This window comes from Helianthus annuus, chromosome 17 (assembly GCF_002127325.2).
Source record: "Helianthus annuus cultivar XRQ/B chromosome 17, HanXRQr2.0-SUNRISE, whole genome shotgun sequence".
Classification (NCBI taxonomy): Eukaryota; Viridiplantae; Streptophyta; class Magnoliopsida; order Asterales; family Asteraceae; genus Helianthus; species Helianthus annuus.
The window spans coordinates 176154892-176226980 of NC_035449.2; positions in this window are offsets into that span (position 1 = coordinate 176154892).

The following is a 72089-nucleotide window of genomic DNA, read 5'->3' on the forward strand; positions in this document are numbered from 1 at the left end:
CCAGTTATCCTTTGGGCTTGTCCCCAGTGATCCTCCGGGATCATCCTCAGTTATCTTTTGGGCATGTCCCCAGTTACTAATTTATCTTTTACACTGGCTTAGTCCCAAGTTATATTTCACTTTTCAGGTCTTGGAAGTCTAAACATATAAGGATCCTTAATCCTTATTAACTATCAAAATCTTATTTATGATTGTCTTGATTGAAGGTTAGGATCCTAACTTGGATCCTCAGGTATGATCCTTGACTATATTGATTATACTAACCGACCCTTATACTTTGATAACCAAACCTATGATCCTTGAATTAAAATACTTTGAGAATTTTCAATATGAGGATATTTGATCTAGGATCATATCCTAAGTTTATTAAACACATTTTTATTACTTTAACAAATATAGCAAATGAGGAATAAGAGGATAGTTAAAGGATAACAACACAAGATAAGCCAGAAAGATTAAAGTTATATTATTAACAAAAAGGATCTTTAACCCTTTCAAAAAGTTGTCAAAATTACCAACCCACATTTCTACCAGCAAAACGTGGCCCGTCCACATGGGTTGGCAAAGGGTGTCCATTGTCTATGCGGTCTTAGCATTTTGCAGGAAATGAAAAGCGGCAGGATCACAAAGGCTTCATCCCCCAAACAGAGGATCCCTCCACCTTTTGTAATCCTACCTATTGTTCAAAGGATCCAGGATCCTTAACCCTAAGAAACTATTGATTACAGACCATAATTGTTTCAAACATCAACAACCACAAAAAACCACTACCAAACCTAAAAAAATTGGGCTCCGGCCTAGTCAACGATATCCATCATCGCCCAATCATGCAGCCTACTCCTTCGCTGCTCCATCTCCACCAGCATCTCCACCTTGATCCTTGTCAGCATCACCTCCCTCCAGCATTGGGATATCCTCAGCATCATCGTCATCTTCCAACTCTGCTAGCCTTGCCTTCCAGCCTTCAACATCCCATGTGCTCTTGTCAAAGGAAGGATCCTGAGCCTCCGTAGCCATCTGCAGTTGTATCTTGTACATAGCTATCGCGGCAGAGACTTTAGCGTCCTGGGTAATGTCATGCTTCTCATAATCAAACTTGATCAACGCTTTAACAGCCTCATCCTTAACTGCCCGGATCTCCTTCTCAAGATCGGCAATCTTGAGATCCTTCAGCACACCCATCTGTTGAAGGTCAGCAATTTGACGATCTTGATCCTCAACCTGATTGACGTAAGTCTCCATTTCGGAGAATTTCTACAAGGAAAACAGGAAAGCAACATCAGACACATATGATCCTTAGACTTGTCGAAGACAATCAACAGGGGCAGTGATCCTAACCTCATCAAAATAGTCAAGGAATTGCTGACGGAGGAGGGGAAATCCCTGGAGGTCATCTGAAGCCTTCCTCTTCTTCCCTTTGCCTCGGATAGGTGCTTTAGGAGCTGATACTGAAGGACTGGCAGCAGGAGCCTTCTTCTTTGAAGACGTGACATTGGCAAGATCACTTATCCCAAATTTGGAAGCTGATTTAACAGACCTGGCAGACTTTCCAGCACCTACATAATCAAAAAAACAAGATAAGTTCCTTTAATAATTGAACAATTTTACATATAACTCATTTCCTATAAGGATACTTACTTGACATTGTGGCAGATGCAGAGGATATCTCTTGAGAATCTTGGATAGTGATTTGGAAGCTTCTAACTTCAGGATCAAGCTTTTTAAAAGCTAACACTCTCTCTTTTGCAGCGGGGGTTAATTTCAGATGAGCAATGGAAATAGCTGCATAAAAGACAAAGGAAAAAAGACATCAGTGATCCTCATCATATGAGACAGGACTGATAGTGATCCTTCGAGGATCCTCTACCCTACCATGAGTGGCCCATTCCTTGGGCAGATCCTTCCCATCCGGGATGGAATCCCTCTTAACAAAGAAAAACCGACGTTTCCAGTTTGCATCATTCTTGGTAACTTTGAAGATTGGGTGATCCTCCCCAGCTTTCCGTTTCAACAAATACCGGTGAGAACCGAAGGTGGTGAGATCGTAAAGCTCAGCTAACTCTGCCATCCCCAAATCAATCCCTTCTTGCTCGATGATCCTCTCGAAGGTATACAGAACCCTCCAGATCATCGGCATAGCTTGGATATATGAGATGCCGGTCAAAGAAAAGAAAGATTGGGTGAACGACGGAAAAGGATATGAATACCCAATGATGAAGGGAGTAGCAGGAAAAGCCACCCAGGTATTCGAAACAGAGTCACTCAGAGCAGTAGGCGTGAAGGACTTGAAAACAACATTCGCCGGAAAGCAATGGCGAATTTTGTCTATGTGGACATCAGTAAAGCAGCACCTCTCCGTAGGAGAATCCTTGACAATCCCCTGGCTTTTTAAGGGACTATCCTTCTTGGAATCCTTGTGCGGAGAATTCCGGAGCAGCATGTTTGGAACAGAAAACAGAGCAAAGAAAAATAGAGAAGAAGAAAGAGAAGAGGAGAATACCTGATCAATCTTCGGTGCAGAATATAAAGGGAGTGTATCTCGAATTTAAATACAAACTGATCCTTACCCTATCTCCTATTTATAATCATGATCTGCAGGGATTGTCACATCTCTGACGTAATAATCACAACGGCTAGTCCGAGCATAACGGCTAGTTTCTTGGAGTCGCCCGTTAGAGATAAGATCGAAACAAAATATAACTCGTCTATTTACAATTAACTCCTTATATTTTGGGGGCAATTGTTAGGGCTGGATTTTTGTTATACGTGATCCTTATAAGTGATCCTAACCAGTGATCCTTGTTCCTTTGGCAGACAGTGATCCTCAGGAGGACTTCAGGATCAGGATCATGGGATATTATAGTGATCCTTATACTAACGGCTACTTCTGCTCAATACAATATTGTTTTGTAGGAACATCTAGCAGGATATGCTCTAGACATCATGATCCAGGGACGCGTCTTCACAAATATGGCAAGAGCCTAATCGAAGAAAGACGTTGCACAGGATATGGAAACTAGGCTTGATTTATGGGCGGCTATTTAGGCTAGATTGTATCTCATTTCTAAAGGGGTAATGAGCTGAATAATAGTTTAGCTACCTAAAATAGGTCACCTACACATGTATAAATACCACTCTTCCTCATTCGGAAGAACACACACGACATACGACACAACTCTCAACACTTAGACACTCAGTGATCCTTGTACTCAGCTCATTACTATCCGAAGTTGTAACTACATTTTTATTATATTGAAGTTGGTGATCGGTAGTTGCCATCACCCGAGGTTTTTTATGCCGGAGATCATACATTGATCAAGGGCTTTTTCCTCGTATAAATCATTGTGTCTTTGCATATTCATTACAGAAGTGATCCATTACTTTCACAATTAACAAAGCATCATACCCCGTTTACATAAAGTTTGGTTATATTATCCTTGTGTAATTTTTTACCAAAACAGTAGTGATATTCAAAATGAAGTAGACCTAGAAGTACAACAACTAGGTGAAAGTTCAGAATTTTGGATATTACATACTGATGGTGCATCCAACATAAAAGGTGTAGGATTAGGAATACTACTAAAATCGCCACAGTGGACATATTATCCCAGGCTATTAAATGTGAATTTTCTGCTACCAATAATGAAGCTGGGTATGAAGCTCTGATAGCAGGATTAGAATTGGCTAAAAATATGAATATTAGATGTTTACAAGTATATGTTGATTCCCTGTTGATTACTAACCATTTCAATGGATCTTATGCAGTAAAAGGTAGAAAGTTAACTGAATATCTTGAAATTGTTAAAATGATTAGCAAGATATTCAAAAATTTTTACACTTGAACAGGTACCAAGAGAAAAGAATGCTGAAGCTGACGCTCTAGCAAACTTAGGATCTACTGTCAGGATACCAGAAGAAACTTAAATACCAATAGTGCACATATTGTATCTTGCAATGGAACATTTCAAATCTCAGGATAAAGAAGTAGCATGTATCCAGGATCCTGGTGATGGATATCCTGAGAAGGATCCTGAATCCTGGATGACTCCAATTGTGAAGTATCTTCAAGAAGGAGATATCCCAAAGAATGCAAATCCTAAGGATTTTAGGATGAAGGTATCTCGTTTTACTATTATAAATAATGTTTGGTATAAGAAATCCCTTGCAGGTCGGTAGGTCTGTACCTAAGGTGCTTGGAAGATCCTGAAACCAAGGAGGTACTTCAGGATATATAAGAAGGAGACTGTGGCAACCATAGTGGGGGCAGATCTCTGTTCTCGAAGGTGTTGAGAACAGGATATTACTAGCCGACCATGAGAAAGGATACCGCGGAGTATGCTCGGAAATGCGATGCATGTCATAGACATGGCAACATCCTACATCAGCCTGCAGGACCATTATATCCTATCGTATCCCCTTGGCCATTTATGAAATGGGGTATGGATATAGTGGGAAATCTTCCAAAGGCTCCAGGAGGAAAGGTTTTCATGTTGGCAATGATGGATTATTTCTCCAAGTGGATTGAAGCAGAAGCCTTTATTCAAGTCAGGGATCAAGAAGTGGTATCCTTCATAAAGAGGAATATCCTGACCAGATTTGGGGTACCAGCTGAGATAGTTTGCGATAATGGCTCTCAATTCATCAGCAAAAGAACTACTGATTTTTGCAAAAGTTGGGGAATTAAGATGATCACGTCAACTCCAGTACATCCTCAAGCAAATGGACAGGCAGAATCCTCAAACAACATAATTGTCAAAATTTTGAAGAAAAGATTAGGTGCTAAAAAAGGAAGCTGGGTAGAAGAACTACCGTTTGTACTATGGGCTGATAGGACAACTGTGAAGATTGCTACTGGGCAAACCTCATTTTCTTTGGTATTTGGGGCAGAAGCAGTGATCCCGATAGAATAGGTGATACCTGTTTTGGTCAAAAATCTGATGAGGATAATGCAACCAAACTATTTGTCACATGGTATGATGCTTGAAATGAGGAACAACGATAAGGATCACTTAAATGTAAATTGCACAAATGACACAAGGATTTATACGAGGAAAAAGCCCTTGATCAATGAATGATCTCCGACAAAAAAAACCTCGGGTGATGGAAACTACCGATCACCAAGCTCAAATTAACCAACAAACGTTTACAACTTCGGATAGTAACGAGCTAGGTACAAGGATCACTATGGTGTAATGTGCAAAAATGTGTGAAAACTGTTAAGTGTTTTGCTGAATACTCAAGAGTGCAGTTGTACGAGAGTGTATAGCTGAAATTGGCTAAGTCTTCAAATTACTAGCTCGTTACCCCTTTAAAAATAGAAGTTAACTACGCTACCAAACTATCCGAAATTTGTGCCATGCTCCCACGTTCTCCACAACGTCCATTTCCGGTCAAATACGTGCGAAATACCCGTGGAATAGTCCATAGTAACGTTGCCAAGACCAGGTCAAACCTGTTACTCCTGCAGAACAATACGAAATATAAACAAACAATCGTTAGTATGAGGATCCTTAAGGTGATCCATGATCCTGATCGTGAAGCACTTCTAAGGATCACTATCTGTCACAGAAGTAAGGATCATTAATAGGATAACAAGTAAGGATCACGGGCTATTAGAAAATCCTCCCCTAACAATTGCCCCCAATATATAAGGAGTAATTTGTAAAATGAACGAGTTATATTTTACTTATCTTATCCACAACTAACTAACGGATATATAGCCGTTGCAATCTAACTATCCGTTGCAATTCTGACGTCACAGAAGTGACAACCCTGCACGATCATGATTATAAATAGGAGATAGAGATAGGATCAATTAGCATTTATTTTCAGAGACACTCCCTTTATAATCTCATCTGAAGATCAAACAGGTATTCTCCCTTCATCTTCTTCCTTATCTTACTCTGTTTTCTTTCTTTTTCCATCCTCTTGTTGGCAATGATGCTCCGGAGCTCCCCCGCTAAGGATCACCAGAAGAACAGCCCACTGAAGAGCCAGGGGATCATCGAAGATTCCATAAAAGAACGCTGTTGTTTCACCGATCCGAAGATTGATAGTATCCGCTATTGCTTCCCGGCGAATGCCGTATTTAAATCCTTCGATCCCAATGCCCTGAGTGATCATATTTCCGAAAACTGGGTTGCTTTTCCTGTTACTCCGTTCACCATAGGCTATACATATCCTTTTTCCAGCCTTTACCCAATCTTTCTTCTCCCTAACCGGCATCTCTTATATCCAAGCAATGCCGATGATCTGGAGGGTTTTGTATACCCTTGAAAGGATCATTGAGCAGGAGGGGATAGACCTAGGAATGTCAGAGCTGGGCGAGATGTATGATCTCACTACCTTCGGATCTCATCGATATTTGTTCAAACGTAGACCTGGTGAGGAACACCCGGTCTTCAAAGCCACCAAGAACGACACTAATTGGAAACGGCGTTTCTTTTTCGTCAAAAGAGATTCCATCCCTGACGGGAAGGATCTACCCAGGAAATGGGCTACCCATGGTAGGATGAAGGATCCTGAGAAGGACCACCAGACAAGTTTCTTTTCATATAAGGATTACTGACACTCTTTTGCTTTCTTGTTATGCAGCTATCACCGTCTCACACCTCACACTCTCTCCTGCTGCCAAAGAGAGGCTCGCCGCCTTCAAGAGACTCGATCCTGAAATAAGATCATTCAAGACAACCACCCAGGATTCACAGGAGGTATCCTCAGGCTCTGTCACGATGTCAAGTAAGTATCTTTGTTTAAAAATTCAAATAAACAGTGAAATATAAGTAGGGTAAAGATACTTATCTTGTTTTGGTTGTGCAGTTGCTGGAAAATCCACAAAGTCTGCCTCAAAGTTCAGTGTCACTGATCTCACCACTATCAGATCCTCCAAGAGAAAGACTCCTGCCAGCCTGACTGCTTCAATCCCCAAGGCACCCCTCAAAGGAAAGGGAGGCAAGAAGAGAAAAGCCTCCGAAGCTGAGGATCTGCAAGGTCTGCCCTTGATCCGCCAACAATTCCTTGACTACTTTAGTGAGGTAAGGATCACTGTCCCTGCTTGTATATCTTGCTTGTTTGAGGATCACCTGGTCCTGAACTTATCCTTTATTCTCTTTGCAGAAATTCACTGAGATTGAGGACTACGTTGGCCACGTTGAGGATCAGGATAGGAAGATTGTTGATCTCCAACAGGTTGTACTGCTAAATGATCTCAAGATTGCCGATCTTCAGAAGGATCTCCAGAATGCCAAAAGCAAGACGGCTAAGGTGTTGATCAATGCTGACTACAAGAAGCACAAGATCACCGAGGATGCCAAAGTCTCTGCCGCCATAGCAATGTATAAGACCAAGCTGCAAATGGCCTTGGAAGCTTAGCATCCTGACTTTGACAGGAGCAACTGGGATGTTGAAGCACGAGATCACCGAGGATGCCAAAACCTTAGCTAACGTGAAAACGTTAGAAACCTTAGGAACGGATGTATGGTACGTCTACCATTATACGTAGGATCCTAGGTATAGCCAGTACAATGGAATTATCAGCCCCTAAAGCGAGTACTGGTCCCACTGCCATGAACTATACCAGGATCATCATGCGCTACAGGCGGAACTGTGGTCAAGCCCGAGTAACTGGGGTTAAACCCATGGAACGGATTGCTTCTGTAGATAACCAATATTTTGCTAACGATACCTGAACTTTCAAAACTCAGAATCACGTGAGAGGTGGATAAAGGACACATGATCCTTATCCTTACATGAGAAAATAAGGAAATGAAATAGTTAGAGATTAGAATATTACCAAAGTAAGGATCATCGATGCTTTAAGGATCCTTCAAGGATACTTATGAGGTAAGGATCATCTGTTCTATGAGGATCCTGCTCACATGAAATATTTCTTCAAGTGGACAGCATTCCAAGCTCTTGGTAGCAAGTCACCTTCCATGGTCAGCAATCGATATGCCCCCTTTCTTGCCTCAGCTTCAATCAAATAAGGGCCTTCCCATTTTGGTGCCAACTTTCCATCAGCAGGATTGGTGGTATTCTGAAATGCTTTCCTTAATACCATATCGCCAACTTGAAACTTCCTGATCCTGACATTTTTGTTGTAAGCACCAGCCATCCTTTGTTGATAACTGGCCATCCTTATCCTAGCCAGATCCCTGATTTCTTAAATAGTATCCGGGTCTTGAACCAAGTTCTCATCATTTTCCTCAGGATCATGGATACTTGTTCTAGCAGTTGGAACCACCATTTCTGTTGGGATCACTGATTCTGCCCCAAATAACAAAGAGAATGGAGTCTGGCCTGTAGTATTCTTGGGGGTTGTCCTATCAGCCCAAAGCACATAAGGTAGTTCTTCTGCCCATTTCCCTTTTTTGGATCCAAGCTTCTTCTTCAAATTGTTGATGATGATTTTGTTGGATGATTCTGCCTGACCATTAGCTTGTGGGTGGACTGGTGTTGATGTTATCATCTTAATCCCCTAGCTGTCACAAAAGTTAGTAGTTCTGCCCCCAATAAATTGGGAACCATTATCACATATAATTTAAGAAGGAATACCAAATCTAGTTATAATATTTCTTTTAATGAAGGATATGACTTCTTTTTCTCTGACTTGGGCAAAGGCTTCAGCCTCTATCCACTTGGAGAAGTAATCAGTCATAGCTAGCATGAACACTTTTCCACCAGGTGCCTTAGGGAGCTTACCAACTATATCCATCCCCCATCTCATAAATGGCCAAGAGGAGGATATAGGATGTAAAAATTCAGCCGGCTGATGAAGGATATTGCTGTGTCTCTGACAAGGATCACACTTCTTAGCATATTCCACAGCATCTCTTTTCATAGTTGGCCAGTAGTATCCTGTCCTCAGGATCCTTGAGAACAATGCCCTGCCCCCAGTGTGGTTTCCACAATCTCCTTCATGGAAGTCTTTTAAAACTTCTTGGATTTCAGGATCCTCAATGCATCTTAAATATGGTCCTGCAAGAGATCACTTATACAACATATTATTTAAGATTGTGAATTGAGATACCTTAGTTTTGAAAGCCCTAGGGTTTTCTCCTGTAGGAATCTCTCCATGTTGTAAGTATCTCATAATTGGCAAGATCCATGATCCTGATCCTGAATGAGATCGAGTACCCTCACTAGGGATAATTGCAGAATCCTCCCCTATTTCCATGGCCACATGATCCTCGATGGCAGGAGCCAGGACATGGATAATGGGGATACCTATTGTTTTGGTTAAAAATCACATAAGGATAATGCAACCAAACTCAAAGTAAACGGGGTATGATGCTTGGTTAGTTGGAAAAGTAAAGGATCACTTTAGTATGAAATATGCAAAGACACAATGATTTATACGAGGAAAAAGCCCTTGATCAATGTATGATCTCCGGCATAAAAAACCTCGGGTGATGGCAACTACCGATCACCAACTTCAATATATAAAAAAGTATGGTTACAACTTCGGATGATAATGAGCTGAGTACAAGGATCACTATTGTTTCGAGTGTCTAAGCGTGTGAGAATTGTGTTGTGTGTTCTTCCGAATGGGGAAGAGTGTTATATATACAAGTGTAGGTGACCTATTTTAGGTAAAAGACTAATAATCAGCTCATTACCCCTTTAGAAATAAAAGCAAATCTAGCCTAAATTGTCGCCCTTAAATCATGCCATGTTTCCATATCCTTTGCAACGTCCATCTCCGATTAAGCACATGTTATAATTGTAAAGACGCGTCCTTTGATTGTGATGCTAAGAGCGGATCCTGCTAGATGTTCCTGCAAAATAACATTTAATTCAATGAAGGTAACTGTTAGCATGAGGATCCTGGGATAGTCCATGATCCTGATCCTGAAGTCCCGCTGAGGATCACTATCTGCCAAAGAAACAAGGATCACTGGTTAGGATCACGTATGAGGATCATGTATCATTGAAATCCAGCCCTAACAATTGCCCCCAAAATATAAGGAGTTTATTGTAAATAAACAAGTTATATTTTGCTCTGATCTTATCTGCAACGGGCAACTCGGATAACTAGCCGTTATAATCGGACTAGTCGTTGCAACCTTTACATCACTGAAGTGACATCCCTGCAATATCATGATTATAAATAGGAGATAGGGTTGGGATCAATCTGCATTTAAATTCAAGATATCTTCCCTTTATAATCTCTACCGAAGATCGATCAGGTATTCTCTTCTCTTCTCTTTTCTTTCTTCCTTCTCTTGCTCTGTTTTTCTGCTCCCCTGTTTTTATTCTGCTGTGAGGATGTTGCTCCGAAATTCTCCTCATAAGGATCACAAGAAGAGCAGTCCCCTGAAAAGCCAAGGGATCATTAAAGACTCTCCTACGGAGAGATGCTGTTTCACTGATGCTCATGTTGATAGGATCCGTCATTGTTTTCCGGCGGATGCTATTTTCAAGTCATTCACGTCCACCGCTTTGAGCGACTTTGTTTCCGACACCTGGGTTGTCACACCCCGACCACGTAGGACAACAAACCGTGGCGGAAACATCGGGGAGTGTTGTAACAGAAGCAATCGTTTCACAACCATGGATTCAAAAATAGTTTCGTTTTATTGATAATATCAAACATTACATTGTCTTAACATTAAACAAACAAGTTTCTTATCAACTATCATAATTTTAAAGTCACTAAGGCCTCGTCCAGGTCCTACGTGACACATGCATCCTAGAAAATCTCGTCATTCAACCACACCTGAAACATATGTAAAAACAAAGTCAGCAAAGAAATTGCTGGCGAGTACATAGGTTTTATAAGGGTATTGGAATCATGGCTCGTTTATATGGTGCAATACTTTATTAGACTACAAGAGTCGAAATACAAACCTCGTTTTGAATAGTGTATTGCAACATAGCTAACCAACTCAAATCAAGTTGATTATGTTTATAAAATCTCGTAGCCATAATTCTTAACCCCAAAACATTTTGTTTTTAGAAAAACATCTTGCAAAACATCATTGTGTGACATCGTTTTAAATATCGTTTACCCAAGTGAACTAAATAACGCCACGATATGTAATATGATGAAAACACTTATATATAAGAAGTACCAGCGGCGTATCTACCATGTTTTCACCACATTACCCCCGTCTCGTTATCTAAACACTTAACCAAAAACCAGTCGTTTATCGAAATCGTTTAACATCGTTTCCAAATCGTTTACTCGTTTCCAAATCGTTTACTCGGCTCCAAATCGTTTACTCGTTTCCAAATCGTTTACTCGTTTCCAAATCGTTTACTCGTTTCCAAATCGTATTCGTTTTTAATAGTGAAACTACTTTTGGTCGTCTCGTTAACAACATTCAAACCTTCGTGACTCGTCTAACTCGTTTCTCGTTTCGTATTAACAAACCACCAAAGGGTAAGTTAACAATCATCAGATTCAGTCGTTACCCACAACCCCCACACATAACTATGGGTGCAGTGCAATAACGGGATTTGTCAGATCCTATGGTACCATAACCTAATACTGGTCGGCTTGATCAATGCTAATGAATGTCATTCGTTATGTAATTACAACCAACAAGTCGTGTACACCTTATCGAAATCGTTATTAGTTTAGTAAAATCGTTATAATCGTTTTTGAAACCATCGTTTAAACTTTGAAAACATTTGATACATATGGATCACCCCAAAACGTTTAAAAACAGTAAAATAGGGAAACTATGTACTCACATGTAGTGCAAAGTATCCTTGATCAAAATAGAACTTCAACAAACTCGAGCAAACCAGAGAAATCAAGTAGTTCCTAATAATCGAACCACTAGTCAAACAATAGACGCCTAAATCGGAAGATCGGATAGAATGAGGTCTTGTAAACCAAATGAGTATTGAAACTCATGTGATATGGTTTAACAAAGCCTACATCCTAAATCGGAACCTAACCTAAGTGCTTTCGACCCATCGCGACCCATTAACGTAGCTTTCGCTACTTTAACGCGTCGTGCGCGCAAAAGCGCGTTCGAGACGTCTAACTAGTCCTATGACAAGTATTATATGCCCATACATGTTTAATTATGTTACATAATCAGTTACGTGTCAAAAATTTAAGTTACATATGCTTAATTACCAATTATGTATAAAAAAGGTATTTTGGTAATTTACCAAGGCACATAAACTACTTATCATGCGACTAATCAAACCTAAGTGACCATAAGGTATAACCCCGGAAGGTTATTCCCTACGCTACTATGGTCACAACACATGTTTGGTCGAATCCTAATGATCGACCAAACGGGTCGTGTTCGAAAGTCTAAGCGGGTTTTTAGTCCGCTTGACTTACGACTCTACATAAGCACAAAACTAACAAGTGACGAGCTAAACATGTCGAAACATGTTTAGTTAAGTTAGAAAACAGGTTTGGTATCAAAACAAACGGTTTTGATACCTACAAGTAGCTTGGTTACAAAATACGCGAGAAACCGCATTCTGGCCGAAGCTACGACTCGTCACTGAGCCTAGATAACGTGGTAATCAGTAGGTATAGTCACTAGGGACTATAACCATCGTGATTACGCTCACGTTATGAAGTTCAAACGAACTTCGCGTTGACCATAAACTGGTCAAAGCAGAAAGTCAAACGCAGTTTGACTTTAACGATAAAAACGAATGAAAAGAACGAAAGAATACTTACAAAAGGTCCCCGCAAGCTTTGATTTCTCAAGTATTCTCAGGTATGAAGTGGTTTAGTACTCCAACTTAGAGAAATCTCAAGAAATCAAGTGGGTTTTGCAAGTGAAAGGTGGGGGATATTTATAGTTTTTGCACAACCGTTAGGATCGTTCCTCGATAATTGAGCTTCGATCTGGATCGTACACATAGGGCACATGGTTTTGGGATACTAGGGGTGCCCCAAAACCAGCAAATGGTATTGAAAATCTTACAAAATAACCCCTAAACTTCAAGAGAAGTGCTGAAAATGGACCTTGGGTTGCAAAAATGAAGTTTCTGCCCATATGAGGCCTAGGTGGCACGCGTAGGGTTTCTTAAGGGGGTCTACGCGCTACACCTAGCCCCTGTGCGACCGGAAAACAACTTTCAGCATTTGCAGTTTCAGTCCCTGGTCCATATTATGTTTATTTTAGCACACCAAACCCCTCAAAGCCTATTTCTAAGCTATGTAAAGGATATTTAGGGTGTGTTTAACTTATGATCATGTTCCGGAATGTTCGTTACAGTTCGGATTGGCATAGTTTCGCAGTTTGACACAAATAGTCCCTGCGATCGAACAAGGTTGATTTTAACACACCGAACCATCCAAAACTTATTTCTAAGTTATGTGGAGGTTATTTAAGGTATGTTAAGCCTATTTCACTATTCCGGAGTGTTTGTTGCATTAAACTGGTTATATTTACGCATTAGAGCGCGTATAACCTTCCAGAAAGCGATTTAGAGCTTGAAATTGGAATCGAGTCGAATTGCAAAAATTACCAAACACAAATACACACATAACACATATAATAACACCAAAGCACATTGTTTTATTAATAATCAACATTGTTTTTTTTTCATTGACCAGAGGTTACAGAGCACAGTTGTCACAGTCTCCCCTACTTCAGGAAATTTCGTCCCGAAATTTTAACTAGAGGAAGCTTGTGGAAACAAATGTGGATATTTGGTCATCATTTGATCCTTACGTTCCCAAGTAAATTCTGGGCCACGTTTGGACTCCCAACGAACTTTAACCAAATGAATCCGTTTGTTCTTCAACTGCTTGAATGTGCGGTCCACTATCTCCACGGGTTTCTCGACAAAGTGCATCGTTTCATCGATTTGAATCTCGTCGAGAGGTATGTGAAGATCAGCGTCAGCTAAACACTTTCGCAGATTGGACACGTGAAAAGTCGGATGAATATTTCCAAGCTCTGGAGGTAGCTCTAGTCGATAGGCAACTTTCCCAACTCTTTCAACAATCTTAAATGGTCCTACATATCGAGGTGCAAGTTTTCCTTTCTTTCCAAATCTCACGACTCCCTTCCAAGGTGAAACCTTGAGTAGGACACGGTCTCCGACTTGAAATTCCATGGGCTTGCGTCCTAAATCCGCATAACTCTTTTGACGGCTTCTAGCTGTCACAAGATTATCGCGAATTTTCCTAATTTTGTCTGTTGTTTCTAGAACGAGCTCAGGTCCAGTAAGCTGAGCTTCACCGGTCTCGTTCCAACAGACAGGCGAACGACATTTTCGACCGTAGAGAGCTTCGAATGGTGCCATTTTAATGCTAGCATGATAACTATTGTTGTAAGAGAACTCGATCATTGGCAGATGAGAATCCCAATTACCACCAAAGTCTATCACGCATGCTCTAAGCATATCCTCCAAAGTTTGAATCGTCCTTTCTGATTGACCATCTGTCTGAGGATGATAAGCAGTGCTTAGATTTAGTTGGGTTCCCATAGCAGTTTGCATGGTTTTCCAGAAATGAGATGAAAATCGAGCATCACGATCGGAAATGATATCCAAAGGAACACCATGTCGTGAAATAATCTCATCAACATAAATCTTTGCAAGTTTATCAGCAGATAGGTCCTCGCGAATCAGGAGAAAATGAGCTGACTTCGTTAATCGATCGATAACAACCCAAATAGCATCATGACCTTTAGACGTACGTGGTAACTTAGTGATGAGATCCATCGCAATGCTCTCCCACTTCCAAACCGGTATCTCTGGTTGTACAAGCAAACCAGAAGGTCGTTGATGTTCAGCCTTGACTTTGAGACAAGTTAGGCATTTTGAGACATACAAGGCGACATCTTTCTTCATACCAGGCCACCAGAATTTAGTACGAAGATCCTTGTACATTTTATCGGCACCAGGATGGATAGAATATCGAGACTTGTGAGATTCGTCCATCACTAGGGTGCGGAGATCGTCTTGTTTCGGGATCCACAAACGATCCTTGAAATAGAGCAAACCATCGCCTTTTGCTTCGAGTTTGAGCTCAAGCTGATGTGGTAATTCCATACCTATCAAATTTTGTGAAACACAAAATTGCTGAGCTTGAAGAATACGAGATTGAAGATCAGATAACGTTTGAACGGAATGAAGTTTGACTCGCTCTTTTCGACTAAGCGCATCGGCCACGACATTCGCCTTACCAGGATGGTAGCGAATTTCGCAATCGTAGTCGTTCAAGAGTTCCACCCAACGTCGTTGCCTCATGTTCAGCTCTTTCTGATTAAGAATATACTGGAGACTTTTGTGGTCTGTGAAAACCACACACTTCGTGCCATAAAGATAATGTCTCCAGATTTTAAGCGCGAAAACCACAGCTCCCAACTCGAGATCATGAGTTGTATAGTTCTTCTCGTGGATTTTCAATTGTCTAGATGCATAAGCAATAACTTTACCTCGTTGCATGAGGACGCAACCAAGGCCTAAGTTAGATGCATCGCAGTAGACAACGAAATCATCGTTTCCCTCAGGCAGAGATAGAACAGGAGCATTACACAACTTCTGCTTCAGCGTTTGAAACGCTTCTTCTTGCTTGGGTCCCCACTCAAAAGGCTTATTCTTCTGAGTCAAAGCAGTGAGTGGAACCGCAATCTTCGAGAAATTGGAAATGAATCGACGATAATATCCAGCAAGACCAAGAAAAGATCGAATCTCTGTAGGTGTCGTTGGCGTACTCCAATCCTTAATAGCAACAATCTTGGATGGATCCACGTGAATACCTCGCTCATTGACTATATGACCCAGAAATTGAACTTCTTTAAGCCAAAATTCACACTTGGAGAATTTAGCGAAAAGTTGTTCCTTCTTAAGGAGTTCCAACGTTAAGCGAAGGTGTTGCTCGTGATCGGCTCGAGTCTTCGAATAAATGAGAATATCGTCGATGAACACAATAATGAACTTGTCTAAATAAGGTTTACAAACCCTATTCATTAAGTCCATAAAGATAGCTGGAGCATTCGTCAAGCCAAAAGGCATGACTGTGAACTCGAAATGCCCATATCTTGTGCGGAAAGCAGTTTTGGGAATATCTTCTTCGAGAACACGAAGTTGATGATACCCAGAACGCAGATCGATCTTAGAAAAACATGAAGCACCTTGCAGCTGATCGAAGAGATCATCAATTCGAGGTAGGGGATATCGATTCTTGATGGTAAGCTTGTTAAGCTCACGATAATCGATACACATTCGAAAAGACCCATCTTTCTTTTTCACGAAGAGGACAGGAGCTCCCCAAGGTGAATAACTCGGACGGATGAATCCTTTATCAGATAACTCTTGAAGCTGTTTCGATAACTCTTGCATCTCTGATGGTGCAAGACGATAAGGCGCTTTCGCAATCGGGTTGGCATTAGGTACAAGGTCGATATGGAATTCAACTTGACGAACTGGAGGCAAACCAGGCAGTTCATCAGGGAACACCTCTGGATAGTCTCGAACAATCGGAATATCCTGAATACTCTTGCGCTTGACTTTCTCCTCGGTGACATGTGCTAGAAAAGCAACATATCCTTTTCTCAAATATCTCTGGGCCTTTGTACATGACATAAGCTTCAATCCCCCTGAAGGTTTCTCACCACGAACCTCCAAAACATCGCCAGACGGAAGAGGAATACGAACAATCTTATCAAAACAAACCACCTCCGCGTGGTGTTTGGTTAACCAATCCATTCCAACGATAATGTCGAAGCTTCCAAGTTGCATTGGCGTGAGGTCGATAGGGAAGAGGTGGTTATCAAGGTTCAACTGACAATCACGAATAACAGAATCGAGAACAAGAGGTTTACCAGAAGCAACTTCGACAGACAAGGGTTTCCTCAATTTAGTTCTAGGTATCGCAAGCAAAGGCTCAAAAGATAATGAAACAAAACTTCGATCGGCACCAGAATCAAAAAGAATAGATACAGGTTGGTTGTTAACAAGAAACGTACCATTGACAACCTCGTTGTCAGCCCTCGCTTCGTTTGCATTCAAGTTGTAAGCTCGCCCTTGAGCAGGATTCACATTGGCGTTGACGTTCGGGTTTGCATTAGCATTTGCCAGCCTCGGACAGTTGTGGCGGAAGTGGCCAAACTCTCCGCAATTAAAACATGAACCTGGTGGGAATCTAGCAGCATTCCCTTGTGCCGGAGCTTGAACCTGGGTGACCTGATTTTGTCCTGAACGACAAACATTGGCTAAATGCCCAAGTCTACCACACGTAGCACACTGTTTACAGGCCTGTTGGGCAACATGGTGACCATTACATCGAGTGCAGTGAGGTGCGGTACCAGCATATGCTTTCTTCGCAGGAGGTTGAGTCGGTGGGTTCTGATCAGTTTGATTAGTGACAGCAAAGTTTTGGGCACCCTTTCGCTTCCTTGATTTCTTCGACGACTCACCTTCTTTACCCTTACCCTTCTTCTTGTCTTTCGCAGAATCAGACGATTTCTTCTTGTCACCCTTGCGAGTGAGTTTACCCTTTCTGACTTGGGATTCAGTTAGGGTAGCAGACAATTCGATTGCTTGGCGAAGGGTAGTAGGATTAACAGCAGTCACCATATCCATCATAGAATCGGGTAGACCATCGATGTATCTTTCGATTGCTTTCTCTGGTGGGGTAACCATGGTGGGACACAATAGACTGAGTTCCTCAAAGCGATCCGTGTACGCACGGTGCTCAGCCCCATCTTGTTTTAAATCGTCGAACTCTCGCTCCAAAGCTCGAATCTCGTGACGGGGACAGAACTCTCTCATCATGAGAGCCCGAAGCTCATCCCATGTTTGTGCTAACGCCACTTCGGCACCCCTATCACGCATAATACCATTCCACCAGGTAAGCGCTCGCTTCTCAAACACGCTGGTAGCAAATTCAACCTTACGTGCATTCGGACACTGCACATGCCTGAATGTGTTCTCAATACTCTCGAACCACTGTAGGAGCGCAGTTGCTCCTTGCGACCCAGAAAACTTAAGAGGCTTAGCAGAATTGAAGTTCTTGAAATTACACTGCGCATTGTTGTGGTTATTATTGTTATTGTTGTATATCTCATGAACTTGAGTTACAACACCGGGAAGCACAGCAGCCACTTGCTGAGAGACTAGGGCTGCGATTTCTTCGATGGTGAAGGATTGTGCTTCACGTCGTGGAGGCATTGTCTAACAAGGAAATATGAGAAACGAGTAAGGTTGATAATTTAGGAAGAGCAAAAGATGAATTGACAAAACACAAGGAAGGCGATCATTTGTTCGTTACCTCGAACAAACAAACGACACACAATGACTAATCAAAGTAAATGAATCGAAATAATGCATCGCGAAGACATGCTCGCCTATAAGTGAACACTCACCCCAAGAGTTCCCAGGTAAGAGTGACTGGTCCGATTTTGTGGATTTGTACGAACACTCTAGCCTTAGACAGAAAACTCGGGGTACAGGCATTCACTCTTCCAGTTTGCACGTGTTCACATTATTTCAACCCAAACTTTGAAGAGATTTTGAAAATTCAAAAGGCACTAAGCCAAATATGAATCAAACTGGAAGGGTTCAAAACCTAGTAATCAATCATCCTAGAATGGATGATTAATTTTCGAAGCAGATTCGGATTTGTGTTCTCGTTGTGGTTATCACCTAAGGATAGGTGACGGTATTGTTTTAAAATCTAAACACAAGTAAACTTGTGTTAGGGTCCTAAAGTTATAGTCTAGGTCAAAGCATTACTAATAACCTAATTCCCTATAACCATTGGCTCTGATACCAACTTTCTTCTGTCACACCCCGACCACGTAGGACAACAAACCGTGCCGGAAACATCGGGGAGTGTTGTAACAGAAGCAATCGTTTCACAACCATGGATTCAAAAATAGTTTCGTTTTATTGATAATATCAAACATTACATTGTCTTAACATTAAACAAACAAGTTTCTTATCAACTATCATAATTTTAAAGTCACTAAGGCCTCGTCCAGGTCCTACGTGACACATGCATCCTAGAAAATCTCGTCATTCAACCACACCTGAAACATATGTAAAAACAAAGTCAGCAAAGAAATTGCTGGCGAGTACATAGGTTTTATAAGGGTATTGGAATCATGGCTCGTTTATATGGTGCAATACTTTATTAGACTACAAGAGTCGAAATACAAACCTCGTTTTGAAAAGTGTATTGCAACATAGCTAACCAACTCAAATCAAGTTGATTATGTTTATAAAATCTCGTAGCCATAATTCTTAACCCCAAAACATTTTGTTTTTAGAAAAACATCTTGCAAAACATCATTGTGTGACATCGTTTTAAATATCGTTTACCCAAGTGAACTAAATAACGCCACGATATGTAATATGATGAAAACACTTATATATAAGAAGTACCAGCGGCGTATCTACCATGTTTTCACCACATTACCCCCGTCTCGTTATCTAAACACTTAACCAAAAACCAGTCGTTTATCGAAATCGTTTAACATCGTTTCCAAATCGTTTACTCGTTTCCAAATCGTTTACTCGGCTCCAAATCGTTTACTCGGCTCCAAATCGTTTACTCGTTTCCAAATCGTTTACTCGTTTCCAAATCGTATTCGTTTTTAATAGTGAAACTACTTTTGGTCGTCTCGTTAACAACATTCAAACCTTCGTGACTCGTCAAACTCGTTTCTCGTTTCGTATTAACAAACCACCAAAGGGTAAGTTAACAATCATCAGATTCAGTCGTTACCCACAACCCCCACACATAACTATGGGTGCAGTGCAATAACGGGATTTGTCAGATCCTATGGTACCATAACCTAATACTGGTCGGCTTGATCAATGCTAATGAATGTCATTCGTTATGTAATTACAACCAACAAGTCGTGTACACCTTATCGAAATCGTTATTAGTTTAGTAAAATCGTTATAATCGTTTTTGAAACCATCGTTTAAACTTTGAAAACATTTGATACATATGGATCACCCCAAAACGTTTAAAAACAGTAAAATAGGGGAACTATGTACTCACATGTAGTGCAAAGTATCCTTGATCAAAATAGAACTTCAACAAACTCGAGCAAACCAGAGAAATCAAGTAGTTCCTAATAATCGAACCACTAGTCAAACAATAGACGCCTAAATCGGAAGATCGGATAGAATGAGGTCTTGTAAACCAAATGAGTATTGAAACTCATGTGATATGGTTTAACAAAGCCTACATCCTAAATCGGAACCTAACCTAAGTGCTTTCGACCCATCGCGACCCATTAACGTAGCTTTCGCTACTTTAACGCGTCGTGCGCGCAAAAGCGCGTTCGAGACGTCTAACTAGTCCTATGACAAGTATTATATGCCCATACATGTTTAATTATGTTACATAATCAGTTACGTGTCAAAAATTTAAGTTACATATGCTTAATTACCAATTATGTATAAAAAAGGTATTTTGGTAATTTACCAAGGCACATAAACTACTTATCATGCGACTAATCAAACCTAAGTGACCATAAGGTATAACCCCGGAAGGTTATTCCCTACGCTACTATGGTCACAACACATGTTTGGTCGAATCCTAATGATCGACCAAACGGGTCGTGTTCGAAAGTCTAAGCGGGTTTTTAGTCCGCTTGACTTACGACTCTACATAAGCACAAAACTAACAAGTGACGAGCTAAACATGTCGAAACATGTTTAGTTAAGTTAGAAAACAGGTTTGGTATCAAAACAAACGGTTTTGATACCTACAAGTAGTTTGGTTACAAAATACGCGAGAAAACGCATTCTGGCCGAAGCTACGACTCGTCACTGAGCCTAGATAACGTGGTAATCAGTAGGTATAGTCACTAGGGACTATAACCATCGTGATTACGCTCACGTTATGAAGTTCAAACGAACTTCGCGTTGACCATAAACTGGTCAAAGCAGAAAGTCAAACGCAGTTTGACTTTAACGATAAAAACGAATGAAAAGAACGAAAGAATACTTACAAAAGGTCCCCGCAAGCTTTGATTTCTCAAGTATTCTCAGGTATGAAGTGGTTTAGTACTCCAACTTAGAGAAATCTCAAGAAATCAAGTGGGTTTTGCAAGTGAAAGGTGGGGGGTATTTATAGTTTTTGCACAACCGTTAGGATCGTTCCTCGATAATTGAGCTTCGATCTGGATCGTACACATAGGGCACATGGTTTTGGGATACTAGGGGTGCCCCAAAACCAGCAAATGGTATTGAAAATGTTACAAAATAACCCCTAAACTTCAAGAGAAGTGCTGAAAATGGACCTTGGGTTGCAAAAATGAAGTTTCTGCCCAGATGAGGCCTAGGTGGCACGCGTAGAGTTTCTTAAGGGGGTCTACGCGCTACACCTAGCCCCTGTGCGACCGGAAAACAACTTTCAGCATTTGCAGTTTCAGTCCCTGGTCCATATTATGTTTATTTTAGCACACCAAACCCCTCAAAGCCTATTTCTAAGCTATATAAAGGATATTTAGGGTGTGTTTAACTTATGATCATGTTCCGGAATGTTCGTTACAGTTCGGATTGGCATAGTTTCGCAGTTTGACACAAATAGTCCCTGCGATCGAACAAGGTTGATTTTAACACACCGAACCATCCAAAACTTATTTCTAAGTTATGTGGAGGTTATTTAAGGTATGTTAAGCCTATTTCACTATTCCGGAGTGTTTGTTGCATTAAACTGGTTATATTTACGCATTAGAGCGCGTATAACCTTCCAGAAAGCGATTTAGAGCTTGAAATTGGAATCGAGTCGAATTGCAAAAATTACCAAACACAAATACACACATAACACATATAATAACACCAAAGCACATTGTTTTATTAATAATCAACATTTTTTTTTTCATTGACCAGAGGTTACAGAGCACAGTTGTCACATGGGTGGCCTTTCCCGCAACTCCGTTTACCATTGGATATTCGTATCCTTTTCCAGCTTTCACCCAATCCTTCTTCTCTTTAACCGGCATATCTTATATCCAAGCTATGCCGATGATCTGGGGGGTCTTGTATACCTTCGAGAGGATCATCGAGCAGGAGGGAATTGATTTGGGGATGGCAGAGCTGGCCGAGCTTTATGATCTTACCACATTTGGTTCTTACCGATATCTGCTGAAACGGAAAGCTGGGGAGGATCACCCGGTTTTTAAGGTTACCAAAAATGACACAAACTGGAAGCGTCGTTTCTTCTTTGTTAGGAGGGATACCATCCCTGACGGGAAGGATCTGCCCAAGGAGTGGGCTACTCATGGTAGGATAGAGGATCCTGGAAGGATCACCATCAGACTTGACTCTTATGATGAGGATCACTAATGTTTTCTTTGTCTTTTGTGCAGCTATTTCCGTTGCTCATCTTAAATTAACCCCTGCTGCAAGAGAAAGAGTTTTAGCTTTCAAAAAGCTTGATCCTGAGACCAGAAGTTTCCAAGTCACCATCCAAGATTCACAAGAAGTATCCTCCGCATCTGCCACTATGTCAAGTAATTATCCTTATAAAAAAGTAAATTATATGTAAGATTCTTTAATTAGTAAGGGAACTTATCTTGTTTTGATTGTGTAGGCGCTGGGAAATCTTCTAAGTCTGCCAAGTCTGCCTCCAAGTTCGGGATCGATGATCTTGCCAACGTCAGGTCTTCCAGAAAGAAGACTTCTGTGCCAGTCCTTCATCTTCAGCCCCTAAAGCTCCTATTCGGGGTAAGGGAAAGAAGAGGAAGGCCTCGGAGGATCTTCAAGGATTTCCTTTGCTCCGCCAACAGTTTCTTGACTATGTCAACGAGGTAAGGATCATTGTCCCTGTTGGTTATCCTTCTTGAATATCCTGCTTGTGTATTCTGCCTGTATATCCTGCCTCTTTGAGGATCACCTGATCCTGAACTTACCTTTTTTCTCCTTTGCAGAAACTTGCTGAGATTGAGACCTACCTTGGCCATGTCGAGGATCAGGAAAGCCAAATCGCCGACCTCCAACAAATGGGCGTGTTGAAGGATCTCAAGATAGCCGATCTTGAGAAGGAACTCCAGGCTACAAAGGATGAGGCTGCTCAAAGGCTGATCGATATGGATGGCGAGAAGCAGGAGATCACCCAGGACGCCAAGGTCTCTGCCGCAATTGCTATGTACAAGATACAATTACAGATGGCTGCGGAGGCTCAGGATCCTGCCTTTGACAAAAGCTCATGGGACGTGGAGGGTTGGAAGGCAAGATTGGCAGAGCTGGAGGATGAGGAGGAAGCTGAGGAGATCCCAATGCTGGAGGGCGGTGATGCTGACAAGGATCAAGGTGGAGAAGCCGGTGGTGATGGAGCAGCAAAGGTGTGAGCTGCAGGATTGGGCGATGATGGATATTCGTGACTAGGCCGGAGCCCAATTTTTTAAGATTGGTAGTGGTTTTTTGTGGTTGTTGATGTTTGAAACAATTACGGTCTGTAATCTTTGAACAATAGTTTTTAGGGTTAAGGATCCTGGATCTTTTGAACAATAGGTAGGATCGCAAATGGTGGAGGGATCCTCTGTTTGGGGGATGAAGCCTTTGTGATCCTGCCGCCTTTAATTTCCTGCACCTGCTAAGACCGCATAGACAATGGACACCCTTTGCCAACCCATGTGGACGGGCCACGTTTTGCTGGTAGAAATGTGGGTTGGCAATTTTGACAACTTTTTTGAAAGGGTTTAAAATCCTTTTGTTAATAATATAACTTTAATCTTTCTGGCTTATCTCGTGTTGTTATCCTTTATTCATCCTCTTGTTTTCCAATTGTTTTAGAGATATATTTGTTAGAATAATGGAAGTTGGGCAAATCATGTTCGATAAATTTAGGATATGATCCTAGATCAAATATCCTAATTCTGAAAATTTTCAAAGTAGTTTAGTTCAAGGATCATAGGTTTAGTTGTAAAAGTGTAAGGGTTGTTCAGCATAATGAGTATAATCAAAATAGTCAAGGATCATACCTGAGGATCCAAGTTAGGATCCTAACCTTTAATCAAGATAACCGTAGATTTTAATGGATAATAAGGATTAAGGATCCTTATGTGTTTAACTTTGAAAACCTGAAAAATGAAACATAACTTGGGACTAAGCCAATGTAAAAGATAAGTTAGTAGCTGGGGACATGCCCAAAGGATAACTGAGGATGATTCCAAAGGATCACTGGGGACAAGCCCAAAGGATAACTGGGGACAAGCCCAAAGGATAACTGGGGACAAGCCCAAAGGATCGTATGTAAACTGGAGTATGGCCCTTACTGGCGACTATCCAAACTTAGTGACATGAAAATGTCAAAACCTTAGCTAACGTGAAAACGATAGAAACCTTAGGAATGGATGTATGGTACGTCTACCATTATACGTAGGATCCTAAATATAGCCAGTACGATAAGGTTGTCAGCCCCGGAAGTGGGTACTGGTCCCAAAGACGTGAACTATAACAGGATCATCGTGCGCTGCTGGCGGAAACTGGGGATAATCCCAAGGATAACTGGGGTTGGACCCAAGGATCTGCGGTGCTTTTGAAGATCTTTGACGATATGCTGAAGATACCTGAACTATCATAACTCAAATGGTTCGTGAGAAGAGGATGAAGGATACCTGATCCTTATCCTTAGGTAAAAAGTAAGAAAATGTAATAGTTTTAGGATAAGCACATTACCAGAGTAAGGATCACTGATATCATCGGGATCCTTCAAGGATACTTCAATGTAAGGATCACATGCTTGAAGGATCATGTTCACATGAAATATTTCTTTAAGTGAACAGCATTCCAGGCTCTTGGTAACAAATTTCCTTCCATGGTTAGCAACCTGTATGCCCCCTTTCCTGCTTCAGCTTCAATCAAGTAAGGGCCTTCCCACTTTGGTGCTAACTTCCCGTCAGCAGGATTGATAGTGTTTTGGAATGCTTTTCTCAACACCATATCTCCGACTTGGAACTTCCTTATCCTGACATTTTTGTTGTAAGCACCAGCCATTCTTTGTTGGTAGCTTGCCATCCTTATCCTAGCCAGATCCCTGATTTCTTCAATAGTATCCAATTCCTGAGATAGGATTGCAGCATTCTCTTCAGGATCACGAGCACTTGTTCTACCAGTTGGGACCACCATCTCTGTTGGGATCATTGCTTCTGCCCCAAATACTAAAGAGAAAGGTGTTTGACCAGTGGCATTCTTGGGAGTTGTCCTATCAGCCCATAGCACATAAGGTAACTCCTCTGCCCATTTCCCCTTCTTGGATCCTAGCTTCTTCTTCAGATTGTTGATGATGATCATGTTGGATGATTCTGCTTGACCATTGGCTTGTGGATGCACTGGTGTTGATGTTATCATTTTGATTCCCCAACTGTCACAAAAGTTAGTGGTTCTGCTCCCAATGAATTGGGAACCATTATCACATACAATTTCAGAGGGAATGCCAAATCTAGTTATAATGTTTCTTTTAATAAAGGATATAACTTCCTTTTTTCTGACTTGAGCAAAGGCTTCAGCTTCTATCCACTTAGAGAAGTAGTCAGTCATGGCAAGCATAAATACTTTTCCACCAGGTGCTTTAGGAAGCTTGCCCACTATATCCATTCCCCATCTCAAGAATGGCCAAGAGGATGGTATTGGGTGTAAGAATTCAGCTGGCTGATGAAGGATATTGCTGTGTCTTTGACAAGGATCACACTTCCTGGCATATTCTATAGCATCCCTTTTCATAGTTGGCCAGTAGTATCCTGTTCTAAGGATCCTTGAGAATAATGCTCTGCCCCCAGTGTGGTTTCCACAATCTCCTTCATGGAAGTCTCTCAATACTTCTTCAATTTCAGGATCCTCGATACATCTCAAATATGGTCCTGCAAGAGATCGCTTATATAATACATTATTCAAAATTGTGAACTGAGATACCTTAATCCTGAAGGCTCTAGGATTTTCTCCCATCGGAATCTCCTCGTGTTGCAAGTATCTCATGATTGGTGAGATCCATGATCCTGAATAAGATTGAGCTTCTTCACTAGGGATCACTGCAGTATCCTCTTCTATTTCCATGGCCACCTGATTTTCAATAGCAGGAGCCAGGATATGGATGATAGGGATACTTATATCTTCTGGAATCTTCAAGGATGATCCTAGGTTGGCCAATGCATCAGCCTCTGTGTTCTCCTCCCTTGGTACCTGTGTTAAGCTGAAAGAGACAAAAGAGAGTGCCAATTCCTTGACTATTTCTAAATATTTGGTTAGTTTTTCACCTTTAACAGCATAGGATCCATTAAAGTGATTGGTGATTAATAACGAGTCTACATATACTTTAAGATATTTCACTCCCATATCCTTAGCAATTTGTAAGCCAGCAATTAAGGCTTCATATTCAGTCTCATTGTTAGTTGCTTGGAACTCACAGGCTATGGAGTGGGGTATTATGTCCCCCTGTGGCGATTTTAGTAGTATGTCGAGCCCTGTGCCTTTGAAATTTGAGGATCCATCAGTATGTAATACCCAAGGATCCTTGGTCTCACCCAGCTGTTGGACCTCCAATTCTGCTTCTTTTTGTAGATCACTACTGAAATCAGCCACAAAGTCCGCTAGTGCTTGGGATTTAATGGCTGTTCTAGGCTCATATCTTATATCATGGGCACTAAGCTTTACTACCCACTTAGCCATTCTTCCTGACATCTCTGGTTTCCTGAGGACATTCTTAATCGGAAAATTAGTTCTAACAACAATAGTATGGGTTTCAAAATAATGCCTTAACTTAGTTGATGCCATGATTAATGCAAGAATAAGTTTTTCGAGGTGTGAGTACGTGGATTCGGCATCAAGTAAACTCTTACTTACATAGTAGATAGGATATTGTGTACCTTCGTGATCCTTAACAAGGACAGCACTTACAGCGGTTGAGGATACCGCCAGATATAAGGATAACACATCTCCTTTTTCGGGTTTCGTTAATGCTGGTGCTGAGGACATATATTCTTTAAGGGCTTGTAAAGCATTCTCATGTTTCTCAGTCCATTCAAACTTCTTGTTCTTCCTTAGGATATCGTAAAATTCCTTACATTTTTCTGAGGATTTTGATATGAACCTGTTCAGAGCTGCTATCCTGCCTGTTAGCCTTTGCACATCCTTAGCATTGGCAGGGGACTTGATATTCACTAGCGCTTTAATTTGCTCCGGACTTGCTTCAATGCCCCTCTGAGTTACCATATATCCTAGGAATTTACCTGCCTTAACACCAAAGTGGCATTTCGAAGGATTGAGCTTCATGTTATAATTATCAAGGATATCAAATGCTTCTTCCAAATCACTTAGGTGATCCTCAGCTTTCTTTGATTTGACCACCATATCATCTATGTATACTTCCATAGTTTGTCCAATTTGATCTTTGAACATCATATTCACCAGCCTTTGATATGTTGCACCTGCATTTCTTAGTCAAAAAGGCATTGCAATATAACAATATAAACCGGTTGGGGTCATAAAGGCTGTATCCTCTTGATCAGATGGTTCCATCTGAATTTGTTGGAATCCAGATGATGCATCCATAAAGGTCAACAGTTCATGCCCCGCCGTTGCATCCACCATGGAGTCAATGTGGGGTAATGGGAAAGGATCCTTGGGACATGCCTTATTCAGATCAGTGAAATCGACACATACCCTCCACTTTCCATTTTTCTTTTGGACAACAACCACATTGGCTAACCATTTTGGATATTTTACCTCTCTGATCATACCTACTCGAAGTAGTCTCTCTACTTCTTCTTGGATAATGGCATTCCTTTCTTTCCTCCTTTTTTAATGGATTGGTTTGATAAACCTGTCAATGCCAAGTTTGTGAGTAATAATATCCTTAGATATACCTGTCATGTCTTCATGTTTCCAAGCAAAGGTGGATTTTCTTCTTTTGAGGAAGGATATTAAGTCTTCTTTCATCTTGCCGAGGATCCCTGATCCGATATAGATTTTTGATTCAGGATCACTAGGATCCAAGAGGATTTCGTCCACATCCTGTTCCCTTGCCTCCAAGACGTTCCTTGGAGGATACTGTAATTGCTATTGCTCCCTTGGCTTCGAGGTTGGCTTCATGGATGAGGTATAACAATCCTTAGCCTCCTGCTGATCACTGTCGATCTTGATTATCCCCCATGGGCTAGGGAGTTTCACACATTGATGATAGGTGGATGGGACTACTTTCATATCATGTATCCAGGGCCTGCCAAGGATAACATTGCAACAAGATAAACAGTCTATAACACAAAATTTTTGATAATTATGTAATCCTTCCACGTAGATTGGGAGTTTGATGTCCCCCAGAGTTTTCTTCGTTTCTCCACTGAATCCCTCAAGCACGGAGGATCTTGGTGTGATGTCTGATTCTGGGATACCCATTTTCTTCAGAACATCAATCTGGATAATGTTCACTGAGCTTCCTCCATCGATAAGGATCCTGCGGACAAAATGGTTAGAGATAAAAAGAGTAATAACTAAACTATCATGATGAGGATCCTGGACGTTAATGCGATCATCCTCATCAAATGTTATCGTCTTTCCTTCCGAGACACTTGATGTTCGAATAGGTCTCTCTCCATTATCCATTTTAGCTTCCTTTGCATGCCTTTTAGCTGCTGAGAAGGATGTACCACAGATGTCTGATCCTCCAGAAATAAAGTTGATCAATTGTGCATTTGCCGGAGGGGCTGGAGCCTTCTCAGGGATCCTTTCAGGATCCTGAATCTTTTGCTTTTTTCTTCCCAACAATTCTTTTAGATGCCCCTTGCTTAACAGATATCCAATTTCTATTCTTAAAGCTATGCATTCTTCAGTTAGATGCCCGAAATCCTCATGGTATGCACACCATTTTGACTTATCTTTAGTCCCGGATGGTTTATCATTCTTCCTGGGCCACCTAGCTTTTTCTCCTAGATTCTGCATTGCAAGGATTAGTTCATGATTGTCAACGGAAAAACAATATTCGGATATTGGAGGATAATCTTCATCATCCTCTTCTTGGTCAACAGCATGCACATTCTGGTTGTCATTTCTATGGTAGGATTTGAATTTATTGCTCTTGAAGGAGGATCCTTGCTTCTCCTGTTTTGAGGATCCTACTTGTCTCTCCTGGATCCTCTTGTCATCCTCTAGCCGGATGAACCTGAGTGCCCGAGTTCTTACTTCATCTAGGTTCCTGCATGGTGTCATAACAAGATCATCATAGAACAATGAATCCTTAAGCAGTCCCATTTTGAAGGCTTCAACAGCCGTAGCCATATCTAAGTTGGGAATGTCCAAGGATTCTTTACTAAATTTAGTTATATAATCCCTTAATGATTCATTATGATTTTGAGTTATCCTGTATAAATCACTAGTTAATTTTTCAAATTTTCTACTACAAGAGAATTGGTTATTGAATAAATTAACTAAATTAGCAAATGAAGTAATAGAGTAAGGGGGAAGACTTAGCAGCCATTTAAGAGCTAATCCAGTAAGAGTGGATCCAAATCCTTTATATAGGCATGCTTTATTCAACTTTTCTGGGATAGGATTGGTCTCCATCCTCTCCCTGTATTGTGCTATGTGTTCCTCAGGATCCGTTGTACCATCATACAGCTTCATAGTAGGGATATGGAACCTTTTGGGCACCTCTGCATCACAAATTGGTGGTGCAAAGCGAGATACCTTATGGCTTCCATCTGCAATCTCTGGGATAGGCTTGACTACCCCTGGGACACTTGAGATCATATCTTTTAGCTTCTGCAATTCCCTGGCCATAGCATGATTGATACCTGTATCCTGCATGAATCCATGGTTAGTGGTAAGATAATTATTCAAAGTGTTACCTCCCATTGAGTTCAAGTTAGGAACACTGGCTGTGAATCCAAATTGCTGGGATTCTGGGATAATGGAGGGACCAGTGGAAGCTATGGTCTGCATCGGAATGAAATCCCCTTGATGGACATCCGGATTTCCTGCTTGCAAACTTTTTAGGGATCCTGGTATCGGGAAGGATCCTGGTATCTGAGACGATCCCGGAACAAAGGAGGATCCTTGAACCTGGGATGATCCTGGAACAAAGAAGGATCCTTGAACCTGGGATGACCCTGGGACAAGGTAGGATCCTTGAAACTGCTGTGCTCCCGGATAGGCTCCTGGGTTCGTTGAGGATCCCATATGCTGAGGATAGGATCCTGCTGGCTGAAAATGTGAGCCTGATGCCTGAGTCATTGCTGCCGACTTGAGGTGCAATCCTCTTGACTCTCCCATAATTTGCACGTCTGGGACTCCCGATGGCTGAGAAGTGATCATTGGAGTATCAAAGCTCAAGGATTTGGGCATCAGTGGGGAATGATCCTCTGCCGCTTTCTTTTGTCTTTTAAGATCTCCAATTTCCCTGAGGATCCTGTCATTAGTTTCATCTTGCCGCTGCATACGATCCTTCATCTGCAAAATCAAAGCAAATACATCACTAGTACTGGGAACAGAAGAATTCATAGCAGAAGAAGATGAAGGTTTAGAAAAAGTAGGAGTTGGTCTCTTCTCAGCATTTTTCTGAGATCCTGCCGGTGGAGGAGGCAGAGTGTTCTGAGAGGAGGTGACTGCAGACATCGCCGTGGACGTATTCTTCATTGATGAAGCCATGCAACGCTTTGAAATGATTTTGAACAGAAAGTTTTCTTATGAATGAAGCACCAATTGCCCCACGGTGGGCGCCAAACTGTTTTGGTTAAAAATCACACAAGGATAATGCAACCAAACTCAAAGTAAACGGGGTATGATGCTTGGTTAGTTGGAAAAGTAAAGGATCACTTTAGTATGAAATATGCAAAGACACAATGATTTATACGAGGAAAAAGCCCTTGATCAATGTATGATCTCCGGCATAAAAAACCTCGGGTGATGGCAACTACCGATCACCAACTTCAATATATAAAAAAGTATGGTTACAACTTCGGATGATAATGAGCTGAGTACAAGGATCACTATTGTTTCGAGTGTCTAAGCGTGTGAGTATTGTGTTGTGTGTTCTTCCGAATGGGGAAGAGTGTTATATATACAAGTGTAGGTGACCTATTTTAGGTAAAAGACTAATAATCAGCTCATTACCCCTTTAGAAATAAAAGCAAATCTAACCTAAATTGTCTCCCTTAAATCATGCCATGTTTCCATATCCTTTGCAACGTCCATCTCCGATTAAGCACATGCTATAATTGTAAAGACGCGTCCTTTGATTGTGATGCTAAGAGCGGATCCTGCTAGATGTTCCTGCAAAATAACATTTAATTCAATGAAGGTAACTGTTAGCATGAGGATCCTGGGATAGTCCATGATCCTGATCCTGAAGTCCCGCTGAGGATCACTATCTGCCAAAGAAACAAGGATCACTGGTTAGGATCACGTATGAGGATCATGTATCATTGAAATCCAGCCCTAACACCTATATCCTCCGAGATCTTCAAAGATGATCCTAAGTTAGCCAATGCATCAGCTTCTGTATTTTCTTCCCTTGGTACCTGTGTCAAACTAAAGGAAACAAAAGAGAGTGCCAATTCTTTGACTATCTCTAAATATTTGGTTAGCTTTTCACCTTTAATAGCATAGGATCCATTAAAGTTATTAGTGATTAACAATGAATCTACATGTACCTCAAGATACATGATCCCCATATGCTTAGCAATTTGCAAACCAGCAATCAAGGCTTCATACTCAGCCTCATTGTTAGTGGTTTGGAACTCGCAAGCTATAGAGTGGGGTATTATGTCCCCATGTGGCTCTTTTAGTAGTATTCCAAGCCCTGTACTTTTGACATTTGAGGATCCATCAGTATAGAGTATCCAAGGATCCTTGGTCTCCTCTAGCTGCTGGACTTCTAATTCAGCTTCCTTTTGTAAATCACTACTGAAATCAGCCACAAAGTCTGCTAATGCTTGGGATTTGATGGCTGTCCTAGGCTCATATCTTATATCATAGGCACTAAGCTTCACTGCCCACTTAGCCATCCTTCCTGACATCTCTGGTTTCCTGAGGACATTCTTAATTGGAAAATTAGTTTTAACAATAATGTCATGAGTTTCAGAATATTGTCTCAATTTAGTAGATGCCATGATTAATGCAAGAATAAGTTTCTCTAAGTGTGAATACCTAGATTCAGCGTCAAGTAAACTCTTACTTACATAATAGACAGGATGTTGTGTACCTTCATGATCCTTAACAAGGATTGCACTTACTGCTTTTGAGGATACTGCAAGATATAAGGATAGCACATCTCCTTTTTTCTAGTTTCATCAAGGACGGGGCTGAGGATAGGTAACCCTTGAGAGCTCTTAAGGCTTTTTCATGCTTCTCAGTCCACTCAAATTTCTTGTTCTTCCTTAGGATATCATAGAATATTTTGCACTTCTCTGAGGATTTGGATATAAATCTGTTCAAAGCTGCTATCCTGCCTGTTAGCCTCTGGACATCCTTAGCATTGGCAGGAGATTTGATATTCACTGTTAGGGCTGGATTTTTATAACATATGATCCTTACATGAGATCCTAACCAGTGATCCTTATTTCTTTGACAGATGGTGATCCTTAGAAGAGCTCCAGGATCAGGATCACGGACCATTATAGGGATCCTTATGCTAACAGTTGTTTTCTTTGAATTTAATGTTATCTTGCAGGAATGTCTAGCAGGATCCGCTCTTAGCAACGTAAACAAGGAACGCGTCTTTACAACTTTGGCATATGCTTAATCAGAGATGAACGTTGTAAAGGATATGGAAACTCAGCATGATTTAAGGGCGATAATTTAGGCTAGATTTACTTTTGTTCCTAAAGGGGTAATGAGCTGATTATTAGTCTATTTACCTAAAATAGGCCACTCACACTTGTATATATAACACTCTTCCCCATTCGGAAGACAGACACAACACATTTCTCACACGCTTAGACACTCGATACTATAGTGATCCTTGTACTCAGCTCATTATCATCCGAAGTTGTAACCACTATTTGTTATATTGAAGTTTGGTGATCGGTAGTTGCCATCACTCGAGGTTTTTTATGCCGGAGATCATACATTGATCAAGGGCTTTTTCCTCGTATAAATCCTTGTGTCACTTGCATATTTCTTATCAAAGTGATCCTTTACTTTTTCAACAAACCAAGCATCATTCCCCGTTTACATAGAGTTTGGTTGCATTATCCTTGTGTGATTTTTGACCAAAACATTCACTAAGGCTTTGATTTGTTCTGGGCTAGCTTCAATGCCTCTCTTGGTCACCATGTATCCTAAGAATTTACCTGCTTTAACACCAAAGTGACATTTTGAAGGATTAAGTTTCATGTTATATTTGTTAAGGATATTGAATGCTTCCTCCAAGTCCTTTAGGTGATCCTAAGCTTTTACGGATTTTACCACCATATCATCTATGTAAACCTCCATAGTTTGTCCAATATGATCCTTGAACATCATATTCACCAGCCTTTGATATATTGCACCTGCATTCCTTAACCCAAACGGCATAGCAATATAACAGTATATACCGGTTGGAGTCATAAAGGCCGTATCCTCTTGATCAGATGGTTCCATCTTAATTTGTTGAAATCCGGATGAAGCATCCATAAAAGTAAACAGTTCATGACCCCCCGTTGCATCCACCATGGAGTCAATGTGGGGTAATGGGAAAGGATCCTTGGGACATGCCTTATTTAAATCTGTGAAAACGACACATACCCTCCACTTGGATACTTGACCTCTCTAATCATATCTGGATACATGACCTCTCTAATCATACCTGCTCGGAGCAATTTCTCTACCTCTTCCTGGATAATGGCATTTCTCTCTGGTGCAAACTTCCTCCTTTTTTGATGGATTGGTTTGAATGACCTGTCAATGCCAAGTTTATGAGTGATAACATCTTTAGATATACCTGTCATATCCTCATGCTTCCATGCAAAGGAAGTTTTCCTCCTTTTGAGGAAGGATATGAGGTCCTCTTACATTTTACCAAGGATTCCTGATCCGATATAGATTTTGGATTCAGGATCATCAGGATCCATGAGGATTTCTACCACATCCTGCACTCTTGCCTCCAAGACATCCCTTGGAGGATACTTTGATTACTATTTCTCCCTTGACTTCCAGGTTGGTTTCATCGATGAAGTGTAGCAGTTCTTAGCCTCCTGCTGATCACTATCAATCTTCACTATTCCCCAAGGACTAGGGAGCTTCACACATTGATGGTACGTAGATGGGACTGCCTTCATATCGTGTATCCAGGGCCTGCCAAGGATAACATTACAACAAGAGAAAGAGTCAATAACACAAAATTTTTGATAAGAATGTAGGCCTTCGATGTATATTGGGAGTTTATTGTCCCCTAGAGTATTCTTAGTTTCGCCACTGAATCCCACGAGCACAGAGGATCATGTTATGATATCTGATTCAGGGATACCCATCTTCTTTAGAACATCAAGCTGGATAATGTTCACGGAGCTTCCTCCGTCTATAAGAATCCTGCGGACAAAATGGTTAGAAATGAAAAGAGTGATAACTAAACCATCGTGATGAGGATCCTGGATATCAACACGATCATCCACATCAAAGGTTATGACTTTTCCTTCGGAGACACTTGATGTTCGAATGGGTCTTTCTCCACTATCCATTTTGGTTTCCTTTGCATGCCTTTTAGCTGCTGAGAAGGATGTGCCACAAATATCTGATCCTCCAGAAATAAAGTTTATTACTTGTGCATCTGCTGGAGGGGCTGGAGCTTTCTCAGGGATCCTTTCGGGATCCTGAGTCCTTGACTTTTTTCTACCCAATAATTCTTTTAGGTGCCCCTTGCTCAACAAGTATCCAATTTCCTTTCTCAGTGCAATGCATTCTTCTGTGAGATGCCCAAAATCTTCATGGTATGCACACCACTTTGATTTATCTTTGGTTGCAGCTGGTCTGTCATTTTTCCTGGGCCATCTAGCTTTATCACCTGGATTCTGCATCGCAAGGATTAGTTCATTGTTATCAACAGAAAAACAATATTCAGAAATTGGGGGATAATCCTCATCATCCTCTTCTTGATCAACAGCATGCACGTTCTTGTTATCAGATCTGTTGTAGGATCTGAACTTGTTGTTCTTGAACGAGGATCCTTGCTTCTCTTGTTTTGAGGATCCTCCTAATCTCTCCTGGATCCTCTTATCATCCTCTAGCCGAATGAACCTGAGTGCCCGGGTTCTTACCTCATCTAGGTTCCTGCATGATGTCATAACAAGATCATCATAGAACAATGAATCCTTAAGCAATCCCATTTTGAAGGCCTCAACAGTCGTGGCTATATCCAGATTGGGAATGTCTAAGGATTCTTTACTAAATTTGGTAATGTAATCCCTTAATGATTCATTATGGCCCTGGGTTATCCTATATAGATCACTAGTTAAACGTTCAAATTTTATACTACAAGAAAACTGATTATTAAATAGGTTAACTAGATTAGCAAATGAGGTAATAGAGTAGGGGGGAAGACTTAGCAGCCATTTAAGGGCCGATCCAGTAAGAGTGGACCCTAATCCCTTGCACAGACATGCTTCTTTAACCTTTCTGGGATTGGATTGATCTCCATCCTCTCCCTGTATTATGCTATGTGTTCTTCAGGATCCGTCGAACCATTATACAGCTTCATGGTTGGCACATGGAACCTTTTGGGTATCTCAGCATCACAGATTGGTGGTGCAAAACGAGATGTCTTATGGCTTCCATCTGCAATCTCTGGGATAGGTTTGACCACTCCTGGAACACTTGATATCATATCCTTCAACTTTTGTAATTCTCTGGCCATGGCATGGTTGATACCTGTATCCTGCATGAATCCATGGTTAGTGGAAAGAGAATTATTAAGAGTGTTACCTCCCACCGGGTTCAAATTAGGAACACGGATGTGAACCCATATTGTTGAGACTCTTGAATGACCGAAGGACCAGTAGAAGCAATGGTCTGCATCGGAATAAAATCTCCCTGATGGACATCTGAACTTCCTGTTTGCAAACTCCTTAAGGATCCTGGCATCTGGAAGGATCCTTGAAACTGGGATGATCCTGGAACGAAGGAGGATCCTTGAACATGGGATGATCCTGGAACAAAGGAGGATCCTTGAACCTGGGATGATCCTGGAACAAAGGAGGATCCTTGAACCTGGGATGATCCTGTAACAAAGGAAGATCCTTGAACCTGGGATGATCCTTGTGTCACACCCCCAAAATCCACACGCGGAGTATCACCGCTTGGAAGCGTGACTGACCAGGATCAAGCCACCAATATTGAACATGTAATTTAATATCAAGTAAAATAAATGCAAACCAATCATTCAATACGATAGGTGTTCAAAACATAATTATAGTTTCAAAGTGTAGCGGAAGCATAAGTATGAAAACCCAATGTATAACATAAGTTCAAATGTTTAAATGTTTTAACATAGCATCCACGATCCATGCTCCACAACGACCAGCTCCTCCCTGTGCAAGCTCCATGTATCTAACGACCTGCAAGGCATGTAACAGAGGATCAACAACTAGTTGAGCGAGTTCACAGTTTATAGTTCAGTAATTGTAATAGTATAGTAAGCCTTGTGTTCGTTCATTAAGTCATGTATCGTAATAGTTCGTATCGCAGCCCTCCTAGGCATGTATGCGAAGATTAGGGAAAGTTCTCAAGTATTCTAGACTAGGTATGTTTGTATCGCGGCCACCCGGCACCTGTGCGAAGTTTAATGTATAGTTCGCAGCCTTCCTAGGCATGTGTGCGAAGATTAGTCATATTATCGCAGCCAACCCTGGCATGTGTGCGAAGATCAGTCATATTATCGCAGCCAACCCCGGCGTGTGTGCGAAGATCAGTTCTATAAGCATCACTAGTCTAGCAGTATCTTAACCAATCACCTTCCTCACCCGAGGATCATATCACTACGTTCCATTATCTAGAGAAGTACAAATAAATAAATCAATCCCATTCCCACCCTGGGAACCCCATGCCTTGGCTGTGTGAACTCACCTTGGTTTGCTCGGTATGCTAGGTTATGCATTCACAAGTAATCAGTCAAGTCCTATTGTGTGCACGTGTAATAAATCAGTTCATGTTCGTATTAACACGCAGGTAATCTATATCATAAAGCGTTTGACAGTTAACATCATGTATCACATACGATAGAGTTCTTGGTTAATACGAACAAGGTTATTCAGTAACACAATTAACAGGGTCATCGTGTTTAACGAGATCAACATACTTAACAAGGTAACAAGTTTTGGCAGAACTCACACACTTAACATGGTTAACACTTAACACAGTTGACATATCCAGACAACGTACATCAAAGAAGGTCGAACAAGTTAACATGCATAACAGTCGGATCATATAATTACCATTTAAATATTCGGATCATATTTGATATATATAAAAGTCAGGCTATATGTTTGACATATAAAAGTCAGATTATATGTGTTACAACTCGGACAGGATGATACCCCCCCCCCCACAAACTCGGACTGCCTGATTTCTTACAAAACTCGGACTGGGGGGTAACCCCTTTAAAATTCGGACAGGGGGATGGCAAACATTAAAAGGTCGGACATGAGGAAGGGGGGTTGAAACTCGGACCCCTTAGCTTAGCAAAACTCGGACACAAGGTGGGGGAAAAACTCGGACCCCCCCCCCCTTATGATCATTGTTAAAGCTCGGACCACATTGCATCAAATAATTCGGACAGTTATTCAAGTCTAATATTCGGACACAACTTTACATCCTTAAAACTCAGACAATTATTTAGGGTTACAAAACTCTGACACACATATTCATTAAAACTCTGACCTAATCCACGGACTATCAACATACATGATTTCCAAGACAATTCACAGAATCAAAACATCAGTTACATTCTAACATTCATACGATCAGAACCCTAACTTCATGCATTTCCACAGTGCAATAATCAATCATCAATCGATCATTCTAACATATCTTCTATCTTAATCATCAAGCAGTGATTCCACACAGCTCTAATCATTTCTCATTAATCATAATCAATCAAATAGGCAGAGAATATCATATGAAGAACTAGGGTTTAGCATGCATCAATCAATCACCAATTAACAATAAACAATGATTAACTATTAATCACCAATTAACAATAAACAATGATAAACTATTACCTTGGACTGATTCTAGATGGATTGAAAGACCAAGATTGATGTAAAAGTCTTGTGCCAAAGATGAAGCAAATGATTGCCAGAGAAGATCAGAGAAGTGCAAGTACGTGCTTTGTTTTGTGTAATGATTAGTGAAAAGGGATTAGGGTTAAGTATAATTTAAGTTTCACTGTTAGCACTAAGCACCCCTAAGAGTTATTTATCACAGTTTCGTCACCACATTCCATTATTTGACAAATCCTTCACAATTAACACATAACCATGCTCAAATACAATGTACTTAACTGAATCAAAACGTTACAGCTTCACAGTAAACCAATTGTGCAAGTAAACAACTAAACAACAATAAACGTGCAATAAATGCGGAATTGGAATCTTGGAAACTCGAGTTGTCACACCTGGAAACGGCCAGAACCCTTGAATCTGCTGCGCTCCTGTGTATCCTCCTGAACTTGTGAAGGATCTCATATGCTGAGGAAACGATCCTGTTGGCTGGAAATATGAACCTGATGCCTGAGTCACTGTTGTTGATCCGTAGTGCACTTCTTTCGGTCCACCCACATATTGAACGTCTGGAACCACTGATGGCTGAGAAGTAATCACCGGAGTATCAAAATTCAAAGATCTGGGCACCAGTGGGGAATGATCCTCTGCCAATTTCTTTTGTTTCTTGAGATCTCCGATTTCTTTGAGAATCCTTTCATTGGTCTTATCTTGTTGCTGTATATGCTCCTTCATCTGCAAAATCAAAGTAAACATATCACTAGTAGTAGGAGTATAAGAAGCAGAAGAACTTGGAGGTTTGGAGAAAATGGGAGTTGGTTTCTTCTTGGCATTTTTCTGAGATCCAGCAGGTGGTGGAGGCAAAGGTGGAATGCCCTGAGATGAATTGACCACAGACATTGCAGTAGAGGTATTCTTCGATGATGAAGCCATGTACTTGGATGCAATGAACCAGAATGATCACAAACATAAAAACTTCTTAGGAATGAAGCACCAATTGCCCCACGGTGGGCGCCAAACTGTTTTGGTCAAAAATCTGATGAGGATAATGCAACCAAACTCTTTGTCACAGGGTATGATGCTTGAAATGAGGAACAATGATAAGGATCACTTAAATGTAAATTGCACAAATGACACAAGGATTTATACGAGGAAAAAGCCCTTGATCAATGAATGATCTCCGGCATAAAAAACCTCGGGTGATGGAAACTACCGATCACCAAGCTCAAATTAACCAACAAACGTTTACAACTCCGGATAGTAACGAGCTAGGTACAAGGATCACTATGGTGTAATGTGCAAAAATGTATGAAAATTGTTAAGTGCTTTGCTGAATGCTCAAGAGTGCAGTTGTACGAGAGTGTATAGCTGAAATTGGCTAAGTCTTCTAATTACTAGCTCGTTGCCCCTTTAAAAATAGAAGTTAACTACGCTAACAAACTATCCGAAATTTGTGCCATGCTCCCACGTTCTCCACAACGTCCATTTCCGGTCAAATACGTGCGAAATACCCGTGGAATATTCCATAGTAACGTTGCCAAGACCAGGTCAAACCTGTTACTCCTGCAGAACAATACGAAATATAAACAAACAATCATTAGTATGAGGATCCTTAAGGTGATCCATGATCCTGATCCTAAAGCACTTTTGATGATCACTATCTGTCACAGAAGTAAGGATCATTAATAGGATAACAAGTAAGGATCACGGGCTATTAGAAAATCCTCCCATAACAATACCGACAGCTAGATCAAGCCTACGAGATCCTAAATCAAATCCTGAAATCTTATGTCAAGAACTTGCAACTGTTTATGAAACAAGAGATGAAGCAAAGCTAAGGATGGCGGCATACCAGCAGAGGATAGCTAAATCATATAACAAGAATTTAAGGACTAGAAGATTTCAAGTTGGAGATTGGGTGTTGAGGAAAGCTTTCCAGAATACAACCAACCCTGCCGATGGAAAATTAGCTCCAAAATGGGAAGGACCCTATGAAATTGAGTCAGAATCTGGGAAAGGAGCATACCGACTCAAGAATATGGAAGGGGATATGTTGCCAAGATCCTAGAATGCTATACACCTTAAGCTTTATTTCAAGTGAGTTTAGAATTTAATTTCTAACTCAGGATGGTATGAATTCTATCTCTTTTAAATATGTTTGATTTAGTTTATTCTTTTGAACCCAATACTGACTTAAGCATCGGAGGGGTGTTAGCCAGGCTAACACCCACCTTAGTTTACGGTTGTTTTGCAGTATATGCTTCGGGATATAGCTCTAGGATACACATTCACGATACTTCGAAAGATTAGAGGATTTCCACCCTCTCTCACGTTTAAGGGATCCTGATCCCTTCACACGTGTAAAGGTATTCACCTTTCTCTCGAATTGGGTTTACACACCCCGCCTAGAGCGCAAGTTATCCATGGATAGTTCAAGATAGCAGGACCAGTCCATGTAAAAATGGCTGACAATTTCGTTATTATTGGCTATATCCTGGATCCTTAAGGTATATGAGGATTGATCACCCTCTCTCATGAAAGGGTATTTTCATACTCTCTAAGGTTTAAAGGTTTTCACCTTTCTAAGTCTTGGAGTTTATACACTCCTGCCTGTAGCGCACGAAAACAAGGGTTTATCCCCAGGATGCTAAGGGTTTATCCCTTGTACATTAAGGGTTTATCCCCAGTAAAACTAAAGTTTTTGTCAAGATTGCAAAGATATGAAAAACTGTGATTACACACGTTCTTTTGTGGATAAAAAACTACGAAGTATAATTACTAAGTGAAGAAATACTCCAGACATGGGGCATCCATGCCGGGGACATTGCAAAGGATTCAAAGGTTGAGGTTGGAAATTATTGCCTAAGTGTTTCTGGTATGATTTATTATTTTTCAATTCTTGAAAACCTTATCTAAATGATCTATGTTTTCTAAAAAGTCATATTTAACCAAGTTGTGTCTAACATTTTGATGACAAAAGTATTGAACATTTCATTAGTATCCTGACCAGGATATTTGATCAGGATATTCAAAACATACTTTCCAAAATAAAATCATAACAACAACAAATACGGCTAAAAGATTATTTTATTATTAATGGTCCAAAAGATTGTATTCTTGCTTTCTTCTCAAAAAGAGACACATCCACCAAGAACACAATTAAGTTTTTAAAGCATATTTACATAAACAATTGAAGGCTTCGCCCTGAAAACTCAGGATCCCTCCACCTTTGGCCATCATAATTGTTCTAAGTGTAGGACGACCAGATGATTTAGACCTACAAAATACAGGTATCATTAAAGACAAACTAACCAGGATAAAGGTTCGGTATATGTGTACGGGATACCGGATCTGGATATTTACCTTATTAGGTAAGGAGGTCATGGGCTCGATGGATTCCATGAAGCTAAGGTCAACATAAGATAAACCTTCGGCAGCAGCAGCAGAGTGCTTAGAGCTAGTGGCAACAGATGGCTTCTGTTTTCATTAGGATGGGCTTGGGGTAGCTGTCAAGCTCCTCAAGGAATATTCGAAACAGATATCCTTACAAGACATGTTGGAATGACTAAAAAATATATCCATTGGAATCAAGATATCCAATAGTTATATTTTTGGGGACAATTGTTATGGGTGAAATTTTGAGTCCATATCCTGACACTATATCTTGATTTTATGATAGCTGATTACGATTTGGATACCGGACCAGGATATTGGTAACATCCTGAGGCAGTATCCTAACTATTACTGACAATTTGCTTGTAAACGTTGGTTACAAGGGACTAACGTTCATGAGGACCAAGTCATCCTGAAGACCCGCTTAAATTGGTTAGGATAAGGACGTTGATGGCGGAAGAATAGCTATTGTAACGGTCAACATTGAAGATATGCGTATTTTATGGGAGTTACGGATGCTGGTAAATGCTACTGATGTTGTAACGGTTATAGGGGCTTAAATCCCGGATTTATAGTTAATATGCACGTGGAGAACGAGTTGAAATAGCTCCCCAATGTTCAGAAGGGAATATTCTAAGTATCCCGAAATAATAGGGGAATATTCTCAGTATCCCGGATTTTTAGCATAGTTAGTTATTTTCTCTTGCTATATATAGAATTAATCTGATCACATAGGAAGCAAACAATTTCTCGAACGGTGTTGCTCTCTACTAGCTGCAATCACTCACAAACACTCATACTTATATTCAAATCGCATTGTAACGCCTAGTCGATCCGTATCATATCCTACAATGTATCCTGATTATTCAAGCAATAAGAAGAACAAGGCAGTCGAGGATTGTCAGCTCCCGAGGTTTTATGCTGGAGATCTAGATTGATCAAGGGCTTTCCTCGTACATCCTATGTCACCCTTTACATTTTTGCTCATTGTTTTATTGTAGATACAACTCGATATCCTGAGTCATATCCTGATACACTTTCGATACAGTTTTTGTAAAGAACTAAACTAGCATATTTTCAATACAATTTCTTAGCACACTACCTCACTTAACTAATTTGATCACTTAATTTCTTCGGTAATTTTTTACCACAACAGTTTCTTATTGTAACGCCCCTCAAAATTTCAGCATTCCGGAAGTTTCGGAACACTAAGGAAGAGTCTAGCGCTGCCCGGAAGTCTCCGAAACAACCTAGATGATACTGGAACGTTTTGGCACTCTTAGAAGGTCCTAGACCAGCCTTAAAGGAGCTCGGAAGGGTCTAGAATGGGCTACATAATACTGCCATAAAAATCAGCCAAGGAACATTCTAGAATCCCAGAAAATATCATGATTTTTATGTAGGGAATATGTGACAATTGTGCTCTGTAATCTCCGTACGATGAAAAACAATGATGATTATTAATAAAACAATGTGCTTTGGTGTTATTATATGTGTTTTGTGTGTATTTGTGTTTGGTAATTTTACAATTCGATTCGATTCCAATTTCAAGCTCTAAATCGCTTTCTGGAAGGATATACGCGCGCTAATGCGTAAATATAACCAGTTTAATGTAACAAACATTCCGGAATGGTGAAATAGGCTTAACATACCTTAAATAACCTCCACATAACTTAGAAACAAGTTTTGGATGGTTTGGTGTGTCGAAAACAAGTTTGTTCGATCGTAGGGACTATTTGTGTCAAATCGCGAAACTATACCGATTTGTATAGTAACGAACACTCCGGAACTTGATCATAAGTTAAACATACCCTAAATAACCTTTACATAGCTTAGAAATAGGCTTTGAGGGGTTCGGTATGCTAAAATAAACTTTATTGATCAATGGGGACTAAAAGCGTCAAAAAATGCACAAGTTTGCATATTCGCGCCTATCTTACGTTCTGAATACATCCGGACATCCAAAATTTTATGTAAGCATTAAAATATTATGTTTTAGTGTTTGGCATAATAAAAATCCATTCGTCGCGCAATTTGGACCGTTTTTGCGTTCGTTACGACTCCCGTCGTAATTAACCGAACAACGCAACCGTACGACCAAACGAACCGACATCCGAGATATTTTTGAGCATGTTTTGAGTTCCCTATACTTTAACTTCATTTTAGAGCCTTGAAATGAGGTTAACGGGGTTTAAACGTGTCAAAAATGAGCCAAAATGCAAGTTTTACAAGTTCAGGGGCTAAACTGTCATTTTATGAAAGTGCTAGTCTGCAGGTCCCTTACGGACCGTATGGGCAAGTGCTTACGGTCCGTAAAGCCTCCCCAGATCAGCAAACTTTATTTTTAAAACCCAGCTGTTCCCCATTGTTTTGCACATGGTTTGAGCAATCTATGGGCTGGTTTTTGATGTCCATAGTATTCCAAATCAGTGGGTACAAGTGTAGGGCCGAGATTAAACGCTTGGGGAACAAGAAACGATCCTAACGGTTGTGGATTTCCTATAAATACCCAACCCCACTTCATTTCTCCCCACTTGAATTCTGAGTTTGTTCTCTAAGTTGGGGTGTTTTAGCACTTCATACCTGAGAATACTCGGAAGTTCAATCTTGCGGGGACCCTCTGTAAGTATTCTTTCGCGTTTTTCATTCGTTTTAGCATTAAAGTCAAACTGTGTTTGACTTTCTGCTTTGACCAGTTTATGGTCAACGCGAAGTTCATTTGAACTTCATAACGTGAGCGTAATCACGATGGTTATAGTCCCTAGTGACTATACCTACTGATTACCACGTTATCTAGGCTCAGTGACGAGTCATAGCTTCGGCCAGAATGCGTTTTCTCGCGTATTTTGTAACCAAGCTACTTGTAGGTATCAAAACCTTTTGTTTTGATACCAAACCTGTTTTCTAACTTAACTAAACATGTTTCGACATGTTTAGCTCGTCACTTGTTAGTTTTGTGCTTATGTAGAGTCGTAAGTCAAGCGGACTAAACACCCGCTTAGACTTTCGAACACGACCCGTTTGGTCGATCATTAGGATTCGACCAAACATGTGTTGTGACCATAGTAGCATAGGGAATAACCTTCCGGGGTTATACCTTATGGTCACTTAGGTTTGATTAGTCGCATGATAAGTAGTTTATGTGCCCTTGGTAAATTACCAAAATACCCTTTTTATACATAATTGGTAATTAAGCATATGTAACTTAAATTTTTGACACGTAACTGATTATGTAACATAATTAAACATGTATGGGCATATAATACTCGTCATAGGACTAGTTAGACGCCTCGAACGCGCTTTTGCGCGCACGACGCATTAAAGTAGCGTAAGCCACCTTAATGGGTCACGATGGGTCGAAAGCACTTAGGTTAGGTTCCGATTTAGGATGTAGGCTTTGTTAAACCATATCACAAGAGTTCCAACACTCATTTGGTTTACAAGACCTCATTCTATCCGATCTCCCGATTTAGGCGCCTATTGTTTGACTAGTGGTTCGATTATTAGGAACTACTTGATTTCTCTGGTTTGCTCGAGTTTGTTGAAGTTCTATTTGATCAAGGATACTTTGCACTACATGTGAGTACATAGTTCCCCTATTTTATTGTTTTAAACATTTTGGGGTGATTCATATGTATCAAATGTTTTCAAGGTTTAAACGATGGTTTCAAAAACAATTATAACGATTTACTAAACTAATAACGATTTCGATAAGGTGTACACGACTTGTTGGTTGTAATTACATAACGAATGACATTCATTAGCATTGATCAAGCCGACCAGTATTAGGTTATGGTACCATAGGATCTGACAAATCCCGTTATTGCACTTCACCCATGGTTATGTGTGGGGGTTGTGGGTAACGACTGAATCTGATGATTGTTAACTTACCCTTTGGTGGTTTGTTAATACGAAACGAGAAACGAGTTAGACGAGTCACGAAGGTTTGAATGTTGTTAACGAGACGACCAAAAGTAGTTTCACTATTAAAAACGAAAACGATTTGGAAACGAGTAAACGATTTGGAAACGAGTAAACGATTTGGAAACGAGTAAACGATTTGGAAACGATGTTAAACGATTTCGATAAACGACTGGTTTTTGGTTAAGTGTTTAGATAACGAGACGGGGGTAATATGGTGAAAACATGGTAGATACGCCGCTGGTACTTCTTATATATAAGTGTTTTCATCATATTACATGCCGTCGCGTTATTTAGTTCACTGGGGTAAACGATATTTAAAACGATGTCACACAACGATGTTTTTACAAGATGTTTCTCTAGAACAAAATGTTTTGGGGTTAAGAATTATGGCTACGAGATTTTATAAACTTAATCAACTTGATTTGAGTTGGTTAACTATGTTGTAATACACTTTTCAAAACGAGGTTTGTATTTCGACTCTTGTAGTCTAATAAAGTATTGCACCATACAAACGAGCCATGATTCCAATACCCTTATAAAACCTATGTACTCGCCAGCAATTTCTTTGCTGACTTTGTTTTTACATATGTTTCAGGTATGGTTGAATGATGTGATTTTCTAGGATGCATGCGTCACGTAGGACCTGGACGAGGCCTTAGTGACTTTAAAACTATGATAGTTGATAAGAAACTTGTTTGTTTTATGTTAAGACAATGTAATGTTTAATTTTATCAATAAAAGGAAACTCTTATGAATCCATGGTTGTGAAACGAATTATTCTGTTGCAACACTCCCCGACGTTTCCGCCACGGTTTGTTGTCCTACGTGGTCGGGGTGTGACAGAAAAAGTTGGTATCAGAGCCAATGGTTATAGGGAATTAGGTTATTAGTAATGCTTTGACCTAGACTATAACTTTAGGACCCTAACACAAGTTTACTTGTGTTTAGATTTTAAAACAATACCGTCACCTATCCTTAGGTGATAACCACAACGAGAACACAAATCCGAATCTGCTTCGAAAATTAATCATCCATTCTAGGATGATTGATTACTAGGTTTTGAACCCTTCCAGTTTGATTCATATTTGGCTTAGTGCCTTTTGAATTTTCAAAATCTCGTCAAAGTTTGGGTTAAAATAATGTGAACACGTGCAAACTGGAAGAGTGAATGCCTGTACCCTGAGTTTTCTGTCTAAGGCTAGAGTGTTCGTACAAATCCACATAATCGGACCAGTCACTCTTACCTGGGAACTCTTGGGGTGAGTGTTCACTTATAGGCGAGCATGTCTTCGCGATGCATTATTTCGATTCATTTACTTTGATTAGTCATTGCGTGTCGTTTGTTTGTTCGAGGTAACGAACAAATGATCGCCTTCCTTGTGTTTTGTCGATTCATCTTTGCTCTTTCTAATTATCAACCTTACTCGTTTCTCATATGTCCTTGTTAGACAATGCCTCCACGACGTGAAGCACAATCCTTCACCATTGAAGAAATCGCAGCCCTAGTCTCTCAGCAAGTGGCTGCTGTGCTTCCCGGTGTTGTAACTCAAGTTCATGAGATATACAACAATAACAATAATAACCACAACAATGCGCAGTGTAATTTCAAGAACTTCAATTCTGCTAAGCCTCTTAAGTTTTCTGGCTCGCAAGGAGCAACTGCGCTCCTACAGTGGTTCGAGAGTATTGAGAACACATTCAGGCATGTGCAGTGTCCGAATGCACGTAAGGTTAAATTTGCTACCAGCGTGTTTGAGAAGCGAGCGCTTACCTGGTGGAATGGTATTATGCGCGATAGGGGTGCCGAAGTGGCGTTGGCACAAACATGGGATGAGCTTAGGGCTCTCATGATGAGAGAGTTCTGTCCCCGTCACGAGATTCGAGCTTTGGAGCGAGAGTTTGACGATTTAAAACAAGATGGGGCTGAGCACCGTGCGTACACGGATCGCTTTGAGGAACTCAGTCTATTGTGTCCCACCATGGTTACTCCACCAGACAAAGCAATCGAAAGATACATCGATGGTCTACCCGATTCTATGATGGATATTGTGACCGCTGTTAATCCTACTACCCTTCGCCAAGCAATCGAATTGTCTGCTACCCTAACTGAATCCCAGGTCAGAAAGGGTAAACTCACTCGCAAGGGTGACAAGAAGAAATCGTCTGATTCTGCTAAAGACAAGAAGAAGGGTAAAGGTAAAGAAGGTGAGTCGTCGAAGAAATCAAGGAAGCGAAAGGGTGCTCAGAACTTTGCTATTACGACACAGGCTGAACAGAACACACCGGCTCAACCTCCTGCGAAGAAAGCATATGCTGGTACCGCACCTCACTGCACTCGATGTAATGGTCACCATGTTGCCCAACAGGCCTGTAAACAGTGTGCTACGTGTGGTAGACTTGGGCATTTAGCCAATGTTTGTCGTTCAGGACAAAATCAGGTCGCCCAGGTTCAAGCTCCAGCACAAGGGAATGCTGCTAGATTCCCACCAGGTTCATGTTTTAATTGTGGAGAGTTTGGCCACTTCCGCAACAACTGTCCGAGGCTGGCAAATGCTAATGCGAACCCGAATGTGAACGCCAATGTGAATCCTGCTCGAGGGCGAGCTTACAACTTGAATGCAAACGAAGCGAGGGCTGACAACGAGGTTGTCAATGGTACGTTTCTTGTTAACAATCAACCTGCATCTATTCTTTTTGATTCTGGTGCCGATCGAAGTTTTGTTTCATTATCTTTTGAGCCTTTGCTTGCGATACCTAGAACTAAATTGAGGAAACCCTTGTCTGTCGAAGTTGCTACTGGTAAACCTCTTGTTCTCGATTCTGTTATTCATAATTGTCAGTTGAACCTTGATAACCACCTCTTCCCTATCGACCTCACGCCCATGCAACTTGGAAGCTTCGACATTATCATTGGAATGGATTGGTTAACCAAACACCACGCTGAGGTGGTTTGTTTTGATAAGATTGTTCGTATTCCTCTTCCGTCTGGCGATGTTTTGGAGGTTCGTGGTGAGAAACCTTCAGGTGGATTGAAGTTTATGTCGTGTACAAAGGCCCAGAGATATTTGAGAAAGGGATATGTTGCTTTTCTAGCACATGTCACTGAGGAGAAAAGCAAGAGTAAGAGGATTCAGGATATTCCAATTGTTCGAGACTATCCAGAGGTGTTCCCTGATGAACTGCCTGGTTTGCCTCCAGTTCGTCAAGTTGAATTCCATATCGACCTCATACCTAATGCCAACCCGATTGCGAAAGCACCTTATCGTCTTGCGCCATCAGAGATGCAAGAATTATCGAAACAGCTTCAAGAGTTATCTGATAAAGGATTCATCCGTCCGAGTCATTCACCTTGGGGAGCTCCTGTCCTCTTCGTGAAAAAGAAAGATGGGTCTTTTCGAATGTGTATCGATTATCGTGAGCTTAACAAGCTTACCATCAAGAATCGATATCCCCTACCTCGAATTGATGATCTCTTCGATCAGCTGCAAGGTGCTTCATGTTTTTCTAAGATCGATCTGCGTTCTGGGTATCATCAGCTTCGTGTTCTTGAAGAAGATATTCCCAAGACTGCTTTCCGCATGAGATATGGGCATTACGAGTTCACAGTCATGCCTTTTGGCTTGACGAATGCTCCAGCTATCTTTATGGACTTAATGAATAGGGTTTGTAAACCTTATTTAGACAAGTTCATTATTGTATTCATCGACGATATTCTCATTTATTCGAAGACTCGAGCCGATCACGAGCAACACCTTCGCTTAACGTTGGAACTCCTTAAGAAGGAACAACTTTTCGCTAAATTCTCCAAGTGTGAATTTTGGCTTAAAGAAGTTCAATTTCTGGGTCATATAGTCAATGAGCGAGGTATTCATGTGGATCCATCCAAGATTGTTGCTATTAAGGATTGGTGTACGCCAACAACACCTACAGAGATTCGATCTTTTCTTGGCCTCGCTGGCTATTATCGTCGATTCATTTCCAATTTCTCAAAAATTGCGGTTCCACTCACTTCTTTGACTCAAAAGAATAAGCCTTTTGAGTGGGGACCTAAGCAAAAAGAAGCGTTTCAAACACTGAAGCGGAAATTGTGTAATGCTCCTGTTCTATCTCTGCCTGATGGAAACGATGATTTTGTTGTCTACTGCGATGCATCCAACTTAGGCCTTGGTTGCGTCCTCATGCAACGAGGTAAGGTTATTGCTTATGCATCTAGACAGTTGAAAATCCACGAGAAGAACTATACAACTCACGATCTCGAGTTAGGAGCTGTGGTTTTCGCGCTCAAAATCTGGAGACATTATCTTTATGGCACGAAGTGTGTGGTTTTCACAGACCACAAAAGTCTCCAGTATATTCTCAATCAGAAAGAACTGAACATGAGGCAACAACGTTGGGTTGAACTCTTGAATGACTACGATTGCGAAATTCGCTACTGTGACAACTCGAGTTTCTGACTTTCGCTTTCGCATTAAATGCGCGTTGACTTTGACTGCTTAGTTGTTTGGATTATGGACTTGTAATTGTACACGTTGTGTTTTGATGAAATGAATTGTCGTGTTGCACATAAGTGATTACTTGCTGTGGTATTAAAGTTATTATTGGAATATTATTAAAACACTTAGTTTAGATCGAAACATGTTATGCCAATCGAAGGACCCCGAAAGATATCCTTCGATTCGAAGGATCAACTGCCGGTTCGAAGGATCTCGAAACATATCCTTCGAACCAAGACCATATCCTTCGACTGGAACCCAGATCCTTCGGCCCAGTCTTTCAGATGGGCTTGGCCCATTTCTGTAATACGTATAAATACGTATCAACATGTACCGGCTGTCATTTTCTATCATATTCCCAACCCTAGAGCTCTCCAAACTGTGACGGCAAGCTAGTAACCACAGGAGACCCTTGCGACCAAACCCTCATTTCGGTTAGTAAAATCTATTTGATTCGATCGTTCGTTTATATGCGTATGTGTTCACGTGTAGTGTGTTCTTGATTGTTGATGTAACCTGAACTGATACATGCCTGAATATCATGATTTTGGATACGATTGAATATCGATATAGATTTCACATAGGGTTTGATGATGTGTTAATGTGCGTTAACCGGTTTCGTGATACGTTTAAACTAGGTTCATGCTAGACAATGATTTCTGGATGATTGCGTTATGATTAGATGTGCTAAATGATTCTGATGATTTGGTAATGATGATGACGGCTGTACAGATGATTAGGGTTGCTGTTCCTGTGAAAACGTAACTGATTGTGAAAACGTAACTGTTGATTGATCGAAAGATACTGTTTGTCGAAACATAGGTAGTGTCGAAAGATGCTGGTAGTCGAAACATAGCATTGACCGAAGGATAGATATGACCGAAACATAATTAAGTTGACCGAAAGATACCTTAGGTCGAAAGATGACTGATGGTACGAAACATACCAACTAGTCCGAAAGATAACTGTGAAAACTTGTAAGTGTCGAAAGATCACTAATGTGTCGAAAGATAAGGTTGGATTCGAAGGATGGTAGGTTATAAACATCTTTCGAAAGATAGTGGAATGTATGTTTGATTTACTTGACATGCCATGCTTGATGATGAATGTTTACATTTGCAATTGTGTGACACTCGATTTGCATACGTATCATTGCGAACATGAACTGATTTGTTATACATGCATACAATAGGACGTGATTAATTACTTGTGAGTACATAACCTAGCATACCGAGCAAACCAAGGTGAGTTCACACTCTTACTAAGGCATGGGATTCCCGGGTTGTGGGAATGGGTTAAAGGCTTGATGATAAACTAATAACGTACATACACTACGCTTTTCCTAGACTATCACCTATCATAGTCCTCGGATGTCAGGACGGTTCCGTAGGTTGGAAAACACCTACGTGGTTCCGTAGGTTGGGATAACACCTACGTGGTCAGATGCCAATTACTATCCTCGATACAAAGGATACGCACGTAAGACATACGTGTACGCATTACTTACTTCTTCCGTAGGTTGGGATAACACCTACGTGGTCATATGCAAATTACTATCCTCGATACAAAGGATACGCACGTAAGACATACGTGTACGCATTACTTACTTCTTCCGTAGGTTGGGATAACACCTACGTGGTCATAATACGAATAGTCTAGTGGTCACTTAACATGGGAAGCCCCCACCTGTATAACTTACTATTGGCCCGGTAGAGCCACCCGTTACTTACTATTACGCATTTACGTACTGTGAACTCGCTCAACTATTTTGTTGATCCTTTCCTTTACATGCCTCGCAGATCGTTAGGTACTGGGAGCTTGCACTGGAGGCGCGGTCGTTGTGGACTTGGATCGTGAACATCATATGGAACCCATATGATACTTGATACACTTTTACATTGGATATTTTTATATATACGCTTCCGCTAAACATTGATAACTGGCTTATGTTTTGGAAACACCTTTCATATGGATTTGTTCTGAATTATACTGCAATTACTTTTACTTTATACAATGTTCTATATGATTGGTGGCTTGGTCCTGGTCAGTCACGCTCCCAAGCGGTGATACTCCGCGTGTGGATTTTGGGGGTGTGACAGATTGGTATCAGAGCCATTGGTTATAGAGAACTTGGTTTTAATATGGAAAAACGTTTTTATTAAAACCAGACTATAACCAGAACAGTGCTCTCAACGATCCACAACGACGCTTCGCTCCACGTGCAAGACTCAACTTCCTAGGTAATAAGGTTTATGTTTATTGCCTACGTGCTAGAATTTGCATAGAACTTTGCTCGTAGTATGCTTACATTACCTTGCTCACAACTTGTTATTGCTTGAGAACACTTACGTGCCTACACTCTTCTGTCATCGCACTACTCGCGAACCCTTTTTCTTACTTACGTTGCCTTTGATTTGAAGATCAATGGCCGCACGAATTACCATGACTCAAGCCCAGCTAGAGGCTCTCGTTGCTGCGGCAGTTGCAGCCGCCCAAGCAGGTAGTATACCCTGCAGTATAGGCACTAGGATCTTTAGATCCTACATTAATTCTTGTATTTAACTTTGCCCTATTCGTACACAATAGGTCAACCCGCTCAGCAACAACCTGCCTGCACATTCAAGAACTTTATGGAATGCCGTCCCAGCACGTTTAGCGGCACAGAAGGAGCAGTTGGACTCCTTCACTGGTTCGAGAAGCTAGAATCAGTATTCGAAATGTGTGAATGCCCTGAGGAACGCAGGGTGAAATACGCTACCGGTACCCTAGAGGGAATCGCGTTAACTTGGTGGAACGCGCAAGTGCAGATATTCGGGTTGGCAGCTGCTAACGCCACACCCTGGAACGAATTCAAAGAACTTATCAAGAGAGAGTATTGTACACGTGAAGATATTCACAAGTTGGAAGACGAGCTGTATAATCTGAAAATGGTTGGATCAGAGATTGAAGCGTATACTAAACGGTCAAATGAGCTGGCCGTGCTGTGTCCAACTATGGTGGACCCTCCATACAAGCGTATCGAGTTGTATCTCAAAGGTTTGGCTCCAGAAATTCAGAGCCATGTTACCTCAGCTAACCTCGACAACATCCAGGAGATCCAGCGTCTCGCTCATCGCATCACAGATCAGGCCGTGGATCAGAATCGCCTGCCTAAGCGCATCAGCGCTACTGCTACTGCTACTACGTCTGCTACTACTGCTACTCCCAGTGACAATAAGCGAAAATGGGAGGGGGATTCAAGTAAAGCATCAGCGTCAGTCCAGTCCCAGGCTCAGCAACGAAAGACTGAAGGTTATCAAAGCCCCAGTCAGCACTCTTCGGGTATTCACAAACAGGGAGGATATCGGGGAAATCTTCCGAAATGTAACAACTGCAACAGGCACCACAGCGGCCAGTGTAACAGGGGTCGTTGTCAAAGATGCCTCAAGATGGGTCATGAGGCCAAAGACTGCAGGAGCCCTCGTCCTGCGAACCAGAACCAGGGTCAGCAGCAGCCACACGCTCAGCAGAATCAGCAACAGGGCAACAAGGGGTGCTATAATTGTGGTGCTGAAGGTCACATCAAGAGACACTGCCCGCAGCTAAACAGGAACCAGAACAACAACAACAACAATCAGGGCAACGGGAACAATAACAACAACAACGGGGGAAACAACAATAACAATGGCAACGAGGCAAGAGGTCGAGTTTTCATGTTAGGAGGAGGAGACGCAATGAACGCTAATTGAACTCATAACTTGTCTTGGATTTTTATTATTATGTTTACGCTACTCAAACAAAGTTTGGTTTGAACATTAATCATGTTGGGTTTTATGAACTATTCTAACTACTATACTTTATGTTTGATATGATGAATGGTTTGATATTATTGAGCGCACCTGCCGTATTTATGGACCTTATGAACAGGGTGTGCAAACCCTACCTGGACAAATTGTCCTTGTCTCCATCGACGACATTCTGATCTACTCCAAGAGTCAGGAAGAACATGAGCAACACTTACGTCTTATCTTGGAACTTTTCGGAAGGAGCAAACGTACGCCAAGTTTTCTAAATGCGACTTCTGGATACGTGAAGTCCACTCCTTAGGCCATGTAGTGAACAGGGATGCGATCCATGTCGATCCATCCAAGATAGATTCGATCAGGAACAGACCAGCACCGCGTACACCAACAGAGGTACGCCAATTCTTGGGTTTGGCGGGTTACTACAGGTGATTTATCAAAGACTTCTTCAAGATCGCGCAGCCGCTTACAATGCTGACACAGGAAGGTGTCACCTACCGTTGGGGAGATTCTCAGGAAACCGCTTTTCAGTACTTAAAGGATAGGCTTTGCAACGCACCTATTCTCTCATTGCCAGAGGGCACAGATGACTTCGTGGTTTATTGTGACGCCATGCAGCGTGATAAGGTTATTGCCTACGCTTCGCGACAACTCAAGATTCACGAACGGAACTACACGACGCACGATTTAGAAATGGGAACTATTGTTTTCGCGCTTAAGATATGGCGACACTACCTGTACGGTACCAGGTGCACGATTTACACCGATCACAGGAGTCTCGAGCATATCCTTAAGCAGAAGGATTTGAACATGCGTCAACGACGATGGGTTGAACTACTTAGCGACTACGAATACGCCATCATGTACCATCCAGACAAAGTCAATGTTGTGGCAGACGCCCTCAGTCGGAAGGACACTCTACCTAAGCGCGTGCGAGCGCTACAGCTTACGATTCAGTCTAGTCCTCCAGCACAGATACGAGCTGCTCAGATAGAAGCACTGAAGCCTGAAAACGTCAAGGCTGAAGCCTTACGCGACTCACGACAACAGATGGAACAGAAGGCAGACGGCGCCTACTATCTAACGGGGCGTATTTGGGTCCCACTTTACGACGGTCTACGCGAACTTGTAACGGATGAAGCTCACAAGTCTCGCTACTCGGTACATCTAGGGTCGGACAAGATGTATCACTACATCAGAACTACTTATTGCTGGCCTAGCATGAAGGCCCACATCGCTACGTACGTGGAAAATGCTTGACCGGTGCGAGAGTCAAGGTTGAATATCAGAAACCAGCTGGCTTACTTCAGCAGCCTAAGATACCTCAATGGAAATGGGAAGAAATTTCCATGGATTTCGTCACGGGTTTACCCAGATCTCAGCATGGAAACGATACAATATGGGTCATAGTTGATCGACTCACAAAGTCTGCTCACTTCTTGGCAATCAAAGAAACGGATAAGTTTTCTACCCTAGCAGACATCTACATGAAAGAAGTTGTTTCAAGGCACGGAGTGTCAAATTCTATCATTTCGGATCGCGATGCACGATTCACGTCGGAACTATGGCAAGCAATGCATAAATCTTTTGGCTCACGGCTAGACATGAGCACAACCTATCACCCTCAGACGGATGGACAGTCTGAGCGTACGATCCAAACACTTGAAGACATGCTTCGGGCATGTGTCATTGATTTCGGCAACGGCTGGGAAAAGCATCTCCCTTTGGTGGAGTTCTCGTACAATAACAGTTACCATACCAGCATTCAAGCCGCTCCATTTGAGGCATTGTACGGACGTAAATGCCGGTCACCTCTCTGTTGGGCAGAGGTGGGGGATAGTCAAATTACGGGTCCAGAGATTGTAGTGGACGCCACAGAAAAGATTGCACAGATACGACAACGCATGGCGGCAGCACGCGACCGTCAGAAAGCCTACGCGGACAAGCGTAGAAAGCCATTGGAATTTGAGGTCGGGGACCGGGTTTTATTGAAAGTTTCACCCTGGAAGGGTGTGGTACGTTTTGGCAAACGGGGCAAACTAAATCCGCGGTACGTCGGACCATTCGAAATTACAGAAAAGATTGGCAAGGTAGCCTACAAGTTGAACCTACCTCCTGAACTCGGTGCAGTTCACAATGTATTTCACGTGTCGAATCTGAAGAAATGCCTATCAGATGAGACCCTCATAGTTCCTTTTAAGGAACTCACTATCGACGAGCGGTTGCAGTTCGTCGAGGAACCACTTGAAATCACGGACCGGGATGTGAAGGTCCTCAAACACAAGAGAATCCCTCTTGTTCGAGTTCGTTGGAACTCCCGACGTGGCCCAGAGTACACCTGGGAACGCGAGGATTAGATGACAGAAAAGTACCCCAGTTATTCGAAACCAATACAACCACTACTGAGGCTGAAGCTACTACTACTGAATTTCGGGACGAAATTCCAAATCAACGGGGGGATGATGTGACACCCCAGGAAAACCAGTAAACGATACAGCTTACCTAGCTTCCTCAGTGAGTGCATACCAAATTTCGGGACGAAATTTTCAATTGGTTGGGGATAATGTGACAACTCGAGTTTCTGACTTTCGCTTTCGCATTAAATGCGCGTTGACTTTGACTGCTTAGTTGTTTGGATTATGGACTTGTAATTGTACACGTTGTGTTTTGATGAAATGAATTGTCGTGTTGCACATAAGTGATTACTTGCTGTGGTATTAAAGTTATTATTGGAATATTATTAAAACACTTAGTTTAGATCGAAACATGTTATGCCAATCGAAGGACCCCGAAAGATATCCTTCGATTCGAAGGATCAACTGCCGGTTCGAAGGATCTCGAAACATATCCTTCGAACCAAGACCATATCCTTCGACTGGAACCCAGATCCTTCGGCCCAGTCTTTCAGATGGGCTTGGCCCATTTCTGTAATACGTATAAATACGTATCAACATGTACCGGCTGTCATTTTCTATCATATTCCCAACCCTAGAGCTCTCCAAACTGTGACGGCAAGCTAGTAACCACAGGAGACCCTTGCGACCAAACCCTCATTTCGGTTAGTAAAATCTATTTGATTCGATCGTTCGTTTATATGCGTATGTGTTCACGTGTAGTGTGTTCTTGATTGTTGATGTAACCTGAACTGATACATGCCTGAATATCATGATTTTGGATACGATTGAATATCGATATAGATTTCACATAGGGTTTGATGATGTGTTAATGTGCGTTAACCGGTTTCGTGATACGTTTAAACTAGGTTCATGCTAGACAATGATTTCTGGATGATTGCGTTATGATTAGATGTGCTAAATGATTCTGATGATTTGGTAATGATGATGACGGCTGTACAGATGATTAGGGTTGCTGTTCCTGTGAAAACGTAACTGATTGTGAAAACGTAACTGTTGATTGATCGAAAGATACTGTTTGTCGAAACATAGGTAGTGTCGAAAGATGCTGGTAGTCGAAACATAGCATTGACCGAAGGATAGATATGACCGAAACATAATTAAGTTGACCGAAAGATACCTTAGGTCGAAAGATGACTGATGGTACGAAACATACCAACTAGTCCGAAAGATAACTGTGAAAACTTGTAAGTGTCGAAAGATCACTAATGTGTCGAAAGATAAGGTTGGATTCGAAGGATGGTAGGTTATAAACATCTTTCGAAAGATAGTGGAATGTATGTTTGATTTACTTGACATGCCATGCTTGATGATGAATGTTTACATTTGCAATTGTGTGACACTCGATTTGCATACGTATCATTGCGAACATGAACTGATTTGTTATACATGCATACAATAGGACGTGATTAATTACTTGTGAGTACATAACCTAGCATACCGAGCAAACCAAGGTGAGTTCACACTCTTACTAAGGCATGGGATTCCCGGGTTGTGGGAATGGGTTAAAGGCTTGATGATAAACTAATAACGTACATACACTACGCTTTTCCTAGACTATCACCTATCATAGTCCTCGGATGTCAGGACGGTTCCGTAGGTTGGAAAACACCTACGTGGTTCCGTAGGTTGGGATAACACCTACGTGGTCAGATGCCAATTACTATCCTCGATACAAAGGATACGCACGTAAGACATACGTGTACGCATTACTTACTTCTTCCGTAGGTTGGGATAACACCTACGTGGTCATATGCAAATTACTATCCTCGATACAAAGGATACGCACGTAAGACATACGTGTACGCATTACTTACTTCTTCCGTAGGTTGGGATAACACCTACGTGGTCATAATACGAATAGTCTAGTGGTCACTTAACATGGGAAGCCCCCACCTGTATAACTTACTATTGGCCCGGTAGAGCCACCCGTTACTTACTATTACGCATTTACGTACTGTGAACTCGCTCAACTATTTTGTTGATCCTTTCCTTTACATGCCTCGCAGATCGTTAGGTACTGGGAGCTTGCACTGGAGGCGCGGTCGTTGTGGACTTGGATCGTGAACATCATATGGAACCCATATGATACTTGATACACTTTTACATTGGATATTTTTATATATACGCTTCCGCTAAACATTGATAACTGGCTTATGTTTTGGAAACACCTTTCATATGGATTTGTTCTGAATTATACTGCAATTACTTTTACTTTATACAATGTTCTATATGATTGGTGGCTTGGTCCTGGTCAGTCACGCTCCCAAGCGGTGATACTCCGCGTGTGGATTTTGGGGGTGTGACAGCTACCATCCTGGTAAGGCGAATGTCGTGGCCGATGCGCTTAGTCGAAAAGAGCGAGTCAAACTTCATTCCGTTCAAACGCTATCTGATCTTCAATCTCGTATTCTTCAAGCTCAGCAATTTTGTGTTTCACAAAATTTGATAGGTATGGAATTACCACATCAGCTTGAGCTCAAACTCGAAGCAAAAGGCGATGGTTTGCTTTATTTCAAGGATCGTTTGTGGATCCCGAAACAAGACGAACTCCGCACCCTAGTGATGGACGAATCTCATAAGTCTCGATATTCTATCCATCCTGGTGCTGATAAAATGTACAAGGATCTTCGTACTAAGTTCTGGTGGCCTGGTATGAAGAAAGATGTCGCCTTGTATGTCTCAAAATGCCTGACTTGTCTCAAAGTCAAGGCTGAACATCAACGACCTTCTGGTTTGCTTGTACAACCAGAGATACCGGTTTGGAAGTGGGAGAGCCTTGCGATGGATCTCATCACTAAATTACCGCGTACATCTAAAGGTCATGATGCTATTTGGGTTGTTATCGATCGATTAACGAAGTCAGTTCATTTTCTCCCGATTCGCGAGGACCTATCTGCTGATAAACTTGCAAAGATTTATGTTGATGAGATTATTTCACGACATGGTGTTCCTTTGGATATCATTTCCGATCGTGATGCTCGATTTACATCTCATTTCTGGAAGACCATGCAAACTGCTATGGGAACCCAACTAAATCTAAGCACTGCTTATCATCCCCAGACAGATGGTCAATCTGAAAGGACGATTCAAACTTTGGAGGATATGCTTAGAGCATGCGTGATAGACTTTGGTGGTAATTGGGATTCTCATCTGCCAATGATCGAGTTCTCTTACAACAATAGTTATCATGCTAGCATTAAAATGGCACCATTCGAAGCTCTCTACGGTCGAAAATGTCGTTCGCCTGTCTGTTGGAACGAGACCGGTGAAGCTCAGCTTACTGGACCTGAGCTCGTTCTAGAAACAACGGACAAAATCAAGAAAATTCGCGATAATCTTGTGACAGCTAGAAGCCGTCAAAAGAGTTATGCGGATTTAGGACGCAAGCCCATGGAATTTCAAGTCGGAGACCGTGTCCTACTCAAGGTTTCACCTTGGAAAGGAGTCGTGAGATTTGGAAGGAAAGGAAAACTTGCACCTCGATATGTAGGACCATTCAAGATTGTGGAAAGAGTTAGGAAAGTTGCCTATCGACTAGAGCTACCTCCAGAGCTTGGAAATATTCATCCGACTTTTCACGTGTCCAATTTGCGAAAATGCTTAGCTGACGCTGATCTTCACATACCTCTCGACGAGATTCAAATCGATGAAACAATGCACTTTGTCGAGAAACCCGTGGAGATAGTGGACCGTACGTTCAAGCAGTTGAAGAACAAACGGATTCATTTGGTTAAAGTTCGTTGGGAGTCCAAACGTGGCCCAGAATTTACTTGGGAACGTAAGGATCAAATGATGACCAAATATCCACATTTGTTTCCACAAGCTTCCTCTAGTTAAAATTTCGGGACGAAATTTCCTGAAAGGGGAGACTGTGACAACTGTGCTCTGTAATCTCCGTACGATGAAAAACAATGATGATTATTAATAAAACAATGTGCTTTGGTGTTATTATATGTGTTTTGTGTGTATTTGTGTTTGGTAATTTTACAATTCGATTCGATTCCAATTTCAAGCTCTAAATCGCTTTCTGGAAGGATATACGCGTGCTAATGCGTAAATATAACCAGTTTAATGTAACAAACATTCCGGAATGGTGAAATAGGCTTAACATACCTTAAATAACCTCCACATAACTTAGAAACAAGTTTTGGATGGTTTGGTGTGTCGAAAACAAGTTTGTTCGATCGCAGGGACTATTTGTGTCAAATCGCGAAACTATACCGATTTGTATAGTAACGAACACTCCGGAACTTGATCATAAGTTAAACATACCCTAAATAACCTTTACATAGCTTAGAAATAGGCTTTGAGGGGTTCGGTATGCTAAAATAAACTTTATTGATCAATGGGGACTAAAAGCGTCAAAAAATGCACAAGTTTGCATATTCGCGCATATCTTACGTTCTGAATACATCCGGACATCCAAAAATTTATGTAAGCATTAAAATATTATGTTTTAGTGTTTGGCATAATAAAAATCCATTCGTCGCGCAATTTGGACCGTTTTTGCGTTCGTTACGACTCCCGTCGTAATTAACCGAACAACGCAACCGTACGACCAAACGAACCGACATCCGAGATATTTTTGAGCATGTTTTGAGTTCCCTATACTTTAACTTCATTTTAGAGCCTTGAAATGAGGTTAACGGGGTTTAAACGTGTCAAAAATGAGCCAAAATGCAAGTTTTACAAGTTCAGGGGCTAAACTGTCATTTTATGAAAGTGCTAGTCTGCAGGTCCCTTACGGACCGTATGGGCAAGTGCTTACGGTCCGTAAAGCCTCCCCAGATCAGCAAACTTTATTTTTAAAACCCAGCTGTTCCCCATTGTTTTGCACATGGTTTGAGCAATCTATGGGCTGGTTTTTTATGTCCATAGTATTCCAAATCAGTGGGTACAAGTGTAGGGCCGAGATTAAACGCTTGGGGAACAAGAAACGATCCTAACGGTTGTGGATTTCCTATAAATACCCAACCCCACTTCATTTCTCCCCACTTGAATTCTGAGTTTGTTCTCTAAGTTGGGGTGTTTTAGCACTTCATACCTGAGAATACTCGGAAGTTCAATCTTGCGGGGACCCTCTGTAAGTATTCTTTCGCGTTTTTCATTCGTTTTAGCGTTAAAGTCAAACTGTGTTTGACTTTCTGCTTTGACCAGTTTATGGTCAACGCGAAGTTCATTTGAACTTCATAACGTGAGCGTAATCACGATGGTTATAGTCCCTAGTGACTATACCTACTGATTACCACGTTATCTAGGCTCAGTGACGAGTCATAGCTTCGGCCAGAATGCGTTTTCTCGCGTATTTTGTAACCAAGCTACTTGTAGGTATCAAAACCTTTTGTTTTGATACCAAACCTGTTTTCTAACTTAACTAAACATGTTTCGACATGTTTAGCTCGTCACTTGTTAGTTTTGTGCTTATGTAGAGTCGTAAGTCAAGCGGACTAAACACCCGCTTAGACTTTCGAACACGACCCGTTTGGTCGATCATTAGGATTCGACCAAACATGTGTTGTGACCATAGTAGCATGGGGAATAACCTTCCGGGGTTATACCTTATGGTCACTTAGGTTTGATTAGTCGCATGATAAGTAGTTTATGTGCCCTTGGTAAATTACCAAAATACCCTTTTTATACATAATTGGTAATTAAGCATATGTAACTTAAATTTTTGACACGTAACTGATTATGTAACATAATTAAACATGTATGGGCATATAATACTCGTCATAGGACTAGTTAGACGCCTCGAACGCGCTTTTGCGCGCACGACGCATTAAAGTAGCGTAAGCCACCTTAATGGGTCACAATGGGTCGAAAGCACTTAGGTTAGGTTCCGATTTAGGATGTAGGCTTTGTTAAACCATATCACAAGAGTTCCAACACTCATTTGGTTTATAAGACCTCATTCTATCCGATCTCCCGATTTAGGCGCCTATTGTTTGACTAGTGGTTCGATTATTAGGAACTACTTGATTTCTCTGGTTTGCTCGAGTTTGTTGAAGTTCTATTTGATCAAGGATACTTTGCACTACATGTGAGTACATAGTTCCCCTATTTTACTGTTTTAAACATTTTGGGGTGATTCATATGTATCAAATGTTTTCAAGGTTTAAACGATGGTTTCAAAAACAATTATAACGATTTACTAAACTAATAACGATTTCGATAAGGTGTACACGACTTGTTGGTTGTAATTACATAACGAATGACATTCATTAGCATTGATCAAGCCGACCAGTATTAGGTTATGGTACCATAGGATCTGACAAATCCCGTTATTGCACTTCACCCATGGTTATGTGTGGGGGTTGTGGGTAACGACTGAATCTGATGATTGTTAACTTACCCTTTGGTGGTTTGTTAATACGAAACGAGAAACGAGTTAGACGAGTCACGAAGGTTTGAATGTTGTTAACGAGACGACCAAAAGTAGTTTCACTATTAAAAACGAAAACGATTTGGAAACGAGTAAACGATTTGGAAACAAGTAAACGATTTGGAAACGAGTAAACGATTTGGAAACGAGTAAACGATTTGGAAACGATGTTAAACGATTTCGATAAACGACTGGTTTTTGGTTAAGTGTTTAGATAACGAGACGGGGGTAATATGGTGAAAACATGGTAGATACGCCGCTGGTACTTCTTATATATAAGTGTTTTCATCATATTACATGTCGTCGCGTTATTTAGTTCACTGGGGTAAACGATATTTAAAACGATGTCACACAACGATGTTTTTACAAGATGTTTCTCTAGAACAAAATGTTTTGGGGTTAAGAATTATGGCTACGAGATTTTATAAACTTAATCAACTTGATTTGAGTTGGTTAACTATGTTGTAATACACTTTTCAAAACGAGGTTTGTATTTCGACTCTTGTAGTCTAATAAAGTATTGCACCATACAAACGAGCCATGATTCCAATACCCTTATAAAACCTATGTACTCGCCAGCAATTTCTTTGCTGACTTTGTTTTTACATATGTTTCAGGTATGGTTGAATGATGTGATTTTCTAGGATGCATGCGTCACGTAGGACCTGGACGAGGCCTTAGTGACTTTAAAACTATGATAGTTGATAAGAAACTTGTTTGTTTTATGTTAAGACAATGTAATGTTTAATTTTATCAATAAAACGAAACTCTTATGAATCCATGGTTGTGAAACGAATTATTCTGTTGCAACACTCCCCGACGTTTCCGCCACGGTTTGTTGTCCTACGTGGTCGGGGTGTGACAGAATATCTAGGTATTAAGGCTAGATCTTTGTAAAGGAATGATCTTGATATGGAACTATCTAGATAATGTCCAAGTTGTCACACCCTAGCTTTTGCGGAAGCGTTGATTATTTTGGTGTGACTTCTTAATACCATAGCAATAATCATAACAATGCTATATGAAAATAAAACACAGGATGTTCATTCATTCATTAAGGTTAATAATGCCACAACATCATTGTTTGAAAACGTCGACTGTGACGACCCATAATCTTTAGGTGTGTCCTTATTTCCTGTAGGTCCCCTTGATGTATGGATCTTCACAGAATTGTCAATCTAATCAAGAGTGCAGAATCCTCTAGATCAGAATAAGCAGAAAACGTGTAGGAACAGAAATTCACTTTCAATCCGAGTTTCTATTGATTATCAATCACAAGGAATTACAATCAATCAAACCCTAACACTCTAAATTCGTCCAAGCTGTTATGCTCTCACGAAAATCCTCACAAACTCTGTTTTGGCTGGTTAACCTAAACCCTAAAGCATAACCTTGTTTATATAATACAAGGTTTGCAACTGGGCTAGGGTTTACTACATGGGCAAAGCCCAATTCGTCCCCTATGACCCAAACTGGGTTTAGTTTAGCCCAAACTCTATTTTCTCACTAATACAAAGCTATACCTGCTAACAGTTTATCGTTTAACTAATTACAAGATATCCAAAGACCAAATCTAAGCTGTTGTCACAGAATATTACAAACTCCCCCTTGACAATAGCTTCATAAAAACTTTGTCTTCAGTCAAAACTTTGTCTTCAGTCTTCTTGCAATCTTCAAGTAATCTTGCACTGTCTTTGGTCTTTGGATAGCTTCAGCTTCAATAGCTTCTGTCAGCAACAGACTCCCCCTAAGCTGATGCATCCAATCACCAAATCTTCAAAACTTTAGCGTTTGAGTAAACTCCAGTTCAACATTTGAATAGCAATCTTCAAACTCTTCAATTTGTCTGCAATATAGAAAGGAGGTTCTACCATGCATCCAATCAAAATCTCATCTTCACACTTCACAGCAACTTCTCAGCAACAAACTGCTTCAATCTATATACTATAAAACAAACATCTCGAGAAACCATAAGAATTTTTCAACATAAGTTAAATAAATTATTATTTTTCAAGGGATTAGTTAAACTGTATCACAGATTAAGCTTTTTCAACTTATCACCAACACGCAAAACTTTTTGTTCAACACACAAGAACCTGTCTGATTTAAAATTTTGAACTCACTTTCTAACACCGCCTCCCCCTATCAATAACAATTCCTCCTAGAATAATAGTTTTCCATACGTTAAGAATTTTAAACAGAAAATGACACTATTTTTGGATTTTTATATTTTTCTGAAAGCAAGTAAATAACGAAAACAATAAAACTCTATTTTTGTGAGAATCACTGGTAAGAAGATCATATCAGCACAATCAAACTGTTTCACACAATTAGATTATTCTTCATTTAATGTTTTAGTGAAAAGCAGTTCAAGACGATTACCAGTATGTTTGTCCACTAAAACAAAATGCATGAACATTTCAAGTACCATTACCGTATGATACGTTAAGGTAATTTTATTTCTGATATATGAGCGTGTCCCACAACAGGATATACCCTCGCGATCAAGGTATGCACAAAGATTCATCGTAGTAGGTGAGTATACTGAATTCATTCATTTTATTTTCAATGATAGATAATTGTTGAACAGGTCAGTACTTCCGTACAGCAGAGAGACCAAAATATCTTATCGAGGGCTAAGACAGATACCATTTTTGGTACGATTTATGCATTTCGCATTTTTGAATGACTCTCTATGAGAGCTTCTTCATTTTCAAGGTTTTGGCATTTTTAGCTCTTTTAAGATATCCTGGGTGTGTCTAGGTCAGCATGTATCTGGATGCAGCAGAAGAACACCCCTGATATCCCCAGATGAAATAACAGTATAAAGACCCAAAACTTTAGATTTTTGCAATCTATCAACGCAAGAATTAAGGTCAGTAAACCATATACCACTGATGTGTTCCCCACTCATATTCAGTTCATTTAGGTTTATATCACATTGGTAAGTTGATTATTTCATGATTTTTGGCTACTGGCACATCATATGATGAAGCTGCTATCACACTTAAGCAATTTAGGTTCAATTTCAATGTGACAGCGTAACTTGCTGATGTACTATCATCTCTTCTTTTTCACACAATGATAACTCAATTTTTGATTTTCTATTTTTTTATGTTTTTGATTTTTCAATTTTTTTTATTTTTGATTTTTAAGAAAAGTAGCAAACTATTTACAAAAATTCTTATGAAAAAACAGTTATTCAGGATTCCTCATCCCGTTGAGTTCGACTAAGTGTTCAAAGCGAGCCATGTCAAATGCTTTAGTATAAAGATCTGCAGGTTATCTTCTGTGTCGACTCCATGTAATTCAATTAGTCTCTTTTCAGCACACAATCCCGTATAAAATGATGACGTATGTCAATATGTTTTGTGCGACTGTTTTTCACGGGATTATTAGTTATTGAAATTGTAGCATTATTGTCTATCATAATAGGAGTACGAGTCCAAACCGTAATCGCGCATTTGCTGTTGTATCCAGAGAACCTGAGAGCAGCAGCTTCCAGCAGCAATATATTCAGCTTCACACGTAGAGGTAGACACACAAGATTGCTTCTTGCATTGCCAAGACACAATCCTGCCTCCTAGGAACTGACAACCACCTGTTGTAGACTTTCTGTTTGACTTGCATCCTCCAAAGTCTGAGTCAGTGTAACCAACAAACGTCAAATCACTATCAGCTGGATACCACAACCCAAGTTTAGGTTTCCCCTTAAAGTAACGAAGAATCCGCTTCACTGCTTTCGTGTGTGACTCTTTTGGATTCGCCTGATATCTGGCACACAAGCATACGGCAAACATGATGTCGGGTCTTGAAGCAGTCAAGTACATTAGAGAACCAATCATTGCCCTGTATTGAGTTGGATCAACGTCTTCAGTACCTTCATGATCTGGGCCAAGATTGTGATTTTCACATATGGGTGTGTTGAAAGTAGAGAAATCATTCATTTTGAACCGACTCAAAATGTCATACACATACTTTGTTTGATGAATAAACATCCCTCCTCCTTCTTTTCAAGTTGTAATCCCAGAAAGTAAGACAGCTCACCCATAGCACTCATTTCGAACTTGCTCTTCATCACCTGCTCAAACTCTTTACACATGTTTTCATCTGATGACCCAAAGATGATGTCATCCACGTACACCTGTACCAGCAGAAAATCTTCCTTCTTCCTCTTGATGAACAGTGTACTGTCGATCTGACCTATTTCAAAACCATTCTTTATCAGATGTGTAGACAGTGTCTCGTACCACGCCCAGGGAGCTTGATGTAACCCATACAAAGCCTTATCAAGTTTGTACACTCGATCTGGATAATCTGGATCAACGAACCCATCTGGTTGTGAGACATACACCACTTCTTGGACTTTCCCGTAAAGAAACGCACTATTCATGTCTAGTTGGTAAACTTTGAAGGCCTTGAATGTTGCAAAAGCCAGAAACAAACGAATTGCCTCCAACCTTGCCACTGGTGCAAACACTTCATTGTAATCTATCCCTTCTTGCTGATTGAAACCTTTGACCACCAATCGAGCCTTGTTTCGCGTGACTATCCCTCTTTCATCTTTCTTGCACCTAAATACCCATTTAGTGCCAATTTCTCTTTCACCTTTAGGAAGATCTACCAACTCCCAAACCTTCAACTTAGCAAACTGGGCCAATTCCTCTTGCATAGCCTCAACCCATGAATTTTCTTTAAGAGCCATGTGAATGTTCTTCAGCTCCTCTTGGGAAATAAAACAACTATACAAGCACTCGTTCACAATCCCAGTCTTCTCAATCGAAACAAATAATCTTGTATTCGCTGCTATGCTTCTTCTCGTCTGAACACCTGCAGTAGGATCTCCAAGTATCATGTCAACTGGATGATCTCTATTTGCTCGTGTAGTAGCAACAACATCGACTTCTAGTTCGTCACCCAGGTTCGATCCAACCTCCCCCTGAATGTTCTGGTCCGCAAATGGATTAATGAAGTCCTCCCCCTGATTGGGTTCGGGTTCACTATCACTTGAATCAGTATCAGCAGCATCTTGGGAAGTTTCCGGAGCATCTGTCATATCAACATTCGATCTAGGCATGAACTCGCCTTCATCATCACCAATCACTGTTTAATCAGTTGAGACTCATCTGCATTGGAAAACTCAGGAATATTAAATGATTTAAAAACACTTTCATAATCATATAATATAGCTGGTCCACTCGTTGATTGTTGAGGTTTGTAAGAAGTAATTTCAACATTAAACACAACCTCAATTTTACCAGTTTTTAGATTAAAACCCCTTTATTCGGTGCGCCAGGTACATAACCTAGAAAGTAGCCTTCGTCAGCCACCTCACCGAATTTTTGTTTATCTTTATTTCGCACAATGGTGCAGGGTAATCCAAATGGTTCAAAGCCTTCTAAGTTTGGTTTCTTGTTAAACATTAATTCATGACAAGTTTTGTTAAAATGTTTAACAGTCAAAACTTTGTTTAGGACATAACAAGTTGTATTCACAGCTTCTCCCCAGAAGAGAACTGGTAGCTTTGAATCTGAAAGCATCGTCCTAGCGGCTTCAATCAACGTCCTGTTTTTCCTCTCAGCGACTCCATTCTGTTGAGGCGTATAAGGAGCAGAATATTGATGTTCAATTCCCTTGCGAAGACAATAGAGATCCAAAATACGATTCTTGAATTCCGTGCCATTATCACTCCTTATCCTCTTTATCTTTGCATCATGGACGTTTTCCAATTTTGTAAAAAGATCTATCAACATCTCTGTTGTCTCATCTTTTGTTCCTAAAAAGAAAATGCATGAATAACGTGAGTAATCATCAGTGACAACTAAACAATAGTACTTTCCACCTATGCTCCTCACGTTCACTGGACCGAATAAATCCATGTGAAGTAATTCATATGGGGCATCTATGGAATTTACTGTTTTTGATTTCTGAGGTTTCTTGTGTTGTTTTCCCTTTTGACATGGAAGACATTTATCTTCCACTTGAAACCTCTGCAATGGAACCCCTTTCACTAGCTCATTTTTAACAAGGTAATTCATTTTTTGATAGTGAATATGGGCCATGCATCTGTGCCACAACATCGATTCAACTTCTAATGCTTTTGATAGTAAACACGCCACCACAGCAGTTGGATCCTTAGCACCCATGTCCATGACATAAGTGTCATTTCTCCTTGGCGCTCGCATCACTATCCAATCGTCCGGTATTTCCAAACCTGGTTTCAACACCAATGCTTCATTCTTGGTAAAATGGACCGAGTGACCCTTGTCGCAGACTTGTGACACGCTCATGAGATTGTGTTTAAGCTGCTCCACATAGTTCACTTTGTCCAGTGTGATCTTCCCATTGGTCACCTTTCCTCGTCCTGTAATTCTACCACCTTTAGCACCCGCAAAATTCACATGTCCTCCATCATAATCTTCAAATTCAGTTAACAAACTCGCATCCCCCGTCATGTGCCTGGAGCAACCACTATCAACATACCACAAGTTGATAATCCTCCTTAGCAGCTCCTACACACACCAACCAAAAAATTAGTTAGATTGGGGGACCCAAGCCTTAATGGTCTTGGGTCGTCCAAATTCACCAACCACTGGAACATCCATCCAATATCCATTACTCCTGACTGGAGTCTTGGATCTCTGACCTGTTGGAATTTGATTTTGATTTCCACTAGGTCTTTGGTCCTGAGGGTTCCTATGTGTGTTTGGACTATTTGACCTTTGAAATATTTTATTTTGATTCCAAGAAGCATTATTGTTGTAATTTCTAAAGCCATTGTTATAAAAATTTCGACCACCATTATTTTGGGATCGATTTTGATATGGACCTTGAGTTCTGAAATTATTTGAATTAAAATTGTTCATTCTTGGTGAACTGCTTCTAGGTCTCTCAAATCTGCCTGGTGGAGATCTAGGCTGAAATCGTGGTTGATTTCTTTGAAAACAAGGAACTTGTGGAGTTCCTTTTTCAGCCTTGTCTTCACCAGCAACAACATCCTCTGGTTGCTTGGGAGCAGATTTCTTTGGAGAGTTTGACTCTCTCACTTGCTTATCACCACTCTCCTCTGGTGACTTCTCTCTCTTCCTTTCACTCACTTGTGCTTCACTCTTTTTGTTAGGACAGCAGCTAGCTACATGTCCCTTTGTGTGACACTTGAAGCACGATCTCTTTTTCGAAGACTTCTTATCTAAAGCCTTTGAACTAGATTCAGGTTGTGATGACGATGCCTTAGAAGGATTTGGTTCAGTTTGCTTAATTTTAGAATTTTCTTTGTTTTTATTTTTAGCAAACTCTACGTTCGATTCATTTTCAATAACAACTGTCTCGTTTTTCATGTCACTTCCTTGAACAAAATTTATCATTTTTAGCAAAAGTCAAATTTTTATTCTTAGGTTGTGAAGTTTTCTTTTTCAAAATAGGTTTACTGTTATTGTCCTTCTTAGCATCATCACATGCAGACTCATCACCTTGAATTGCTGTGGAACTACTTGGTGCTGTTGACAGAAAATTGGTTAGCTCATCTTCATCAGGTAGGAATGAATAATCATGACTAAGAGGAGGTGGGACTTCATTAAAGACTTGGAATCCCACACTAGTCTTGTCATTACTCTTCTGTAACCCACCCATCATATGTTTCATAACAAAAGTAGAATCTCTGAATTGACCCAATTTCTTTTCAAGTTCAACAATTTTGAGTTGTGCATCTGTCAACTCTTTGCATTTTTCAGAAATCTCTTTTGTTTTCTCAGCCATCATTTCGTGAGCTAAGTCTATGACTTGAAGTTTTTCATTTAATTTGCAGGTTATAGCTTCAATTTCACTTTCACAACCTTTTATTTTCTTCAAGTATGACGTTTCATTTCTATTAGCAAAAAAGTTTGATTCTTTAATGTTCGACATCTCACTTACCAAACTTTTGTTTTGTATGGACAACCTGTCAGCTTCACCCTGTAGTTCACAACATTTTAAACACACAGAATTAGACTTTACCTCTCCTGTTTGTTTATCAAGGTCGGCCATTAGAGCCGCAAGCTGAGCTTCCATTCTCTTGTATTTTGCATCCTTTTCTTCAGCTTCCCTTTCACGGTCAGACTTTTGCTTTTCATCTTCAACCACAGTTGTCTGATCATCCTTCTCTTCTGCAGCTTTACCCTCTATCTTCACCTCAGCCTCAGCATCGACTTTTGCTTCAGCATCTCCCACAGCAGCTTTATCATCATCAATAGGCACGATCTCTGCCATGAATGCCTGAGTGGCATTCTCATTATCTTCTAGATGAATACTCTAATCATATGAGCCTTCTCGTGCTGTAGAGATCAAAGCCTTTGAGCTAGAGTTATTTGAAGCATTCCTGTTGTTTGAACTTTGACTAGAAGTCTCTTGCTTTTGTTTTTGACATTCCCTAGCAAAATGCCCATAACTTTGACAGTTAAAGCACCTCACTTTGGTCTTGTCGAAACCAACACTTCGCCCTAAAAACTTCCTTCCTGTTCTGTTCATGAATCTCTTCACTCGCCTAGAGATCATATCCATTTGCCATTGCGAATCCATTTCTTCAAGATCAACAGGGTCAATCTGATCATAGTCTTCATCTAAAGTAGCAGGATCAGAAATCTTTCCCTGAATGTAGTTTTCATAAGAAGCAACAAACGAATCAAGTAGAGCCAAATGTTCTTCAGCAGACTTCACACTCACTGGCATTGACTTGGAACTACTACTCTGTTTAGAAGCTGAAGTTTTCTTTGCTTCTGATGATCCTCCTGAAGCAGCTACAAAACACACATCACCATCCTCATTCACCATAACCTGCTCATGTTCACATGATAGAAACGTAGTAGTAGAGTCGCTAGAAGCGTTGTGAGATGAAGAAGATGTAAGCCCATTGTAAACTGATGGATCTTGAACCTGATCATATCCAGTATCTTTCTTCTTCATACTGAGCGCATAAGCTCTCAGCTTTCCTACTACCTCTTCCAGCTCTTTTGTTTCATAATCTACTTCACCCTTGATCATGAGAGTGTAGATATCTCACTTGGTAGGTAACGCATCGAGCAGCTTGTCATTCTTCTCTACGTTAGTATAGCAATCGATCTCATAATTTTCCATTTCTGACATCAGATGGTAGCAGCGAGTGATGATGTCCTCAAGTGACTCATGTTTCATGTACTTGAAAACAACAAAGTGTTTCTTCAATAGATCAATCTTGTTTTTCTTGACATCAGCATTTCCCGCGTATCTTTTCTCTAATGCAACCTACATATCCTTCGAATTTGTGTACTTCTTGAAGGTATGCTTGATGCTATCAGGCAAGGACATTTTGATTGCAGCCAAGGCTCTCTTTTCAGCCTCATACATCTTTTTATCATTATCTTGCATGTTCACATAGGCTGTTCTACGTGGTCTGCCTTCAAAGTCGTGTGTAGGGTTCGTGTACCCATCTTCAATACATATCCACATGCGCGTATCCTAATATTCAATGAAGGACTGAAAACGATCCTTCCATGTCAGATAATTTTCCACCTTCATCATCTTAGGTGGTTTGTTGGTAGTGCCAACCTCATGCTCCATTCTCAACAGCTCATTCAAACAAGACATGTTCGACATTTTTAACGTAA